The sequence below is a fragment of the Thermobia domestica genome, chromosome 1 (assembly GCF_964235325.1).
Source record: "Thermobia domestica chromosome 1, izTheDome1.hap1.1, whole genome shotgun sequence".
NCBI lineage: Eukaryota > Metazoa > Arthropoda > Insecta > Zygentoma > Lepismatidae > Thermobia > Thermobia domestica.
In genome coordinates, this window is record NC_137454.1 from 204,432,855 (window position 1) to 204,504,943 (window position 72,089).

The 72,089-nt window shown below is 35.6% G+C and overlaps 1 protein-coding gene across 4 annotated transcripts; it reads left to right on the forward strand.

Annotated features, from left to right (window-relative positions):
- Positions 1 to 1,310: 1,310 nt before the first annotated feature.
- LOC145693118 (uncharacterized) lies at positions 1,311 to 53,921 on the forward strand. 4 transcript variants are annotated; one of them, XM_081768832.1, is made up of 8 exons: positions 1,311 to 1,457; positions 10,894 to 11,295; positions 15,755 to 15,958; positions 22,120 to 22,256; positions 29,744 to 29,846; positions 34,780 to 34,953; positions 39,025 to 39,172; positions 53,298 to 53,921. In XM_081768832.1, exons 2-8 carry the CDS (start codon positions 10,945 to 10,947, stop codon positions 53,612 to 53,614), a joined length of 1,434 nt encoding a protein of 477 aa, XP_081624958.1. In that variant the 5' UTR covers positions 1,311 to 1,457; positions 10,894 to 10,944; the 3' UTR covers positions 53,615 to 53,921. The 4 variants fall into 4 exon arrangements, with proteins under 4 accessions (XP_081624958.1, XP_081624976.1, XP_081624967.1 ...); XM_081768850.1 differs by lacking the exon at positions 1,311 to 1,457 and adding an exon at positions 1,514 to 1,730; XM_081768841.1 differs by lacking the exon at positions 1,311 to 1,457 and adding an exon at positions 6,713 to 7,053.
- The last annotated feature ends 18,168 nt before the right edge of the window (positions 53,922 to 72,089 follow it).

Genomic DNA, 72,089 nt, shown 5'->3' on the forward strand with positions numbered 1-72,089 from the left:
GGCAAACGCACTAGGATCTACCGCAACCCAACACTGCTGAATGTTTACGTTCAAGGAACACGAATTCACACTTCCAACACAGCCAAATATTTAGGACTTCTCTTGGACAAACATCTCACCTGGAGACCTCACTTAAAATCTATTTTGTCCAAAGCCTATAATCGAATTAATCTATTCCGTCGCTTGACTGGCACCAATTGGGGTCTGAAAGCCTCTACAGTTCTTACTACGTATAAGGTCTTTCTCCGACCAATACTGACTTACGGATTCACAGCCTGGATACCTGCAGCACCCTTCTTGGAACGTCATACCTTCAGAATCGCTTACCGTGTATCCTTACCTAGCCCCTGCCCCTCTGCCGATCCCTATAGTCGCATTACTTTTCCTACGCTTCTTTCCTACATAGAACATCTTCGCTTAAAATATATCACTGATCGACTGACAATGAACCACCCTCTACTCATGGACACAGTACATACTGCAGCCGACTATGTTACTCTCCCACCATTACGCCCCACCCCTCTCTCTCTGCTTTTTACTCTCTATCGCTACACTGTTCCTCCGAATCATCCCGACATTCCTCTTCTCGATGCATTTCATCTCGATATTGATTCACATTTTATTTTTCCATCACATCATCCACAGTAATCCTACTGTACTAACAGGACACCAAGGGCCTCATGCAGAGTCGTTTTGAAGCGTGATTAGTGCCATACTATAGAATTCGACTAACATAACTCTCCTGCAGTAGTCAGACTTTTAGTATGACACTAATCATATTTCAAAACGACTCTGCATAAGGCGGCAACTGTCTTACATCAATGCCCCGCGTTGCCCCGGGGCGAGAAGATAACCTCACTTGTTCTTCTAACCTCACCTATGTATTGTGATGTGTATTGCACGTACTCATTACTTTCATACTTCATAATTAGAGCAACCCAAAAGCATAAAAAATATAATAGCGATTTACACATATGGTTGGTACCATAAACATGGTTGTGGTTGTCTAAGGGTCCAGAAGAAACTAATTTTAAAAGCATAATAAAGCATAATTTTTTTAAAAAATAAAGCATAATTTAAAATATATAGCACAATTCTTGAAAAATTCTGTTTAACTGCAAGTTTAACATACTGTATTAATATTTTTTAAAACCATATTTACAACGCAAAATAACTGAGAACATAACAAAACAAGGAAAAGTTTATTTTTATTCCTGTAAACTTCTTTTCCATGTAATCCTTTGCAGGCCTGTAGCCAGCCCAAAACTGTATTTTTTAAAATGGGTCTATAGTGTTGAAGAAGTAGTAAAATGCTGGGATAAATACAAATAATCAGCCATATTTATTAAGATATTTTAATAAAAATATGGATTCTTACGGTAGAACTCTAGATATTCTAACTTTCTGACCTGGCAACGCTGTATTTGATCACTGGTTTTGAAGAAGAAGATAAATATGTAAGCGAAAAAGGGAAATTATGTGTATATTTTGTAAAAGTAGTGGGTAGGATTAATGAATTTGACAGATGAGAAGCATGATAACTTTACTAGTACTGCTGTGTAGAATTATAAAACTACTATGCAGATATAATGTATGGAACCATCCATCCATACATTCATTGCATATCCTTCTGTTTAAGTAAATCGACTTTATGAAACTTCTACTTTTGGGCAGTAACTTGCATTCCTTTATACAAATATACTACAGGGTAGCTTCAGTGTGTGTACGTGGTAAGAAAATTGCGCAGAAAACTAACCAACTTGTGCTAGGTGATCACTAAAAATCACAAATACTATCTAACCGAGTCAGGGCAGGAGCTGAGGAATCGAGAGCATTACTCGAGCAGACGGTTCTTCCAAATTTTCACACATTTATTACATATTAAGGTTTCTTTTTGCAGAATCTCGTGCATTTGCATCAGATTTTGCAGAATATCCACTAAATAAAGAGCTAGTGCATAAACTATGAAGCAACTTGTGCTAGGTGGCCACTAAAAAGCACGAATGCTATCGAACTGAGTCTGGGCAAAAGCGACGAGTGCGTCAGTAGGGAGCAGGCGCGTCAGCGGTAGGCGCATACCCACAAACGAGGATAGTAGAAAAATAAATAAAATTTCTGCCATAATTTTTACCTTCAAAAACACTTGAACAATTGTAATAATTCTTATCTTCAAAATGGCACTGGGCCGCGGTGGCTCAGTGGTAGAGCGTTCACCTCTGGTGCCAAGCTTTGTGGTGGACAAACACCGTGTACGTGGGTTTTCTCGGGGTTCTCCCGTTTCCTCCCACCTTCATTCCACTATTTCATTCCTTACTCATCATCACCGTCTCCTTTAGCCTAACCGGCATAACCGTGGGACGTAAAACTAAAAGATTTCATTTCATTTTTTTCAAAATGGCATTGCTTTCCCGGGAACAAATGGCCCGCTGCGAGGAGAAATTCGTCTGTTCTGAATTTTTACTTCTTTTCCACACTTCGCATAGTTGATGTTACGTTTCAACATACCATGACGCTGCAAAAACTTTCTAACATGACGCTTTTTATCACACAATTCTTTGTAATAAAATCTTATGTTTGCATTACTTCCATCGCAAACGTCCAATGCTAACACGAACAGAACATTCCCGCCGGGAAATCTTTACTTTGACTCAAACAGTGACTGCAGCCGATTCATCTCATCCGGTTCCCGGAGCAGTTTAGGAATCATTCCTAAACTGCTCCCGGAACAGGATCAGATGAATCGGTTACAGTTACTGTCCGATTCAAAGTAATGTACAATGTTAAGAATTATACTATAAGTACAAGGGCCAAAATGTTACTAAACACTATTCCTAAAGTCTTCTGAGAAATCAATTCAGGTGAGGCGGCGACGATCAATTTTGAGATCTAAATGTGGGGGGGGGGTATACCGCCCCCCAAACCGCCCGCTCAAGTACCATAAAAACATCCAAAACAATAAAAAATAATCAAACCACTACTATAAAGGTAACGTAAGAAGGAAAAAAAAACACTAAAAACAAAAAAAATCTCAGCAAGACAATAGAACAACCAGCAGTAAACCAAATACTTGTAATCTTGCGAAATACTCAAATGCAAAACAAATCAAGAATAAAAATAATATCAATTAAAAAATGAAAAAATACCGTTTCGCCATAGGAGAACACACATGAATAATTAACTCATAATTGCTGATTCTACACACGAAAAAATAAGATGATAAGAACACATGTGCAATATTCAACTTTGCATTACTAAAAAAATGTTCCTTTCCGCACAGATCGATTTATTAAAGGGAGCACACTTGCTATTATTACAAACAAGAAAAACCAATAAACGCCCTTTTTTACAGAACGTCGGAAATATCTTCAGCCTTCGACCACAACCATGACAGGTTTTCTCTAACTCAATTAAACCACAGTGCTGCAAAGCGATATGAGTTAATATCCGAATCTAATACAAACTTATTTAAAAACGACAAGTTCAGATTCATTGTATTAAATTCATGAAACGGTTTCTCAGTCGCATTTCCTAACTCGATCGTCGCCATGAAAAGAAAATTCAATTACGCGCTCCCCGCATGCCACCAGCACACACCTACAAGCACAAGCAGACAGAACATGTGACATCTTATAGAATTGGCAGGATCTTAAAAACCTTAGTGGGTGGTAATCGGAACTGTCCGAACAATCATATCCTCGTACTAGTGACATTGTAACTTAACTTATGTTCAACGACGTTGCCATAGCTTTGGTCCCCATTACACTCTGATTAATGGCTTACACATGTGGGTTCTTTCTCTCTATATAGAGAAGGGGGAAATAAACAAACACTGACCAATTTGCCTGCATATATAGATCATTCCTTCTCAATGGAAAAAGAAATATTCTGTTGAAAGCAGGTTGAAAGTGTCAAATAACAAAGCAACATCAAGCACTCGGAGTTTCCAGACTACTTTTTTCTTCGCCAAAACATTTGAGACATTCCATTTCATATTCATATGACGGAGAAGATCAGCTTTTGCTCACCCCCTATTTTTGCCGAAAGCTGCCGTCCAGTTCGAATTTTGTTCCTCTCCAAAGGAAGAAGGAAGTTTTTTCCACTCAAAGTGTCAAATAACAAAACAACACAAACCATTCGGAGTTTCCACGCTACTTTTCTTTTCTTTTTTCGCCAAAACCTTTCTCAAGTGACAGAGAGGAATGCGCACTCCTCTGGTCGAGAATTGACAGCTAGCTTGAATTTCTTGGCAACACCGGATTTCGGAGAAAATATCGGTTTCACTACCATGTTGTAGGAGGAGAAGGTTAATAGGTCAATTTTCCATACCTCCCCCCAAGGTTTTTAAGATGTTTCAAAAAGTCTAGTAACAAACTACCACATTACTACGGAGACACGCAGTGGGAAAAATATGAACTACCGCCAATCTTTGAACTAAGAACGTCATACCAAAGGCACGAACAGTTCCAACAAGTGACTCACACAGAAACAGTTCCAGGAAGTGACTGACCCTATAAGAACCGATTAAAGTCACTGTTGGAGTCAAAGTAAAGACTTGCCTTCCCGCCGTTTATTTCTACCTTCGCATTTTTGTATTCTTCCGCCCTCCGCTTCAGTAAATAGTTACACTTAGAATACATTCATTGCCATTCAAAATTTATTTCAATATGATATCCAATGACAGAAATTAATGAGACGAGTTAATGAGTGGCAATATGTTATTCTCCATAGAAATAATTTGCTTTTAATGTTACATTGGAGATTGAGGGTAGTGCATCTCTTGTAAGTTTCAAGTGGCGCATCCAAACACAAATAATGAGTACAGTGATAATGCTTCTCATGTACGGAGAAGTCTGGCAAAATGGAAGAGAAACAAGGTTACTGTATCAAGAGCGTTTTTCGGATAGGATCTTACGGATAAGATTGCGTATAGTTTTATAAGATATCAAGTTACTATATATATATATATATATATATATATATATATATATATATATATATATATGTAAAACATCACTTTCCTTGCTTTAAGTAAGGTTATTTGGCTTTCTAATACAGTGTTGTATTCTAATTGCACAGGACCTTGGTACTGCAGTGTAGGTCCATAATGTTAAGGCTTAGTTTAGGTAAAAGTAGGTTGGGCTCAATATCCCTGGAGTTGCTCTATTAACCCCACGGGATAACTTTAGAAAGTCGGGTATGCACTTGTGAGTTTCGGGTAGAACGTTGAATTTCAAAAAATACTGACCGAGACTTAAGAACAGTTAAATGTGTTAAATGAGGTTCAAAATGTATTACTACGCTAAAATAAATTGTATTCCATCGGGTCGGGGGTACTTAATTTCTTCATTTTTAAATATTTTCAAATATGTGTCTCTTAAGTATTGTAAAGAACGTTACAGATACTTGTTTACCGAAAACCGCAACTTGGTACGCCTCATGGTTACTGAAATATGGGGAAATAAAGAACAACATAATGGAGATGTGGGGTTTGCGTGCATAATGATACAATCTCGAAAAAAGAAAACAAGGCTAACAGTAATTTCAAAAGTAATTTCAATCAAAACAAATAAACATATGTACCGGTATTGCGTTTGGGTATACCATGGTGTTCGCAAAACTCCCGTTTTTAAATATTTTGGAAAATGTGTCTTAACAGAGTTTTGAAGAACGTTACAGGTGTGTGTGTACGGAAAACCGCAAGTCAGTACGCCTAACGGTTACCGAAATATGGGAAAATAGAAAGCAACACCATAGATATGTGAAGTTTGCATATTAGACGGTAGGATTTTGAGAAATTACTGAGGCCAAACAAGAACTAAAATAAAACTCATAACACCCTAAATAAACATACAACCCGGCGGACACTTATTAAAATTACTGGGCCTGAACGTGAATTCACGGTATAATCTTCTTTAAATGTGTATAATACGTGAAATGAGTGCTTTTCTTGTGAATGGTAAGGATGCTTAGATTGTTTGTTACTTCTCTAGTGTTACTGAAGTATTGCGCATGGATGAACTAATTCTTTATATTTGTAATCGAAGTATCGCATGAAAATAACCAACCTCGGCTCAAGTTTGTATTAACATCGGGGGTTGCTGATGTTTCGCTGTAAAAGGAAGCATTACTCCAGTTGTATCTTTTTCTAGACTTGAGCCAGCTATTCTTGGAGAATTGTGATGTGCTGCGTAAATGAATCGAATAACCAGAAAACCGTTTGCCATTATCCACACTTCAACACAATTTCTTCTTGAAAAGGTATGTGGGAACAAATAAATTTAACATCTTACTATGCTGTAGAACTGTGGATAGTAATTGGAAAGCATTTTTAAGTTATTGTAAACTCAATTCTATAATTTGTAAGTATATATTCACTTATTAACAAACCGCGCGTGTTTATTCCACATATTTTTTGAAGAAGGTGTGTCAAAGTCTGGATCGTAACTAAGAGTTTTCTGGTTATTTGATTCACTTTTTTCTCTTTGTTTTGTCTTTCAATTTTATTTATTTTTTATTTTCAATTTTTACAAGCTAGTGTTATTAAAGCGGCAATCTCAGTTTTCCAAAAATTGACGCGTTAAGTGTAGAGAGTTATAATTAGTTTCTTCTAGTTCCAATTAAATTCCAAATAAATTCTAAAATTAAATTTAAGCTTAATTTCTTCCAGCGTAAAACTTAAATAATGCATATACTAAGAAAATATGGAAGACTGGAAAATCTTAATAATATAAATATGCAAACTAATGAAAATTTATCACAGATTACATAGTTTGCACGAAAATAAATTTTACCATACAAAATTTTAACTTCACGATTTTACACAAAGTTATAGACAACTTATCACATGATTACATTATAATAAAACTATATACAGGACGCCTCAAAAGATTGATCGAGCGACAAGTGGAGATGTATCGGTTCCAGTCATATTGATAGAAGGAGCATATGAAGAACCTTTTGGATAACGTAATAAGCCCCTGCTTCCTCGTAAAAGGATACTCGTGTATGTATCTAAAATATTGGTCAGTCTTCTGTTTCCAGGAATATAATTAGGTTAGTTCTTTTCTAATTTATTATTGTGTAGTTAAAGCAACTTCTAACAAGTGTAATCCCAGAACTTAAGTTACAATCTTCCAGGGTGAAAAGATCTCATCCAATGTAAAAAGATTGTTGAATTTTTTTGCTGCTCTTCAAAACTAAATTTGTGATTACTTTAAGAAAAATATAGGGTCTCAGAAGCCAAAGAAAGCACTTACAATGATGATGACAGGGAAATAGGATTAGTAAAGTACATACCGAAGAAGGGGTTAGTAAAAATCGCAAACGAGATAGCAAAGTACCAAATAAGTAATATGATGAAAATAAAATTTAAAGGTATTAACCTTTGTCAGTAAGATAATATCAATCGAGAAGAATCAAGAAGAAATGATTATATAACTAGAAAAAGGATAAATAAACAAAAGTTGCAAGTTTGAAAATCCTACACACAAAAATTTAAGCCTGAATATGGATGTACAATATTCCTCATTTTACTCTTTTCGTCCATTCTAGGTCGTCTCTTCTAATATCAAGAAAAGAAACACATGTGCGCATGAATACGAGAAAGTTTCAATTGCTTTTCTATTAAGCTGGAAAACTTTCAAGTATTTACCTACTAGTATTCGGATCAAATGGTAAATCCTTTTTTCTGCCCCGGAATATTGTTAAAAGAGAAAGTAGAAATGAAAAACTATTCTTACGTGTATGTAGTTCGGCGAATTATAGTCTGATTTAACAGATTTAAGTCGTTAATAATTTCAGTGTGCTCTGAAGAGAATGATTCCTAACATTTTCAGTTTGCTTACTGTGTCCTATTATTTGTCAGTTTAAAAAGATGTTTTTCTGAGTTTTTTTTTTTTTTTTTTTTTTTTTTTTTTGCTTCCTGGCTAAATTTAGTATCCCTTTTCAATATACGATTTGGTATAGTCTATAGTGTATATATTTTATACCTGTCACCTTAAAATCATTACATATTATTTTATTGGTTGTGAGTAAGAGCCAACATGAAAAATACTTGAAAATCCAGTCTCTTAGTCACATCATTTCATACTGATCAGTCTTCCAGGTTGATTGTGCTTGGTGGAATGAACAGTGACTTCAAACTTGTATTTTTTGCTAATGAACATAGACTTTTTACATTTTGATTAGTGAGCATATATTTTCTAATTAACACAAAAGTTATACTTTGATTAATGAACACAATCTTTGTTTTTTAATGAGCACAGATCTTTTTTATTTCCATTATTTTACAAATACATGTTTTCGTTTTGTTTACTGGATACAAGTTTTTTTTTTTTTTATTTTCAATTAATGAGCACATTTTTTATTTTTGATTGGTCAATACAAATTGGAAAAATTGTGTAGGTCGGTAAGGTCGCCAGTGTATTAGTTGTCTCGAGGAATTGTGTTCAAAATGATAAGGGCCTTCAGAACTCATAGCGAAAACAACATTGGCGAAGAGCAGAGAAGCCTCAGTGAAAGAGATTATCGACCATTGAAGAGGATCATCACCAAAGTTCATAAACGAATCCAACAAGTGACGATGGAGCTCAGTCAGCATCCGGAGCAACCTATTGCAATAATCACAGTCTAATTCGAGTTCAGCTGTGATCGAATTGTAATTTCTAAATCGCTGAGTACCGTCAACAACACTTTAGCGTTAAGAAAATGATACTGAGTACATGTGAAGTAAACTATCGAAGATTGGAAACAGGTAATATGGTCCGTTGCAGGACGCTATTTCCGGGGTGGTCCAGTGTTTGAGCGCACTCTAGAATTTTGGAAGGGATGCTCAGCTCCCTTACCAAAAAGAGAAAAGAAAAGTATGGATAGGAGAATAAAAAAATGTTCACAAGCTGATAGCGAAAAATAAATTGAACCTCGAAATTATAGTTAATATTTCCATCAAAAAATTAACTGTTCGATGGAACACTTTCTTTATGAGCAAAATGAGAACTAGAGATTACGCAAAGACTAATTTTTAAAGAAAAGAAACCTTTTATTTTAACTTTTTGCATTGTATACATCATCATTATACAACATGTTTGCACTATTAATTTTATTCTATTTCTCTAACGTATTGGCTTCTTGTTCATTTAAAATCTGTAAATCCTAGGGTTAACGTTCAAAACGGCGTGACGAGATCTAAGATCAGGAGTTAGGAGCTAGAACCTCTCTGATTACGCCGCCACATTCTCATTCAAGAATGTTTTCCACTGTGGAAAAAAATCCAGTTTTGAAAAATACCTAAAACTACGTTTTTGAGAGAGTTAATTTCCAAATTTTACGGGGAGAAGTCCTCACTAATCCTGGGGTTCCAGCTGTGGATTGTGAATTAGAGTATCCTCACTGATATTCAAAACCCGGCGCTCCTAGTCTGCTGAATCCTCATTTACATTATTTTCTACAACAATCTCTGTTAATGTGTGGTGGACTCCCAAGTAATCTTATGCTCAACTGTCTTCCTTACCGTAAAATAAGGTGGCGTCTTATGATGCTTTGGGCTGCGGTTTCCTGGTATTCCGTGTGTTCTATGATCAAGCACACAGAACGCATTACTACTACTGATTATATTTTGTTTACATTTTGTTTACCTTTTCACTTTTATCCTATGATCTAGATGTTTTCTGGCAGTGAAAAAATTTCAAGATAATAATTCACAGTGCTTGAGTTGTTGAGGTGCGTTGTCATGACCATTAGGATAAACTACAAAACCTTCCCTGTTCTGCACTATCACCAGACCTTAATTTTATTGGACATCTGTGGTCAGTATTGGAGCTCAGAATCGGAAACAAATATCCTCTATCCTTGGTGGTGCACTGCATGAAGAACGGTACAATATTCGTCTGAAACTCGCTCATGACTTACATGTCTCCGTTCCACGACAAATGAAAGCTCTTCTGTAGTCTAACCGTGGTCGCACGCCGTATTAACGGTGCTGAACAACTACGCCATCTTTATTTTAGCCCATTGTTTTATATGGGAAATTAATTTTCTGTTTTCTTTGAAATGAATTGGAAAAAATGAATTGAAATTTTTAGGTTTTATGTCCCACGGTTATGCCAGTTAGGCTAAAGGAGACGGTGATGATGAGAGATGAATGAAATGGTGGAATGAATGAAGTGGGTGGAAACTGGAGAACCCCGAGAAAATCCACGCACACAGTGTTTGTCCGCCACAAAGTTCACTTGGCAGGAGCAGGGTGTGAACCCGGGACCCCAAGCACCATAGGTGAACGCTCTACCACTGAGCCACCGCGGCCCCTGAAATGAATTGGAATCTTAATGATGTGGCTTTATTGATTTCTTCAATTCTAGGTAGATGTCTCTTATTTTTTTCAAAATGGATTTGTATTATTTAAGTATAACTTTAATATTCCTTAGATTATTATTATTAAATATTAAAATTATATAAAACAAAATTTAATTTTCACCTCAATTTAAGTAGAGGTATTTAAATAGATTTGAATAAATCAGTGAAATCAAACTGTTGAAATTCCAGTTCATTTCAAGGAAAACGGAAAAGAATAATTCTCTATAAAAAGCAATGAGCTGAAAAACAATAGCAAAAAATTCAGCACTAGTAATTAAGTTTCGTTTTCTTCAGGTGTTTGCATTACTTTGAAAACTATCTGTATATTGACATGTAGTTGCCTATTGTAAAATTGGCAGCAAAAATCTTATTGTAAAATATATTCTATTTGTTACAGTGCTCTTCAGTGTCTTTAATAAAACAATAGTATCTTATCGTGGCTGTTCTAATATTACATTTTTTTTCGAATAAGGAAGATAATTGTGTGTATTTCATATATATATATATACAAATGTAATCTCACGTTTTTTAATGTTTTTCTAGGATTTTGCATGATGAAAACAAGTTGCATAGAGTTTGTGACAAAAAATAATTATGGCAAATGCTGATAGTGATAACGCTCCTCCCCCTGTAGATGACGTTTACGAACGTTGTCCCTTAAATGAAACTATTGGTAGTGACAAGGATGAATCTTTCCATTCAATATTGGAATCAGAAGAAGATACTAATGTAGTAACATACGAGGACTGTGAAGAGAAAGTTGATTCAGGAATAGAGGATTCAGTGAAGAAAATTTCTGTTAGTTCTGATGTGTATGATTCTGAAGAAAAATCTGGAGAAGAATCGCGTTTGAAAAAGAGAAAATCTGATGAAGAACCTGAGTTAGTTGACGCAGCTAAAAAGCCCAAACAGGATGACTTATCAGAAATATTTTTAATATCAAGTGTAAGTTAAAGTTGCTCTAAAAGAAAATATGTTAATATTTACTGTGATAGATAATCAAATTTTAATGAATATGACATGTGTATTGATATTTAGGCATTATTCTAAAGTTAAGTGAATTATTCCATATGCTCAAGCGCGCTGGATAGTCATAGTTCAGATTGTGGTTAGTTGCTTGAATTTGACTTTAGGGCCCCTTTCAGCATCGACGCTATATGAGACGTGGACGTACACACGTAGGATCCGCACCACATGAATTCTCACTGAGAATTACGCTAATCATATACCCATGATGCAGTTTGAGTTCAGATTTTATTGGTCGTGGTGCACTTAATCCTTCCATTCCTTCCATATAGATGTAGATGGCCGTGTTTTTTCGATTTATACTGTAGAAAAATTTACATTGGCTTTGGCAAAATAGTTCTTTTTGGAATAGTAAATTTTGCATTTTGTCGCATATTCTTAAAAAAAAATAAATAAATAAATAAAATAACATTTCACGCTCGTAATATATGGTGGCATATTGTTTACTCCCAGACGTTCAAGTTTATTTATGTTGGAACCAAAGATCATGCTTTTCTGTTTTACAATATACTTCTGTTCTCATATACTCAGTGACTGCATATATACAGGATGGGCTATTTATCCTGAAACGCCCTTTTATACTGATAAAAAAAAATAAATAAATAAAATAAAAAAGTGAAAATTTTGTACCATTCAAATATCGGAAAGAGTATGTTGTTTGACATATTCTGCAATGCCACTAGACTAACAATATTGCCAATCGAACATAAAGTCCTAGTTCTTTCAAATAGCATTATGTCAGGTAATTACATTTCAAATCTACATATTAAACTGAAACATGCAATATCACAAATATTGAAAAGCAGCCGAACTTTGGAGGCCTGTACAACAGTAATAACTCAAGTAAGACGGACGGGAAATTGCACATCCACAGTATGTTAGTCTCAAATATTGTGATTTTGATATGAGGTATTTTCAATAAATAGAAACAAAGCAACAAGAGGTTGAAAATTTTATTATTTTCAAAATATGTTATTTCGAAGAAGTACTTAGATAAATACCATATCCAATCATGTGGATAGTTTTTAAAAATGTAAAAATCGTAATACTGTTTACAGGAACTTGAAACCTCTCAAACTGGAGATATGATAAACATTGTTAGTTTGCAACACTGCTTAATTCATCTAATTGCGAAAACTTGTAATTACAATTACCAGAAACTGTTTTGTTGTAATGTAAACGAAACAAAGAAAAGAACAATATTTTTTTAAGTCAAATTCCATAAAAACACAATTTTAAGTAAGATAACAATATCTAATCGTGTTTTTAATATCTTCGGAACGGTTTCAGATCAAATTGCTGTAAACGAGATTAAAGTCTTTTCATCTAATGAAAAATACCTACATAATTAAATATGATAATTATCTAAGAATTTTTTTTTCGAAATAAAGTTTTTTGAAAAAAGTCAAATTTTCAGTTCTTTGTAACTTTATTCCTATTTACTCGAAATTCCTCATATCACAATCTTATTAGATAATTCGGATGTGCATTGCCTCGTTCGTTTTAGTTACTTTGTTACTGTTGTAGAGGTCTTAAAAATTTTGACATTTGTGATACTGTGGCATCCTTAGTTTGCGACACTGAACAATAAGTGTTGTATTATTTGTTTTTGTTTGATATGTAGATTTGAAATTTGTAATAAGTTTAACGTAGTGCTAGTAGAAAAGACGCAACTTTATGTTGGGTTTGCAACACTGTTAATCTGGTGGTGTTGCTAAGTATATCGAACAATGTCCCTTTCCCCCGATATTTACATGGTACACAGATTTCACATTTTTTATCTATTAATTTAAAAGTTACAAGGGCGTTTCAAGATAAATGCTTAACCTTTTGTGTAATGCACCGATTCATATTTATCTACTTCATATTCTTCGGTTTGCCCATGGTGTTGCAGCTTTAACAAGTTCCCCGTATCTCAAGCTAAACAGCGTGTTCGCAGTTATCGTCACTAACGGAAAACCACAGGCATATGAGTTCATTAACTTTATATCATTGCAGTCATTATTGCAACTTTTTGGACCATTCAGTAAATCTACAGCGTGGAAGTTCCTGTAATTTTACCACACATTGTTTCGTAAGTCATTCTCCGAAAACCCAGCCTTGGATTAGTTGGTTGGATCAGTTAATATCGTGGTCTTCGTCGTGGTTAGAATTCTCTGTGAAGTATATACGACACTCACTTTTATCCTTCTCTCTCTCTCTCTCTCTACATAATATACTTTTCTCTCTCTTTCTTTATCGTTTTATCCCAGCTGATCCACGGCGAAACACGGGTTCACCAATACCTACATCCTCGTCAGGTCCGGAGCTGGGAAGCGGCAGACAAGAATATAAGTACCGTAAAGTGAAAAGTAATTAAACTAAGCGTGAACAACAAATTGAAGCCAATTACATGCACAAATAATAAAACCTGATTTAAAGTGTGTAACATATGTAATGGCATTTAGCACGGATTATATTACATTTAGAATACATCAAGATTACAAACAAACAACTTTCTATTTTATGAAATTTACGGCCGTTGTCGGGTTATTATTTGAGGTGGCTGTGTGGCGTGATTAATGGTTTAAACTGCATTATACTCACAATAATCTTTGACCGGTCAACTTCTTCGGGTTTGCCGAGTTCCGACTAATCACAGGAATTACACAATAAGTTCCACAAATGATGATTTTAAACTGATTCACGTTGATCCGCTTACAGCTGCACAATAACTACTCCAAAATTTCAATCGTGTTGAGTTCAAACGCTGCACAGTTACTTAACACATAAAGGCACTGGCAATTATCCTGGTATACAAAATAGGCATCACGCAACGTCTAGTATTTTACTAATTATGACGCTGCCAACAAAAGAGAAATTCGCTTTCATCAACTCTGAATTCCTTTTACACTTGAGGATTGTGGCTTCCGATTATTAACTTAATTTTTGCTGTTCAGCCCGCCAGGGGAAGGCACATAGAGAAAAAAGACTCCACTTAATTCAGCATGGACTCGAACGTCCGGCAATTCCAACCGGAGAGGCGAGAATGGATTTTCTGTTCGTTTGGCACAAAATGTAGAATTCAGAGCAGCTCGGGCTGACAAAAGCGCGAATGGAATGCTTGTCCAACTAGCTTCTACCTATAGCAAAACGCGTGAGCGAAGGGTGTCAGTTCCGAAATCCAGACACAAAGGAACAGTCACCAAACATGCAGATAGCACGTAATCAGGGTCCTTTTTTCTTGACCATATACGGCCATAGAACTGGAGCTGGGCGCACTAACACAGACTCATAAACATACCAAACTGATGAGAGGAGACTTCGAGATGTTTCTCTCATATACGAGGCTTGGTCAATTAAGTTCAAAATTAACACTGTCTTTCCCATCTTGCTTAAATGCAATGAATGAGCCTGGGGTCGGTGATACAGCACCTAGGCTATATGAGACGTAGACCTACAGCCTACGTGGGAACCGAAACCACATGAGCTCCCTCTGCGAATCGAACCCGAGTTTTCCTCGCCAAAGACGCGAACGTTAACCATATAGCCACGAGGTAGCACTCCAAGCTGTTGATTTTCGACACATGCAGTCATAGCTAGATGAGATAAATTATCAAATACTTCATAATTTTAAGTTGTTACATCATCTTTTCGAAGTCACTCGGATTTTTCGTCGATCTTTCATCACGCTTTATAAAATTAGGCACTAACATAACACGTTTTTCGTCATTCAACTTTCCTACTAGTTCATTCGTTGTAGCATAATTCATTCCTACTAATCCGTTCATTCATGTTATTTTTCTGAACTATTAAATATTCCTATGTAGACCATATTGTTTCAAAGGCCGATATTTCGGATGCATTTATTGAATATTCATCATCAGGACCAAAAACAGGCTTATGCCATACTATGCAACAAGTCTGTTCAGTCTAATGGTTTAAACATGTTTTTGCTCCTGCTGATGGACACTCGATAAATGTATCCAACATCTGATATTGGTCTAGTTAAGAATATTAAAAAGGTCAGTAAAATTCTTCATTATGCTGTAATGTACGTTCTATAACCAATTGTCGTCTATTGTAGTTCAAAACTACATTATTTTATATACGTAAATATCCAGTGTTTAATGTATAGTTATTAATCAACACTATACTGATAACTGTTTTGTGCATAAGTCAGTGCAGTCATGTGAAGAAATAACGCACTATTTGAAATCCCAGTAAGCTTTTAACATAATTGTTTTCTTCTTCAAATAAGATATACGTAAACTTCAGTACTTTTTCTTATTTTGTTTATCAACTCTGGGAATTTCATTGTATTCTCCTGGTACTCTCTCATCTTACACATTTATTCGTGCATACAGAAAATAACAAGTTCGTTGGAATGCTTTTGTAGGATTATTTTGATGAAGCAGAGGAGGAGCCTTCAGAGTTTTCAAATCAGGAGACTTCCGTGAAGCGTAAGAAGAAAAAGAAACGAACGAAAAAGAAGAAGAAGAAGGAAAAAAGTTCTGAACAGCCAACACAAAAAGAGAAACAGCAGAAACAGAAAATGATTAGGCCAAATTATTTTGTTGGAATAAAAGTTTCCAATCCTCAGGTAATTTGTCTTTTTTTTTTTTTTTTTTTTTTTTAGTAAGAACTCAAAATAATTCATACATTACGCACACAAAGAAATACAAATATTTGTTTTAATTTGTCAAATAGCTAGCAAGCTGGTAGTATTTGCTTTCACCAGTGATTCACCAAAACTTTTGATCTCTTTGTGTGCTTTGTTTACATACAGCTAGTGAAAATAGTTTTATAAAAATTGTGCTAAACTTGTAATGTTGACGCCATGTTATAATAGTTAATTTAAATAAAATCTTCGTGAAAATTACCAGTGTGCACTATTAGCATAAATGAACTTCTATTTAAGTAAACTGTTTCCTGCTCTCCAATTATAAGTAGTTTCTTTTTTACTTATTTTTATTTTTTTCCTGTGCATTATGGCCCAACCATTCGAATACATAGGTTTCAAATAACAATGTGCGTTTCAATAATAGATACATTGTTCAACCAAATAAGGGAAAAAGGTGATTAAAATAGTCTACATCTGTTCACACCTTCCAGAAATACAGCGTAAATTTGGAACAAGCGAAAATTTTTATCAGGATTATGGTTGAATTTTTGTCTAACTGTAGGTAATCTTAATTGTTCACTGCAAGCTAACATTGTGTAAAGGGATGTTACATTTAACGTAACTGTTAATCGTTTGCAAAGAAAGCAATTTTCAGAGAACAAACTGAGCAACAATATCTTCTTAATGGAAATGAAAAGTGAAGTGAATTGTTTATATTACCAATGGCAGCCCGTGACTAAAAACAGGTTGATTCACGTGGCGTAAAATAAGACTATTTTCTTTAATGCTCCCAAGGCATGATAGTCTGTATGACTATACTCTGTAAAGAAAAAATAGCGACACCACAATTCTCAAGGTAATTTACACAGGTAGCCATAGTTGCAGCCCGCTAGAAAATGAATGGAAAGAAACGAAGAGTGAGAGAGTTCATTTACGTTATCTGTGACACGTGTAGTGTACAACATCGCTTACCAATTGTTTGTGTATCAGTAATATTCTCTCCAGATGGCACTGAGAGCGCCTTGCAATTTATAGTAGGGAGAATTGTGCATTGCATTAACAATGTGTAGACCTAGGTAAATAGTATTTTGTGATTGTTCTTTACTTTTTTATTTTTTGAACAGTGTCAAGTGGCAGTATTGTTATTGTGCATTGTTGTTTTTGCTACATGTGTTGTGATATTTTTGCTACATGTAAACTGTAAAGAAGTAAGATGGGTAAGAAATATAAATTGTCGCCATGTGAGTAAGGTATAATTCTTGCCTTGCACGGCTAAGGTAAATCTCTAAAGGAGATGGATGGAATATTCAAAATCCACTATTCGACGCAAGAAGAGTAATTCATAACCAGAAACAGCATAACAAATCTTCCCTTTGTCAACAGTGTGATAGAGAAAAGAAATCATCACCCAGAGCAGATCGCCAAATAAAATCAATAGCATTGCAGAATCAAGGTATGAGTTCCCGACAATTCGCTTCTGTAATTCGAGATGACTTTAAAACTGCAATTACTCGTACAATTGTATTGTCTTGACTGTATGGAGAGGATGTTACGAAGAAGGAACTGCGTAAGAAGTCGAATCTGATAAAAGAATAGAGGGCATCAACATGTAGGTTTGTGAGCCGATATGCAACTTGGACTTAGGACAACTGGAAGCACGTCGTTTTTTACGTTGAAAAGAAATTTAGAATAGTGGGAAACGATGCTGGTGTGAAGTTGTGGATACGAACGAGCAAGGAACATGACAGATTGTGTTTTAAAGAGGCAAAAATTCATTTACTGAGTGACGATATGGGCTTGCTTCACCGCTAAAGGCGTCAGAAGGATGGATATATGTGAAGGGAGAGTTGATGCACGAAAATATCTTGCAAATTCTGGTATGTAAAGTTCTTACAAAAGTTAAAGATTACTTTTGGGAAGAAATATAGACTACTTCGTTTTCCAGGACGATAATGCTTCATGAATTACAGAGCAAAAATCGTTAATACATGTATCAATAATATGAGTATTTAGAGACTCATTTGGCCTCCAAACTCACCTGACATGAATCCAATTGAAAAATTTTGGATCAGTATGAGCAGAAGACTGAATAGACAACTATCTCGAATAGAATGGTACTCACGGAACAGATAATCTGAGTGTGATCCCATGAAACCGAGATTGCATTTTGCAATAGCCTTGTTACCAACAATTCTCGATGATTCGCTGTACTGCAAAAGCCCATGGTGAACATTAAAAATACTAGTTTTCTGTATTGTACCTCTCGATGTTCGTACGCAATATATCTTACTCTTAAGATATTCCATGTTTTGTTATGTCGTATTCTTGTTGATCTTTTTCATTTTTATATGTTACTGTTTCTACAAACGATTTTGTTCAAAACACGCATAGCTGCTTATATATGCATATAAATTCATTACATTCATGTCAATAATTTGAAACTATGGGACAAGTATGAAGAATGAACTGCTCATTGAGAATATGCTGGTTAGTGTATGTTGTGAAAACCATATCCGAGCAAGTATCGCTATTTTTTCTCTACATAGTGTAGTACAATGTTTCCATGTATTAAGTTGTTTCAAAATTAATGCAAGATTTCGGGTACCTTCACTTTGATTCATGACGGTGAGCGTAAAACATGCTTCTGTATGACTTATTTCCATCTAAATGCTTACGTTGTGTTGGGCAGGCGGAGAAATCTTTATTACGGAAGAAGGGAGAAGAGCTTTAAATTTGGTTTCAACTTTGGAATTGGCGGCATTGAAAAAAACATACTTATAGTTTTTTTTTTTTTTTCTTGCAAAAATGTGAATCTAAAATGTTGGATACTAGAAAACGGTGGACCTAGGTCTTCTTTTTGATTAAACTCGTTTAGGATCAATTTTGGTTAAATCCATTTGGGAAAACAATTTTCATGACTAATTAAGAAAACTATGTCAATGTTTTTTTGAGCAAACTATGTTCTTCTTGAGTCTGTAAAGCGAGTAATTTCTTGATTGAATGAATGTTTTGTTTTTAAAATTTTATCTAAACTGAGGGTGTTCAAAGGCGACTTTGAAACTTACTTAGTGTAAAAAATTACAATGCTCTCAAAATTCTAACTTTTAGACTTTTGTTTTTCAGGAAATAGAGTGACCCTTGTTTAGAGTTCTACATAGCAGTTTAGCTTATTAAAACTTTAGAGAAACTTAGAGGCCTTTGTATAAACTCTGTTTTCTGAGTTGAGACGCCTAAATTTTGTCTCAAGAACATTTCTGTTTTCATGAAATTTGATGAAAACTTGTTACATGAAATTAATATCATATAGGGGCTACTGAGAAAGTATGTTAGAAACCAGTTTTTGAGGACTTTTGTGGACTTCTACACACCTTTAATTTGCGAAAATTTCACTCCAAAGTGAAGTTTTTTACTATTACTACATTTTTTTTTCTTTCTTAAACTCTGGACATTTAGTCACGGAGTTTGCTGTAAAGAAGTTTTTGTAGTTTTTGTATACACAGATTACAATACTGGTGTTACTGACGTGTGAAAATTCAATTTAGCGGACGTAGTAGAAGGAAAGAAATATAATTTTAGTATCTTCATTTGTTTAGTTTCCATGTAAAAGCAACTACGCGGATCACTTTTTTTTTTTTTTTTTTTTTTTTTTTTTTTTTTTTATCATGGCAAATCTCCACTCGAGTATGGTTGTACACCTCAATAGGAGAGGGAAATATGTCGTATATCTTAATAGGGGAGTGAAAGACGTTGTGTTACACACGAATGAAATTAATTTTGTAAATTGAACCATCATGTAAAAGTTATTTTGTAGATCGTATAAATGTTTGGTATGATTACAAGTCATCACTTGGGTGGGAGAATTCCAACTTCGAAGTACCATTACCAGTATTTCTTTGGAACCATTTGATATGAAATTTGATGTAGGGAGATTTAATGTTACACAATACGAATATCTTCTTCACTTGCACAAATTCTAGAACTTCCACTTCAGGTAGGAAGAAGGAAGTAAGTTACTATCGCATATTTCTTTAGAATCACTAGTTTCGATGGTACGAAGTTCGGTTAGAGCGAGTTTTTCCTTCAGAAAATACGTGTGTGTCATTTACGTGCATAAATTTAATATCGAGAATGAGGGAAATTTTGCCATTATTACTTGTTCGGTTTGCTTTTCAAAATATCACCTACAGTAATACTGGGTATGTATTTTTTATTCGAGAGACCAGCCAGATGTGTTCGAGACGTTTTGTCGCCAGCAAACTGTTAATAAAGCACAAAAAGTGGACGGAAACAATAACATTTTGTGAATCCCAAAGCGTAACTGGGCAGAAAGTAAAACGGATGATTACACATTTAGAATTACCAATTCATTATTTTTCGAATTGTTTTTTGTGTATCGTTAGCCTAAAACATTTAATCAACTCCTTATATTTGTTATTGGAGTTAGTTGGAAATAGTTATAGGATACTATGAACTGTAAAAAATATTTGTTGGATATTTTCTCAAGGAGGCATATACGAGTACCGACTTTCAGTGCTGTTCGAACTAAACGTATCAGTCTAAGGCCAATGATTATATATCCATTTTAGAGGAACTACTACCAACACCGGAATATTCCAGTTTTGCTGATAATGTCCAAATCTAATGCTGAGGAACTTTGTATTTGTCAGGGACAATGTACATGTATACTTCGTCGGTACAGCAACCTCGTTAGGTCATTCTTCATGTAGGTCTATTGAATATAGCACAGTGGTGTTCAGCATTTATATTTTATACAGATAATATAGTGAAAACGCGCTAAAACATCAGTTAATGGTTTTCCATTGTGGGAGTCTTGGATAATGACCAATCCTCCTACGCCAGTGACTCCCTAAATTATGCTCTTTCTCATTTTTCAAGTAAGTGATTCGTAGTGTGAGAATGCTAGTAAAAGGGCATCATAATTGTGATAAAAATTTAAGTGTTGCAGTCATTCATAATCGTAGTATCGCGCTTAATACGTGGAAGTATTCATGTTTTATATTTTCATATATCGTTTTTCTTGGGAATATACAATAAATATTTACTATCCATTAAACGTATCTGAATTTCTTTTATATCGTTGTTGACATTTCATGCACTTCCAGCATCGTTGCATGTACGGCATTTGCCAGTTTGGAGAGAGAAGAATCTTAGCCGCCTCATATTTAAGATTGACATTGACAGTTTTTCCTCTGTATTACGAATATTAAAGATGTCCAATTCTTCGACTACTCTTGGTATTGCTTATTTTTTCTTTCCTTTTAACATACTAATTTCCCAAACAGAGATTACTTTGACCGACGTTACTACTCTTCCAAGCTAGATAGCAATTTCAAGTAACTTGAGTTTGATGCTCTTCACCATTCATTTTCCAAGGACTGGGAAGTAGTAAACGATTATAGTAGCAGTTATCTATTGTAACTTATCCAAAAAGATTATTTTCAGCAAAACTTGCAAGATATTTATAAAACTTCAGCATATTAAAAAAATACTATGTACATGTGACGATTTCTTCTCATTTTATGTTTGGATCAGCAGAATATATAGGCACGAAATTTAATATATGAATTTTCTTTCTTTACAGCGCGAATTTTAGAGGTTTGCTTGGGAAGGGGATATGATCATTCAGATTTTTTTTTCTGAAGCGTTGTACATAAAGGAACAAAATTTGATACTGGAATGATTTTGGTGCTCAGAGTGTAACTTTTGTCTTTCACCTGTACGAATTCAATATGGAGGAGGGAGGAGTTATGAGGATAAGTCCTCAAAATATCGTCCGTAGTAACACGCGAATGCTTTTACTAATATTAAAATAGTAATCGAGTAAAATGTTATGTAGTTGACATTTTATTCTTACCAGCCATGTATTCTAATTTACGTAATGAATAGCATACGTGAATTCGATTCCACCGGAAACTCATGTAGTTTGGATCTCACGCTAAGCTGTAGGTAGGTCCACTCTCATATAGCCTCACTGCTGAATGACACGCTAAACCTGAAACTCAATTCAACTTTAGTTTTCGTAGAAAATCTTTGCAGTTGTGGCTAGAAAGTTTTTATGAAATATCAACTTGATTTAAAACATCGTATATAATAATTTCTTTCTATTTCTTTTGAGATAGATCCATCATGCTGTTCGCCTTGTGCAGGAGCGTATCTTGCAGGAAGAACAGCTATATCGGTCTACATTGGTGTCACTGCCTACCTTACATGTAACATTACTTGTAAGTCATCTGCCAGGAACTGCTGAAATTCAGAAGTAAGCAATTTTGACAGGTAGCGTCTAAAAGTTAAAATAATAGTAATAATAAAATAAACTTGTGCATTACCTCATTCAGATGTTTCATTGTCTATTCTACACTTAATATGGAAACAATTAAAATGTGCTTCACTCTATGCTTAATTGCTACCAAAATATTTGCCTCTTTGACAACAGTTTTCAGCATTTCTTTAGAGTGTCTTAGACTAAGGTCTATATTAAATCTGTTTATCTATGTTTCTCTTTATATAGAGTGTAACAGACTTTTTAGTTTAGTTGTTCTACAAAATAGCGTACTCATTGCACATACTGAAATATGCATTTTGGGAATGCGTTGTGTGACTACTTTCACGCTGATAAAGACCACACTGTACGGTTTCTCCTTTTCGAAATAACGAATGTTGCGATGTAGTTTTTTCACGCTTTTGAATGGCCCTTTCTCTGAAATTATGCACTTTTTTCCACAGAAATATTTTTTTTCGTATTTTGGTGTGAACAAGTAGCTGTTGCAGTTTGTCGGTATAGTTCATTAACATCGTATAAATCCCGGCCTGATGTTTGTAGCGAAAAAGCCAGTGGCTGACACGTGCTTATCATAAAAAGGTTCAGAAAATAACAATGTTGAAAATAAAGTTTATATACATATATATATATATATATATATATATATATATATATATATATATATATATATATATATATATATACAACGATAATGTATATTTTGTATGTACTTTCTAAGTATTGTTTCTATTTACGGGCAAAAGTACTATTTAAAAGGCACAAGGGGTTAAGAAGAAGAAGAAGAAAAATATATAAAGGAATAATTTAAATACTTGTATTATATCGAGATATTTCTCTTTTTCGTTGCTATGACAACTTGTTTATCTGGTTGATATGATAATGTAGAGAAAGATAGAACGAAGAACCATCTTGAAGGAACTGAATGTACAGGGTGGGCCATAAGTCCCTTACCACCCCTTGTAAAATCCGTTTCGTAGAAAATAGTGAACAACAACCATGTAGTAACATAGTAGGCCGAGGGGAAAGTCGGATTGTGATGGTGACCAAGATAGCGGCTATCTTGAAAGCCGCCATCTTGAATTCACGTCAAGGTTTTTAAATGGGAACATGGTCATGCGGCACATCATTTTAGGCTAGAATTTAAAGACAAACACAATGGTGAAATCGGTTTGTTGATATCTTAATTTGTTCAAAAGTTCAAATTGCATTTCAAATTGCTAATTTTATCTGTTTTGCATGGCGGAGCACGTGCTCTACGTAGCCCCCATCCCGAGTTATGCACAAGGTAAGTCGTACATAAACCCAATTGTTCATGACCCTCAAAATAGTTTCTGGTGAAATATCGGCACAAGCTGCAAATATGCGTTCTTCCAGGTGTTCAAGATCCCGGATCTTTTCGGCGTATACCTTTGTCTTGAGATGACTCCACAGATAAAAATCCAAGGACGTCAGATCTGGTGATCGAGCTGGCCATTCAATGGGACCACGGCGCCCAATCCAACGTCCAGGAAATTGTTCATCCAGATAGATACGGACCTGTAATCGGTAATGCGGAGGGGCACCATCCTGCTGGAAAAAGAGTGGAAATGTGCCGTCTTCGGACAATGTAGAAGGGAGGATGAGATCCTGCAACATATCCGAATACCGTACAGCAGTGAGTGTATCAGGAATGATGAATGGACCAATTATTTTGGTGCCCCATAGACCACACCACACCATTAATTTGCCTGTACCTAACATTTTGCAAGGGTCAATCCACTGAGGATTTGTCGGGGACCAATAGCGAGTTTTGCTTATTCACTTCCTCAGTGACAAAAATTGGCCTCATCGGAAAATAAAATTTGTATGTGGAATGTGGGATCCGTCTGCAACTGTGCAAGGGCCCAGTCGCAAAATTCCACACGACGATTACGGTTATCTTCAGATAGATGATGTTGAATTTGCAATTTGTACGGATGCCACTTGCTTTTCTGTAAGATACGTCTGATGGATGTACGGCTGACACCACATTCCATGGACAGACGACGGGTACTGCCGTGTGGTGATGTAGCAAATGATATCAGCACTGCTACTGATGTAGCTTCACCTGTTTCGGTCGTGGGTCTTCCCCACGTGGGTTTATCTGCTATGAAACCAGTATCCATGACTTCTGAAAGAGTCGGACAACACTAACATGGGACACAAGATGTCGATCTGGGTGCCCGGCATTGGATTCAGCTGCTACAGCCCTTGCACTCCTTCCTCCCCATGCCCTGATCAACTCCTTCCTTTCTGCTGTCGTTAGCGGCATAATTATTCACCTGCAACAACAGAAACCATACGGTAAAATTAGCAATTTGAAATGCCTGTAACTTTTGAACACACTAAGATATCAACAAATCGATTTCACCAATGTGTTTGTCTTTTAATTCTAGCCTAAAATGATGTGCCGCATGACCATGTTCCCATTTAAAAATCTTGACGTGAATTCAAGATGGCGGCTTTCAAGATAGCCGCTATCTTGGTCACCATCACAATCCGACTTTCCCCTCGGCCTACTATGTTACTACCTGGTTGTTGTTCACTATTTTCGACGAACACGGATTTTACAAGGGGTGGTAAGGGACTTATGGCCCACCCTATATATTATTTTGTGTGGCAAATATGGTATGTGTTGAAAAATATATATATTCAAAAGTGCATAATTATGGTGTGTGATTCATTGTAATCGCGTGTACTTTATAAGTATTCAAAATATATTCGGAATCAGGGAATGTAACGGAAGTAATAAGATTACATATTTATATGGTGCCGGAACCTGGGAAACCTTGAGATTAGTCAGAAGTTTTAGTAAACTATCTCAACATCATGGATTATATTTTATTACGTAATAAAAGAAAAATATATCGCAGAACTAAAATGAATACCAGTACAGGAGTTGAAGATGTCAATACTCCAGCAATTGAGACTTCAACGGATGTGATTGACCTTTTACGACAGCTAGGACAGCAGATGAATTCCATGACACAACAGATGGATTCCAAATTGAAACAAGTAACATAAAATTTGGATTCCAGATTCCAGCAAGTGACACAGCAAATAGGACAGCAGATGGATTCCAAATTGGATACCAGATTGGAACAAGTGACACAACAAATAGGACACCAGATGGATTCTAGATTGGTACAAGTAAAACTACAAATAGGACAGCAGATGGATTCCAAATTTTAACAAGTAACGCAGCAGATAAATACCAAACTGGAAATAACCGACAATGGGATAGAGCAAATTATCCATAGTTTTGCAGTGGTGAGAAGTACCGTTGATGTAGTAGAAATGTAAGTCAATGAACTTACAAACCAAATTCGGAGACTGCAAGAAGAGGTACGGGCCATTAAAGAGAAAATCAGTACAGCAAAGCGTAATCCTGATCCTGCCCTCAACGTAGTGTATGAGGAACATAGAGAACTGAATCAAAATCCTGTGAAGAAGACAGTAACTCATCAGAAGGCTATTCCGAAAGGGAGGACAACACCATCTCTAGTATCGAGGACGAAGAAAGAAGACCGCGTCGAAGGAACCATACACACGTAAAACCAAGACATCTAAGGTATTTTAGTACTAATAATCGCGTGAAATTTAGTGAAATAAGATCCTTAACCAAATTCAGCGGTAGATCTGAGGACATCCCAGCGAGTACCTTTTTAGAAAAATTTGAAGATGAATGTGGACTAATTGATATAGATAAGGCTAATTTCGTCAAAATATTGCCACGTTTTGTTACTACTTTGTTCGGTATGGTATAAAGCTATCAGAGGTAGTTACGTAATTATTCAGATTTTAGAAATGCGCTGACAGCAAATTTTGAAAACGATTTTATGTTAGCAGACCGGGATGCCCAGATTAGAAACCGACGTTTTGATCCTAAGGTGGACAAAAGTCTCATGGATTTTGTGATCTCAGCATATAATAACTTCAAACAGATCAATACATATCAGCAGGAATCACGCATTATTGCATCAATAAGAATATTATTACCGTTTAGGCTACAGCAAGTATTGATCTCTTCTCAATGTATTAATTTTAATCACTTAATAATGATAGTTCAAAATTATGAAAGTCAGTCTAGATTGCAAGGTAATACTAACAGAAATCAAGCTAATCATATTCCCGTGCGAAACATCAATGTTAGAGAAGATTGCAATTATAATACAAGAGGTAATGTTGGATTTTCACGTAATGGCAATACGACCGAACCTAATTTCAGAAGAAATAGAAATAATAATTAAACTGCTTTTAAGAATAATGTAAATAATCGAGTTAATTTTTCACGAACTCCCAGATTTCGTTGTAATTACATAGGTGGCAGAAATTTTCAAAATAGAAATCAAAGAACTGGTGAAGTAAATAGCATACAGGACTGTATTCAAGATTGTGCCATTCAATGCAACTTAATCGAATCTTTTGGTAATGTTACTTGAGCTAAAGTTATGGCGTCCAACAAAACATATTCAATTAGTTTTTGTTTTGTTTCACTTTGAATATTGTTATGATTTCATTTGTAATTTGTACTTCGTTTGAAATTTTTACAGTTATGTTAATGATTGCGAGGAATGCATGAGAATTAAGCATAATTTCCAATCTATATATGAATCTATTAGAATATATTTAGTCGAACTTCGTTCACATTCTATCAAATATCCATGCATTAATACAAATATTGTCTATCAAATTTATGCTAACTATGCCCGAATAAATGAAATATGTTATGTTATATTTTAACTTACACCAACTTTATTTTAACGAGAAAATGGCATTGAATTAAAGAATCTATTTAGGACCTAAAAATAATCAACAAACTTACCACATTTTGAATATGTCTTTCTCATCGATAATTTTATAGAATTGAAATAAAATTGATTGATGAAAATAATATATTATTTCATGAATTGTAATTTTTATATATGAAGGCTATTCAAAAAGTAAGGTAACTATGTATATGAAATATTTAACGGTCCAGGATTCTTTCTTCAGTTATAATCAATTTAAGAAGTCCCATAGTTCCGGAGCCATACATACAACGATAATGTATATTTTGTATGTACTTTTTAAGTATTGTTTCTAATTACGGGCAAAAGTGCTATTTAAAAGGCACAAGCTGTTAAGAAGAAGAATAAAAATATATAAAGAAATAATTTAAATATTTGTATTATATCGAGATATTTCTTTTTTTTGTTGCTATGACAACGTGTTTATCTGGTTGATATGGTAATGTAGAGAAAGATAGAACGAAGAACCATCTTGAAGGAATTGAATATATATTATTTTGTGTGGCAAATACGGTATATGTTGAAAAATATACATATCCAAAAGTGCATAATTGTGGAATGTGATTCATTGTAATCTCGTGTACTTTATAAATATTCAAAATATATTTGGAATCAGGGAGTGTAACGCAAGTAATAACGTTACATACATATATATATATACAGGGTGCAAAATTTCCGGTCGCCAGGTCGCCATCGGCGACTAGAAATTTAGAGCTGGTTACCAGTTTCTGTTTCGCACGAAAATAATTGTCATTGAGTGAGAGAAGACACGGAATGTGAAGAATGTGAAGTCTTCATAACGGAAAAGGAAATCTTCACAACGCTGTAATTCGCTCCTCCTTTACTATTCTCAATCGAAATGGTTTGCCTTCTGGCACGTCAACGCGAGAGATGTAATCTCTCTTTGTCAAACCAAAGCTCCTCTCATAATTTGTACGTGAAAGATACTGGCGACCATCATTTTTGGATTGGCGAGTGCGTCTGACTTTGAAATTTTGCGGCCTGTATATATTGTGATTCAAAAGTTTTACGTCCCACGATTATGCCGGCTAGGCAAAAGGAGATGGTGATGATGAGAAATGAATGAAATGGTGGAATGAAAAGTGAGATAAAACCGAAGAACCCAGAGAAAACCCACGCACACGGTATTTATCCACCACAAAGCTCACATGGCGCGAATTGGGATCAAACCAAGGACCCCATGCACCAGAGGTGAACGCTCTATCACAACCACCGCGACACCATAATTTTTGAAATGTCACTACGTCAGATTATTTCACATTTCAAAGCTACATGTTAAGTGAAACTTACAATATAACATTTATTACTCAGTGTTTCAAACTAAGGACTCGACAGTATCACAAACTCCCAAATTTTGTTAGTCTATACAACAGTATTAACGCAACTAAGGCGGCAGGGACATTGTACACAAAGTACTTTGGTATCGAATATTATGGTCATGATGTGACATTTTAGAAATTAATAAAAACAGTTACAAGAGATTGAAAATTTGACTTTTATTTTAATGTTTTATTTCGAAAAATTGGTTAGACACCTTATGTGAGTTCCATGCAGGATTGTCATTAATTTTAAAATTCTTTGATAATTGTGTAACTAGATGAAGTTAGCAAGTTTCGCATTTCATCATAAAGAATTTTCTGTAGAAATATCTACATCTATTCTATCAGGCCTTGTTTCCATTTTTTACTAAAACACAATAATACACTGAGCAAAGCTATGTGATACATGTAACAAAACACACAGTTACGTAACAGTTTCGACACAATAACTTTGTCTTCATCAGACTTGCACTGCTTCTGGCTCCCAAATAGTTATTAATATAGTTAAATATAGTTATTTGAACGTCCCATTTGAAAGTGTATTTTCTTAGGTTATGTTGATCTGGTCATTATATCCGAATCACGTTTTTAGTGATGGGACCACGGTGGGTCAGTGGCAAATCGCTCACCTCTGGCGCGTGGAGTCCCTGATTCGATCACAGCTCTCGCCAAATGAGCTTTGTGGTTAACCAACACCACGTGCGTAATTTCTTTCCACTTTCTTCATTTCATCATTATCATCCATCTCATCATCACCATCCCCTTTAGCCTCGGTGCATAATCCTGGGACGTTAGACTCTTAAAAAGAACTTCCTGGTGAAATTTACTGAAATCGACCCATCCATCTGAAAGTTAAGGGAAAAGCGAAATACCCTCATAAAGGATATTTTACACCATTACTGTAATCCATTGACAATTCTTTTCACCATTGACCTAAAGTTGCACAAGACTTTAAACTCTTAATATGAATCCTTTATTGTGGATCAGTAGTGTATGCAAAATTTCGTCAAGGGTAGAGTTCAAGCACTCAATTTCATTTCCTTTTTATTACAAGCGTGATTTTGTATATCTCTATCTTAACATAGTAAATATTTATTTTTCCACAATATTTTGCTCAAGGGGAATGAGTCAAACCTTGCAATCCCCTTTGCGTACGCCACTGTCGTAGATTCTGATTGGATATAGAGAATTGCTTAGCTAGGTTATGTTCGTACTAGAGTTATTAAATAGTCTTCAGTATTATTTCATGAGTAAGTTACCACTGTTATATGTAGACAGAATTGATAAAACAATATTTGATGTTAATTTTTTGTAGGGCAGCTGATGCAGTAACAAAATGTGCAGAAAACTTCAAAGACAGTTTTCAGCGATCGCCAGTAACTCTACATTTTAAAGGTATCAGTACCTTTGGAAATGAGGTAAGTTAATGTACATTTGTGGAACATTATTATTATTATTATTATTATTATTTAGAAGTTACTTCATTGCATTCTTAGATCAGATAGATTGATTATGTAATAATTGCTATATTACTGTTATTCCTAATTTACTCGCTGGTGTTACGGCTCACGAAGGATATGACAGGCCAGATGGTTTTTAGTTTACTGATGTAAGGTGTGCACATCAGCTTCCATCGTTAGTTGTGGCAGTTGAATTCGAAGTCACCACCTCTCAATGCAAATGTCTTCATAATATTCTTATCATTGAAAATTCTATACAAAAATTGAACCCAGGACTATATCAAGGACATCAGTACTAAGCACTGGTCTGCACGGAAGGCTACTGTTATTCCTGCCCAGCCATAATAGTGTAATGATGAAAACACGTAGATTAGCAATAAAGGCATGGAGTGGGTTTGAATTTTTTTGTATCCTGACCTGATAGTGAGGATTTTCCCTAGTTATAAATAAATTCCGGTATCGTCCACAGAAAAGCGGACGCGATGTCGGAGCTACGTAGGCCGCCGTGTAGTCACAGCTATATCGGAGCTATGTAATCCGCCATGTCGTCTCCATTATGTCGAAGCTGCTGTAATGGCCTAACCAGAACACGTAATTATTCCCAGTATTAGTAACTACATTTGTTTTCATCATTTGTTCACTGCTATACAATAGTTTATCTTCCCCACCCAGCATTCACAGGTGTGCACCATGAGCATGATAAACACAAGGTGAGTGCAGGGTGTCTCTTTCCCACCAAGTCTCTGCCAAGTACCGTGAGTCCAAGTTGATTAATGGAAAATTAAATACAGTGAAACCCTTTTAAATTGGATATCTGCGGTTATTTCGAAAACTCTAAATTAGAGGGGTGCCAAGATAAAGGGATAGTGATTTGTATTATAGCCATGTTACTTAAACACCAAAATATATAAATATATATACCAATACACCGTAAATAAAAATAAATCTCCTTATAGCTAGCTTAAATACTAATAGCAATAATAGCTAAACAATATACCTACGTTCTTACATTACGGAATAAAAAAGAGAAAATTCTTCTTAGGAAGGAATTATGTCTCAGAATAGTAATACAGGTGAAATTACAGATGCATCATAAATTTTAAAATAAAGTTACCCTTAATGAACAAATTTGTAATCGTAGAAAGGGCGGGTTAGGAGAGAAAATTAATAAAATATGATACTTCAAAATTTCTAGATAGTTTTTTTTTAAAAATAGTCGAAACATAGGATTAATATTATGTATCGATTGCTAAGAGGAACTACAGAAATTAAAACCCAGTTAAATCTCTACTATGTGCAGGTGTGTAATGTCTGTTCAATTAGCTCAGAAAATGACTTTGAATTACTCGTCGTAAATTACCAAAAATTGCTTAAATAAAAGGATGTAAATGGGAATGAGAAGTAACAACTCACACGCAACTAAAATTATGAGAGGTTATGCTTCAATGCGTAAATGAAACTCAACAATTTCAAATGATGAAATAGTGACTAGATTAGATGGAAAGTAAAAGAGGAGAGAGAAGAGAAAGGATTTAACTATTAGAATAGAAAACGAGCACTTGCCTTAATTACCCTTTGTTCTCGACGATGCAGCAATTGTTCCAATTGATGAGATGACTTTCTGAAGTTGCTATGTAACTTTCAGGCGTAGTTACAATACAACCAATGTTGAACTTGACGATTGGATTTCATATCCCGTCAAATCTGCCAGGGGCGATGAATGAATAAATCAGCTTAATGATGATATCTGAATGATAGCCTGAGCTTCGTTTATGAACTGGATCCCAACTGCTGGTTGGCCTGGAGACAACTCTAACCTCCAATAATGGATGCTTTGACAATGCACCTTACTGTACATCTAGTAACATAATCACCTGAGAAGTGTGCTTCAGCAGTTTCGATAGGAGAGGACGATGATGTCTTCGATTATACAACCTAGAAGGCTCGTGCAATCCAAAAGAAGTGGCGTGATGGTTGAAGGAACACTATTCTATCATTTATTGGCTTTTCTTAGAATGATTAAATGAACGTAACGATTTTACAAATACTTGTCTGATAATGTACAGTCAAGATAAACCGTTTCTTAAAGTTAATGAATTGAATAAGATTTAGAAAAGGCTTTAAAATGATCCGATTTTAACACTAATTTATATAGTCCATTGAATATGCAATCGTAGTAGCTTTACAGTAATTTCACAGTATTGCACAGTACTGTACACTATTTTATTATACTTTTTTAGCTTTCATGGAAATAAATCTATTACGTCATTGCACTAATTGACTCATTATCGAAAGATTCTGAACTGAATGAAGTAAATGCTTTCGTTAAATAGTTTGATGACTTGGAAAGCACTTTCGTGGCTCCATTGTCTTTTATAATTAATCAAAAATCAGATTGCAGGAAATAGTTAACTCTATGTTTTACAGGTGCAGTGTCCAAAGAAATGTTCCACTAAACTGATAAAGCAGTGGTACTTATGGCGTAACACGTAGAAATCACGTGAAGCGGATAACTTGTTTATTCCATGCACTTATGCAAAATGATCAACACTGTTCCATATTCAAGTAACGTAAAATATCTGAAAATGTATGAATCATAGCACTTTGTTAATAGATGATTACTATATATGCGTAATCCAAATGAGCTTAGCTTTCCACTTTTTCCAAGAAATAGATATAATAACATTTTCTTTTTCCAGTGGCACTTTTTTCTCAACGAGATTAATTTTCAAAGTAAGTTAATAAGTTTACTGCAACGAACGTTATACTTTACTAAGTGAGGACTTAATTTTCTGGCTTGCAAAATATAGATCACTATGAAACAAAATACTAAAAAATGTCTCTACAGCAACTAAAAGGGCATGAATACTGCAAAATCAAGACAGTCAAACCGACGGGTTCTCTTTACGGAGGACTAGGGCGCATTGCAACACAATTAGATAGTTGCAATTTCGTTTGTCATGATTTGAAAAGGATAAAGGTATAAAATGCATTCATGTGATTGAAAAATAACAAATATGAGACTTAGCAATTCTTATACGGGGTAGTACAGGGAAGAGCAATAGTCTATTTGTTCTAAGTAGTGCAACTAATGACGTATAGTCTTTGATTTCTGAAGAAAAATCATAGCTTGCAAAGCAAAATTTTAACTTGGTAAAGAAAATGAAAAATATCGAAAAAGTAAACTTCGAAATTATTGTAATTATTCGGAAAAATTCTGAATTCTAAATGATGGGTCCTGTGCTTTCTCAGACAGAGGCTTTTCACAAGTCTATAAACATAAATTAAACACACAATTATAGTTCTTGGTTGTTCAACGGAAAATAGTTTAAATAAATTGCCAGTAATTTATGAAGAACTGAAATTTATACTGAAATGTAAAAGAAAAAAAATATTTTTTGTAGGTTTTTTTTTTTTTTTTTTTTTTAATTTTTTTGGGCAAATACGAGGAAGTGCTGAATAGTTCCTGGCTTTGCCCTCTCCCATCCACATACAATTTTGAGTGTGGGTTCATATCAAAACTTAATACTTTGTATGTTATAATGCCCTTTTTTGTGATTAGCTTTTTTCAGACTTTAAGTAGTGATAATGGAGGCTCAAGCAAGTTTCACAGCTTTAACTATTGGACCATCATGAAGTTTTTGTTACTCCAGAGAAAGTCTGTAAAGGACATTCACACTGATATATCACAAACATTGAAGGGACCAGTGTCCTTCCTACCGCATCATCAAAACTTGGATACTTTCAATACTGGTTATTTCAGCGTTGAAAATGAGCCACACGTAGTGGGCATCCTCCAACCTCAACCAACCCGACTTGTGATGCTGTCTATGAACAGATCCTTGAGGACACGCGAATATTAACCAAGAAAATACCCCAGATACAGAACATCTCACGGCAGCGTATTGAGTTCATTATCACTAATACCCTAGACATCTGCAAGATTTCAGGAAAGTAAGTACCAAAATATCTGAGCGCTGATCAGAAGAAGGAACGCATCTAAGACAGTTACGGTCTGTTTTCAGGCTAGTGCTCCGAATTTTTAGGCCGATTTGGGACTGAGAATGAAACCTGACTCCATATCTATGACCCTAAGGTCAAGGATTTGTCAACTGAGTGGCACCACTTCAGTTCCTCGCAGTTCCGCATCCAAAAATCAGCATAGAAGTCATGGCTTTAATTTTCTGGGACAAAGACTGTATTCTGTTGGTGGATTATCTACCTGGAAACTGTAGTATTATCGGTATTGTACTAACGTATTGGACCAACTCCACGAAGAATTAAGACGAAACACTGCAGAAAGTTGTCCAAAAGGATTCTCATTTTCCACGACAAGTCCCAAGTTCATACATCCCATTTTCTGGCTGCTAAATTGTACACCAGTTGCTCTACGTTCCTCCCTATTCACTTGACCTGGGTCCGCCTGATCATCATTTATTCTTAAACTTGAAGGAACACCTTGAGGGACATTATTTTGAATACATTCTTACATGCTGCGAGAACTGGTTTCAGGCTTAACCAAAATAATTTTATTTTGCAAGGGCTAGGAAAGCTGCAGTATCACTGTGACAAGTGCATCAGTATCAATGGGAAATATGTTGAATAGCTGCATAATTTTATCCATTTAGCTGTACTCTTTCTGGGTAAAGCCAGGAACTTTTTAACCTCTCGTATTTTTAACTAATTTATTATTAAAGAGATCGTAAAATCTATTAATATTCCATGCGTAAACAAAAAGAAATACATATGTTTCATATATTTTATACTTACTTATAAATAAAAAAAGAATGTGTCTTTTTGGATGTCATTTTAGTATTTTGAAGTTAGTAACTTAGTAAATTGGTAACTTAGTAATTTAGTAAATTAGTAACTTGCTTTTAACAATTTACAGGTTCTTTTCGCTAATATTCAAACAGGAGAAGATTTGGAAAGACTACAGAAGTTAGCTGACGACCTGGAAGCTACATTTAAAGAGTTTGAAATAAATCTTCCAAGCAAGAAGGGATTCAAACCTCATTTGACCATTATGAAGTTATCGAAGGATCAAAAGAAACTAAGGAGAAAGGTAGGCGTTTAATCTAAAAAAATTAAGAAAATCTTTCTTTTCCTTCTTTATGCTTCAGACTGTCATCTTCGGGAAGGAGATGGTGCTGGGGTGGCAACTTCATTTATCCCTTTCATTTGCGTGCTCTCTGCCTATCCTCTCAGTTGCGAATACCGCTGCAAGACTGGTTGGTAAGAGTCTTGGAAGAAGATAGTGAACATTTTCTTTTCTTTGAGGTTGATGAGCAACATTCTATCCTGACTTCTTAGTAAATCCAGTGTTTTGCTTATTTTTTCATATAAAAGCTACAAAACAAACAAAAATGTATAAAAAGTTTGAAAAATGTTTTAAAAAACCGCACCAGTTTCTTTATTTTTGTTTTTCGTTCACGAGGGTTGTACTTTTTGTTTATTCTAGTATTTCCTCTTTTTTTGTTTCTGTTTATTTTCATGTACGTTTGTCGATGATGTGGTAGTTTGGTGCACTTCCCATGTCCATGGTTATGTTTGATTCACGTTGGTAAGGGCATGCATACGGGTTGCTGGGGGTTTAGCGTTAGTTCTCCCCATGAATGCATAGATGTGGTGTTGTGGTGACCACACGCAGTTTTCATTTATAAATGTTAAAAATGAAACACACTTATGAGTATCAAATCTTTAATTTTGTGTCTGTCTCACCCTCTAGAAAAAAAAAAAAAAAAAAAAAAAAAGCACAAAGCTGACGTAAGCGAGACCGAAGCTCAATCTGCTGAAGAGAGTGTGGAAAAGACAGGTATCACGAATCCTGGAGCCTTTCCCGCAGGTCTATAGCTAGTGTGTATGCCTTTGGTGTACGTGTTCCCGGGTTCGATTCCTGGTGGGAGAGTATAAATATTAATTTCATAGTCTTTTACTTTCATTAATCATTCGTCTCTTTTAGCTTAAAGAGCATAAACGGCACGTTAAACTAAAATTTCCTATTTAATTTTTTCGAGATTCTTGTAGTCCGATATCTTGTAATTAAAGAAAAGGATGCTGATTGTGTGTGTGCTAAATCTGACCGTCCAAGTAGTATTAATAGGCTGTCCCCTTTCGTTATAAAGTTCTCTCCTAACATCCCTGTAAGTTAAAAGACACCGAACTATACCTAACATCATAAGATTCAGACCGCTTCCTTCCTTTTCCACTTCCCGGATAGTGTAATCGACGAAGGACGTCATGTGTCATATGTGACGGACTAAAATGGCCTTGGATGCCGGATGCCCAGAAATATAATTCCTAACCCTAATCCGCACTAGCCCTATTCCTAGCCTTTATGCAGAAGAAACGAACCACCGTTACTTGTCATGAGACTTTTCAGAAATTATATAGCCCATGTGCTCCATTGTATTTCTGACTACCTCAACAACTTTCTGTTCGTGATGCAGATTTATGACCAATATGCCAAGAATGAACTTGGGATACACGCATATGGTATGCTCGTGCTTAAGAATCTTACCGCAGACGAATCTGATTGGCCATCTCTTTGCTTGCTGCATGTTTGTGCTCTTCTACTATATATGTTTACTGTACCAAGGATCGACTTTCTGTTGGCATGACACACGAAACAGCACACAAGTAGCCAGGAATCCCAGCAGGAATTCGGAGCGTTACCAGAACAATACCTGATTTTACTCACATCTCACATATTCCTAGTTAATGTGGGTGCCAACCATCCGTATTGCGAAGATTGTATCGTTCCACTGATCATTCGGCATATTCTTCTAGAACGTCCAAAATACTCAGACCTCAGAGAACGTTTAGGACTGCATAATGGTTTTAGTCAGGTGTTGGGGGTCGATGCGGACTTCAATGACAGTATTCACATCTTTATCCATGTGGTTACAATGGTTAACGTGCTCTGAGAAATTTTCTTTTCAATTTTTTTTCTGTTATACATTTCTCTTATTTGTATTTTAATTTCTTGTATATATTTTTTATTTATTCCTTTATCTTTTTCGCGATCACTGTTTTAATTTTTCTTGGTTTTCGGTTTATTCTCATAATTTGTAAATCTTACATTTAAAATACATTTTTAAGAAGTTTTATTGTGAATTTTTGATGTAGAGAATGTGTCGGCCATTGGCCTTATCGTGATGGAAGCAAATAACCTTGTTGGTGACGTCCTCATTAAACTTTGATTAACAAGTCATATCGTTTTTTCTGTTGAATATTTTTCAACGTATTCTTCTATACAGTTAAAAATGTAAGTTTAGGACTCGAGGAAGATATAATTTGGCGGAAGAAGGAAATTTATGGAAATATTATCCCAAGATATGAAATAAGAAATGCTTCTTTCGTACGAGAATCTTTTTGATAAATCAGTATGCTCAAATCATTAATAGATATGCCGTTTAAAAAAGATAAGGCAGATCGTGTTAACAGAACTTTGTGTTTTAATTAAATGTCTCTTATTTATTCTATTCACTAAACGAATCAATGTTTCGTACGTGCGTCAAAAACCTGAAATCCAGAATTCTTTCAAGTAATAAAATGTCATGGAATCAATCTTTTTTTAAATAGTTTTTCCTGTATTTTTTTAGGACTGTTTAGGAATTATTTTTCTTCCTTTTATTTTCTTCTTATAAAATTAAATTAATCTTCCTAAAATTGTTCTTGTATTCATGTTGAAATACTGTGTAAACTTGTTGATGCTCTAGGATGCATTTCTAAACAGAAAATAACTGACCTTGTATCTGGTACTATTATATTCTTGTTAAAACTTGGTCCTTTAAATATTTCTGTCCGCATTGGATCTATGGACGCGAACACTCATACTGCGAACTGGAAAAAATTATTGTGATATTATGAAGTTTTTGCTCTTGTAATAAAGAAAGTACTCACTGTATGCGAAAGACAAGAATATCATTTTAATATTCATAAACAAGTTTTGTACATAAATCAATTTAAAAAAATGAATTATTATGTGGAAAGACTGCATACAGTGAAAGAAGTTAGTGAGAAGTTAAGATTAGGAATTAGATTTCTCAGGCTTCGGCATCAATAACCATGTTAGCCGTTACGTATGAGGGATGACGTCCTTGGTGATCACTCTGCCCGAGGAATTGGGGAGGAAATAAGGAATGGAGAAGGAAGGAAGTGGCGTGTGACCATTTTGTGAGGTCGCATCCTGGCATATCTGGCCTGAGAAAGCTGTTACACTTTTTTCGACCTAGAGTCTCCACCGGGAATCGAACGCAGAACCGCTCTACCAAAGGCGAGAGCGTTAGCAATTACGCTACACGGGGCCACTATCTATCTCGTAATAAGACAAATCTCGTATGAATACTGTTTTCACACCTCAAGTGAGTGGACATAGTTCGAACCTTTAAGTGTTAAATATTTATAGTGCTTTTTAAATATTTGGAGTGTTGTCTTTATTACAGGACCAAAAACTTTCTAATGTCACAATAATTTCGTCAGTTTGCGGTAAGAGTGTTCACGTCCATGCCCCCAGCGCGGGCCGAAATATAGAAAGTACGAAGTTTTAACAGGAATATAATAGCATCAGGTGCAAGGTGTCATTTTCTATATTATCACTTGTGTTATAAAGTGGCCATCACTGAGAAATTGTTTTCATGTTCTTCGTTTAAAATCTCGTTGTTCAAGAAGATTCGATTAAATGATTGAAATATGTACTAATTAAATTGAGTCGTAAACATTTCTTCAGTGCTTCCGTGTTTGCTTCCTTCTTGCATAGTGTTTTATTAGGATTAAAGCAGTTATTAATCTTTCGAATGTCTCTATCAATATTTGATTCGAAATAATTTCGATATGGCAAACTTAGCCAGCAAGTTTAAAAGAGTAAATTATTATTTAGTTTAGTGTTAGAAAAGAACATAGCCAATATCCTTGACTGCGACATTTAACTTCTGAAGTGTATCTGAAAACCGCAGAAGATGCTTTCGAAATTATTTCAAAAATCAAATAGATACACATTTACATCTTAGTTAAAGTTTATTGTAATTGTTGGAAAATACAATTATTAGGAATAAACAGAATGTAATTTGTCTTGATAATGAAAAATCTTTAATTTTGAATGTACACAAAATAATGTAATTTTCATTTTTTTAAGGGTTTAGGAAAAATACCGAAGACATTATATTCAGATATGAAGGATATGACTTTCGGTGCTCAGTTGGTAAGGAGTGTTCAGCTGCTGGCTATGAACAAGAAAAAAGATGAGAAGGGTTATTATCAATGTGTACACGAATTTGAATTTGGTAAGTTTATCAAGTATTTTACTGTTTTCTGTAGAATGTACACCTTGTCTCAAAAAGGTTGAGCGCATTCTTTATTGGTGTTTTGAGGCAAAAATTTTCTAAGTCCAGCTTCGGGTATCTTCGGGAAAAAGTAAGCCAGGTTCGAACCTCCAAGCCAGCCTTTGCAATCGGGAAAAAGTTTGCAGATGTGTTTCTCTTCTTTTAAATATAATAAGACTTGTTACCTAGTGTTTAAAAAAGCAACATTGATTGAAATACTTAATGACACAATATTTCGAAACCTTTTATTAATGTGAACACATGCTTGTTTGTCATTTAGCTCTCTATACGTAATGGAACATTTAAATACGTTAAAGAATCTTTCCATATGTAAAACAATGCTCAAAGTTAAGAAATAGAACATAATTATCGCCTGAGTACTAAAATAAAAGTCAAAGTAGAACAGAAACAGCGTTTGTAATGGATATGAATGTCATAATTATCTTGAGATCCGTTATACATCGCTAGAAGCTTAGTTCTAGAAGTCCTTGTGTTAGCTCATTGGTAAGCTGTCGGATTTCAAATCATAAGGTTCTGAGTTCGATTCTCATCTGGGTCTATACTTTTTTTAAAATTATATTTTCCGCAATGCATGAAAAATTATATAAAATAATTACATTAAAATACATAAGTTGTTTATATATAACATATTAATTGTAGAACATAATAATTGTAGAACATAGTAATTATTATGTTTAAAATATAATCTGAGATAATTTTTACAGTAGGTTGGTATTATATATGAGGATGTAAATACAAGTTAAGAAACTCGTTCAATAGCAATAAATAAATCATGTAGTGTATTTGTTTGCAGCTATTTGTCATATAGAGAGTAATTCTCAACATTCATAATACAGAATGTCATTTATGTTCTTGAAAAGTTATTCGATGCATAAACAGAGGGTATAAACAGAGAATCCAAAGTCGGAACGCTCGCAAAAAAATTCATGAACCCCAAAGGTCACGTGAGCAGACTGGAACTGTCCTTATGAAGCATGCCACAGCAGAAAGTCTTTACATAGATTTTCAATTCAATTCCTGATATATGCTTTTGCAATGTGGAAGTAGTGATGCCTTGATTCGCCCTCTCTCGCTCGCTCGCTCGCTCACTCTCTATTTATACAGAATATAAAAGTGGATTTATGTGTGTGTTTCAACATAATTCTGATATATCTAGAGCAATTTTAACTATATTTCTTACAGTCTGGAAAAAGAGTACTGTCGGGATACATATCAAAAATGCTAGAAACGGGTCGATATTAGTATCGAATCCATAGTTTCGTGGTCGCTTACGTGAATAGCTCTACTTTCAATTCAAGTCCAATTAAGCTCCCATTAGCACCCAGGGTGGTTACGTAGCGACATAAAGATATCGAAATCAACCGATATTAGAATCGAATCGTAAGTTTTCAGCGCCGCTAATGGGGCGTTTACACTTAGTCGATTTGCGTTCGATTCAGTTGAATTGACGTCACTTTCAACTTAATCGACCGTGTAAACGGGACTTCAACTTAATCGCTTGTTGATCGAAGGCGACTAATCGACTGGCAACTGAATTGAAAGACGTTCTATTTTCTGTGGTTGAAATAATTGAACACATTCATCGATCTGATTCGGCCTAGTTGCTTCGATTTGTCGGCAAATGCAGCGAGTCGATTTAGTCGTGCGACTAAATCGACCAAGTGTAAACGCCCCATAACAGTGCAGCATTTCCCATTAGTCCACATTAGTCCCATTGCCTAGAGGGCAACATATTTGCAGAGTGCAAATTTTAAAACTTGAATAATATTTTAATTTTTTTCCGTATGAAAAAGTTAAAAATCATGAGCAAATATACTATTTCACGAACAATCCTCTTTTACTATTCTAATATGTTTAATAATAGCGTAAGAAATGTAATAGTAATTCAGAACATGTTTCACAGTTGTTATTTTTTGTTACATAGTTGTAGCTGTAGCATGTAGTGAGTGGAATTTATCTGTAATAAATTCACTAGTTAACCATATTCGAATTAAGTTTTATTTTTAAGTTCGGAATGAAGGGGCGGAGAAATATGTAGTTATTGGGGGCACCGAGCTTTTCTACATTTTACTTTCAAGATCTCCATTTTTCTTTTGTCATTTGTTCCTAATAAAAAAAAGTTCAGTCACTTTTGGATTGTCATAGGATAGTAGGAATTGGATTTTGGGATGCAGCCTGTGAGATTCTAGAGGAGCTAACTGCTTGAAAAAATATTTTTGAATCATCTGTAACATATGAAATAAGGATATGTATCATAAAATATTGAAAGTAACTATGCGTAATCATCACGGTCAAATTGCAAAGTCAAATGAATTGACGTTTGGTATATAATCAGGCTCCAATCCCAACTGGGAAGTTATCATACGCGTGTCACTTTCATTATAATACATATCCTTAGGGGGAGTAGAAGTCCGAATTTTTGCGAAAAATTTAGTATCTCACAAGCCGTTCAACTGAGAGCTGAAATTCAGCATATAACTCTTTATTAAAAATAAAGAGAATATGCCCTGGCATTTATTAAAATTGTCTTTTATGAGCGGGGGGACGGGGGTGCATTTTCTATATATTGGAAATTGGTAGTGGGTTGATTTGTAAAAATAATCGAAAACGATTGATATTAGTTGAGAAAAAAATTGAGTAATGCAAACTAAAGTTCTTTTTGAATTTTATACCCACTGCTTTCTATTTATAATTGCTGAAGCTGGTGTTTAATATATGGAGCGTTCCGAGCATAAGGCAATCAAGCCATAAAGTTAGAGAAAAATGGCCATAAAATTTGTATTCTAAACTTAATTACATGGGCATTTTCAATTAGTACGGCATGCTTAATTATATAGAAAATTAGTTTCTCTCCCTCTCCCTCTTTTCTTTTCTTTTCTTTTCTTTTTTCTTTTTCTTTTTTTTTTATACGTTGGTCTACTTTTCCTTGATTCGAAACTTTTAAATTTCACCCTATTTTCTACTGAAATGTGTCTGTAAGGCAACAAAGAAATAATTACATATGATAAATTTAAATTCATTTTAATTCGGAAGTTGAGAAACACTTTGCCATTATATATCGTAAAGGTCAGACCCATCAGTATTGTAACAAAGAGGTGCTTGAGCCAATGACGGTAGAAATTCAAACTCCGATAAGTGATAATTTCACAGTCTTGTTTTATTACAAGTTTAATCTCTTTAGTCAATGGAGAGGAGGACGTGGTCATCGGTCAGAGTTGATGTCGATGGGTTTTGGTGGGTCGGAGTTGGTCGCAATGGTTCAGAGTGGTTCATAGTTGGTGGTGGGTCAGAGTGGATCACGATGGTTGATGGGTCAGAGTGGGCCAATGGGTCATTTGGGTGGTGGGTGATAGTGGGTCATGGTGGGTCGTGGATCAAATTTTCATTGACCCACACCATCTCTGGTTAAAATTGTACTAAAGATAAGAGGCACCAAAGATGCATGTCGGCTATTATGCTCAAATTTTGCGCATGGATAGTACTTCACCGGAAAGCAATAAATCTGAAACGGTTCACGGTATCATCTCCTAGAACTCGAGATGTAGGGGTTTGTCTGATTGGCTAAATTAAGACGTCAATGATTTATCCTTCAATAACCAAGCTTTTTATGATCGTTTCCTTGGGGAAGTCAGAAGAACGCGTGTCTACTAATCGTAATATTGATAGTTCGCGTCCACCCCGGGGTATTTGTTTTGTGTTTTATTGATTCACCTAAATATAAACAAATCACACATATAGGCATTTTAACATATTTTGGGAGAGTAATTTTGTGGTTCGTTGGCGTTTCATCGCGTCTCTGCCGCTGGTAGTAAAGTTTTCAAAATGGAACTTGGACCATCACGGATCGTCGCTGCGGGGCCACCAATTTCTGGCGAGAGGTTAATAGTTGACCATCTGTAGTCCACCGACACTTACAGCTTAGGGTAATGAACGATGTCCTTGCCTTGTAGACTTCATGACTACCGACGTCGGCAGTCAACTAGCTTTTAGTATTCCTTTACTAACCATCTATCGTTCATGTTTGTACACGGTGTTGTCATAATAATAATAATAATAATAATAATAATAATAATAATAATAATAATAATAATAATAATAATAATAATAATAATAATAATAACAATTATTATTATTATTATTATTATTATTATTATTATTATTATTATTATTATTATTATTATTATTATTATTATTATTATTATTATTATTTGTAGTAACAGTAGTATAATTGATGATAGAATAATTATTGTCTATGTATTGTCTAGGTAGGACTACACACAGGATTTGGCTCGTTTTGGTTCGACTTGACTCTAATCCGAGTCGAGTTGGAAGATATTTTTCTCGCCGAGTCCAAGAGTAGACCTCAAAGATGTCTATTTCGAGTCGAGTCGAGTTTCAAAGAAAAGTCGTTCGTGCCCATCCCCACTAATGAGAGCTTAATCGTAGTTAAGCGAAATTGAAAGTCTCACTATTTATCTAAGCGACCCCGAAAACTATGAATCTAATATCGATCATTTTCTAGCAATCTTTTATATGTATCCCCCTCCCATTCACCATAGGTAACCCGACAGCACTCTTTTTGAAACTATAAGAAATGTGGTTAAAATTACTCTAGGCCAGTGCTTCTCAATCCAATTCCTATCACGATCCCCTTTTATCACACGCTCTTGCCAGCGACTCTTTTATAATTTGTTTTATAATAAGCTTGTGTGGGATTTTTAACATACCTATTTCTATAATAGTAGAATCCATTTTTTGTTTATAGTGAACAGTGCCATGGAAAATCATTGCCCGGGGCGAGAGTATAGTACGATGTCACCGTATATATGAGTGACGTCGACAGACTAGCTACGAAGCGCCACCATGGTTGGCACGAAGCTCAATAACATTTTCAAAATAAACCCTACCTTTCCTTAATTTTGAGCACATTTTATTACGTTTTTCCTTCTATTTTACACATGTGCACATGCACTTTCCTAACATGAGTAACACACTTCCTCCGAAATGTGTGGCCCCTTTTTTCGGCGCCCGGCACTGACAGTGGATACAGTAACTGTAATATCTATATTCCCAACGACGAAGGTGCTGTTTCAAGATGGATGTTAAACTCCTTCATTGAAGAGGCCATTAACGTATCCGATCTAAGCCCACAAATTCTTGACCAAATAATGAATGATCATGCGACAAGTCTTTGCAACTGGTTTTCTGTAACGAAGACTTGGACAAGTCCTGCCTGATGAGGAGAGAAGAATATCCTGGTCTGGTGATTGCTGCTTTAAAAGTAATAATTCCATTTGCTATATCGTACTTGTGCGAAAGTGTGTTTTTTTTTTATGGTAAACATTAAAACAAAGATAAGAAATCGCTTATCAGTTGAAAATGGCTTGATAATGTTCGTCATGAAGATTGAACCGGGCATTGCTGCACTAGTGAAATTATACCATGCTTAGGTATCTCATTAGGTTTTAATTTTAATTGTATTTCAATGTGCAGGTTTTGTTTCATGTGTATTTTTCTAGTATTTCTATATACAGTTCTCATTAGTTTTATATCATACCTCTTTGATTTAAATTCATTTTTAAACAACTCTACTAACTAACTAACTCTATGGCCTATGGAACCCGGAGGTTCAATGCCCCGTTCACAAAAGCTCTCCACTGACTTCTATCCTTAGCCAATTGGATCCAGTTTGTACTTTGTATTCTTATCTCAGCGAGATCCATCTTAATATTGTCCTCCCATCTGCGCCTAGGTCTTCCTAATGGTCGTTTTCCGTTTGGTCTTCCAGTCAAGACTTTGAAAGCGTTTCTACTTTCTTCCATTCTAGCTACATGACCTGCCCACCTAAGCCTCTAGACTTGACGACCCTAACAATGTTGGGTAACCGTATAAATTATGTAGTTCCTCGTTATGAAGTTTCCGCCATTCCCCATTCCCGTTCCTCTTGGATCCGAATATTCGTCTAAGGATCTTGTTCTCAAATACTTTCAGTCTATGTTCTTCCCTCAGAGTAAGCGACTATGGTTCGCAACCATACAGAACAACAGGCATGATTATCGTTTTGTATATTTTAAGCTTCAAATTTCTCGACAGAATTCGCGACGACAAAAGACTTTGAACCGAATAGTAACACGAATTCTACACCCTTTGAAAATGTTCAGTAGACTTATTTTTTTATTGTTCTTTACAGTGTGTATAAAAAATAAAAGTATGCCTATCAGAACAAAATTAAAAATAATATTTAAAAATAATTTCTGTTATTATATTCTATTCTAACTATATTTATCTCTCCCGCCTATCTTCGCGATCCCCTAGGGGCCGCGACTCCCAGGTTGAGAAACCCTGCTCTAGGCATACATGAGTTATGATGGAACATACATACATACACTTTTATATGTATAAATGCAGATAAGAGAGAGTTGAGAGAGAGCGATTAAGGAATTACCGCTCTCAATCTCTTCACTTTACTTTTGCGATTCGTGAATTTCTTACGTGAAAGTTTGGGGCTAGATAGTTTTTTGTCTTGAACCACGATCCGATTTTCGATATGCTCTACCTAAATGCTGTAATGCGAATATTGAGAAATTATCTGCGATGAAAGTAGCTGCAAATAAATACATTACATAACTTATTTATTGCTATTACACGATTTTTTAAATTTGTATTCAATATTCACATATAACATACCGACGTTCTGTGAATACCTCAGATGTTATATTTTAAAGATAAGAATTACTTATGTCGTGAAATGATATGAATATATATATTCAACTGATATATACAACTGATGATATGAATATATATATTCAACTCATATATACAACTGATGATATGAAAATATATATACAACTGATGAATTGTAATGTAACTATTTTACATAATTTTCATGCATTGAGGAAAGTAGAATATCATAAAAGAATCTCACCTGAACGGGTATCGAACTCACGATTTAAACGCTCGGTGGTGTACCACTGAGCTAACATGACCGCTTTTCGGAAGCTGCTTCTGAAATATAACTGAGCTCATACGTAAATGCTCTTTTCCGTATGGAAATCACAATGACGAAACGAGAGTGTGAATACATAGTCTCGAAATATTGTATCTTTAAGTATTTCAATCAATGTTACTTTTTTCTACACTTAATACCATTTCAACATGTCTTATTATATTTAACAGAAGGAAAAACATATCTGTACATCTTTTCCCCATTACTAAGGTTGGCTTTGGAGGTTCGAACCAGCAGCTTTAGTTTACTGTTTTCCGAAGATACCCGAAGTTGGACTTCGAAAGTGTTCGTCTCAAAACAGCTATCATCATATCGCTCAATCTGTTTGGTATATGGTATATGTTTTTATACGTGTAAAGTCAGTATAACAATTCATTCTTTAAACAGCTTTTCGTATGTATTAATATTCCTTTATAAAAACTGTTTTTAATATTATTATTATGGCGCACCATTTTCAGATTTCTTTCGCGAGTCATTGACCAAGTCGTTCACCACCAGCGTTGCCAGACTCACAACTCGGAATTATTCCAAAACCTGATCGAACTTATGCTAGATTCGGTCAAATTATGCTAGAACCTCATAATTACTAATTCAGGAGTTTAAAAAAAAAAAAAAAAAAAAAAAAACGAAGTTGAGATACGATAACGTAACTTAAAATACACAGAGAGCAAGAATGCATGGATAGAACTCAATACTTCACGCACCAAAATTTTAACTCAACTAAATTACTGCAGTCGTTGCCAGACTCAATGGCGTATATATCGTATAAATGAATGCAAAGTTTTTGTTTACATATTTTGAAAGAAAATTACTTCGCAGCATAAGCGGAGTTAGGAATCGTCTGCTGGGGGGGGGGGCAGATTTTTGGTCGGTCTCGGAGCTGTCATTTCAGGAATAAATATGATCATGAAGTCAGAAATAAAGATGGTGAAGTTTTCAAAAAGTTGGGGGGAGAATGGCCCCCATAGCTCCGCCCATGCCTCGGAGTTAAAGGATTAGAAAACCCTGGGTGGAGCCACAAAAAAAAAAAAAAAAAAAAAAAAAAGCCCAAAGCCGTTCCGAACTTACTTCGGAAAATAAGACTGCCTGTATGGTTTACCGAGTGTATGAATCAATGGAAGAGGATACATTTCTGCCGTTCTTTTTCTTCCCACGACCAACTTCTTTCTCATCTCCAGGTTTTATGGCTTTTTGATAAGTTGCTGAAATTGTGCTAGATTTGGGCAGGATGCTAAAAGCAAGATGCTAGATGCTAGAGACATGCAAATTATGCTAGATCTAGCATCATTATGCTAGATCTGGCAACGCTGTTCCCCACAATAGGCGTGTCGTGCAAGTAACCAATCACACGTCAGGTACTAGCTTTTACCTATTGCTTCCTTCTCACAGCTCAGAACATTGGTAACTATGGATAGACGTACAGCAGTAATTACTTTATGGGAGTTGGAAGGTTATTCTGCAACTGCAGCTAGCAGCGAGTAGGTGTCCCGGCCTCTACAGGAAGGCGATGGATTCGGAAATATGGTGCTACAGGTCAGACTGGTAATTTACGATCTCCTGGTCGTCTGCATGTGTCAACCGAAGCCCAAGATGCGAGATTAGTAAACGAAGCCCGGTTAGACCCACTAAGGACGTCTAGACAGCTAAGGGAAGCTTCTTTCTTTCCTGGTAGTAAGCATACAGCTCTGCGAAGGCTTCTGGTTACGTGGCTGTGTTGCTGCCGTGAAAGAAAAACTCTCAGACGACCACAAAATTTACCGTCTCGCGTTTGCACAGGCGAATGTGGGTCTCAATTGGGAAAACGTAGTTTTCTCAGATGAATCCATATTTACAACATCAAAGGAGGGACGCCGTTTTGTGTATCGTCCGAGAGGCACCCGATATGACCATGGATATGTGGCTGCTTGCAATCGCAGTGGCCATGTATCTATTTTATGTTGGGGTTGGATTTCCAGTCGCGGAGCAGGACAGCTTCATAGAATTGAAGGACATCTGGACAATGCTCAGTACTTAGACATTATCAGTAATATCATGGTGCCATCTGTACGAGTATTTCAGCCTGATGGTGTAATTCAGTTCCAGCAATACCAGTCGCCAATACATACTTCCCGTGTGGTTCAGAAATGGTTCGCAGGGCACCCTGAGATTGATTTAATCGACTGGCCGCCTCGTGGAGCAGACCTCAATCTCATGGAAAATATGTGGGCAGAAGTGAAACGTACTCTAAGGGAAAGTTGGCCTGAGGCAGATCCACCAAGAGCTCAGGATGACCTGTGGCATCTTGCTTCCGAAGCATGGCTGGAGGTAGGGGAAGGAGATAGATTTGTCACCCATGTAATAGATTCCATGCCCAGAAGAATGGAGCGTGTAATAAATTCAGAAGGGTCTTGGACACAATATTAATATCCCCACCTTAACTCCCGAAAACAGCCCTTTTCAGGGCTACCTAAACGCTTCTGAAAATATTTCTAGAAGTAAACCACTCCTTGTATCCGATTTCTGTGCAATCCTACTAACAAAAGAATGATAATTAGCTGTAGGTTTTGAACTCAAGACCTCTTCAGTGGCAAGTCCGTACTCTACCAGTGAGCTAACATGAACACGCAAACCCAACCTGAAGAAACACGACTTTCAATTTCTGGTATTCGATGACAATGATGCTCATATACTTTGCAAATGCTGTATTCAACTTGGGATATTCCGCAACACACACACACACATAAACAAAGCGAAAGAGAGAGAGAGAGAGCTAGAGAGAGAGATGAATACACAAAAGCATATTCAACGTATTCGAATGAGACTCTAAGTAACGACATTCCGTTCTAAAGAGAATTTGTGTTTCTTCCCGTGACGTTAAGGGGATCGGGAAAAGTTATGTGTCTTGAAGCAGGATACGACTTTGGATACTCTGTTTATACACTTTCTATATCCGTAGGAATATACTGTATTTCACGAATATAAATAACATACTGTAATGAAAATATTGAGAAGTTAAATCTGTATGACAAATAGCTGCAAATAAATACACTACATAACTTATTTATTGCTATTAAACGATTTTCCTAACTTGTATTTAACATTCTCATATATAATATCGACCTACTGTAAAAATTATCTCAGATGTTATATTTTAAACATAATAATTACTATGTTCTACAATTATTATGTTCTACAATTAATATGTTATATATAAACAACTTATGTATTTTAATGTAATTATTTTATATAATTTTTCATGCATTGCGGAAAATATAATTTTAAAAAAAGTATAGACCCAGATGAGAATCGAACTCAGAACCTTATGATTTGAAATCCGACAGCTTACCAATGAGCTAACACAAGGACTTCTAGAACTAAGCTTCTAGCGATGTATAACGGATCTCAAGATAATTATGACATTCATATCCATTACAAACGCTGTTTCTGTTCTACTTTGACTTTTATTTTAGTACTCAGGCGATAATTATGTTCTATTTCTTAACTTTGAGCATTGTTTTACATATGGAAAGATTCTTTAACGTATTTAAATGTTCCATTACGTATAGAGAGCTAAATGACAAACAAGCATGTGTTCACATTAATAAAAGGTTTCGAAATATTGTGTCATTAAGTATTTCAATCAATGTTGCTTTTTTAAACACTAGGTAACAAGTCTTATTATATTTAAAAGAAGAGAAACACATCTGCAAACTTTTTCCCGATTGCAAAGGCTGGCTTGGAGGTTCGAACCTGGCTTACTTTTTCCCGAAGATACCCGAAGCTGGACTTAGAAAATTTTTGCCTCAAAACACCAATAAAGAATGCGCTCAACCTTTTTGAGACAAGGTGTACTTTTCAAACACACTCATCATCGTGTTATTAATTGTTTAGAGTAGTAGTAAATTACAAAATTTGATGAGTGGATCAAAAAACAATGAGGGAAGATGTGGAGAAAAGAACAGCATTGAAGTTATTTACTAATAGATACTATAGGATGCTTATCACATAAATAAATGGTAAGCCTACCTCTGTATCTCGTGAAATTTTTCTTGTATTACTGAATGACGTTAGTTTGCTCTGAAATCTTCTTCAGCGCCAATTCTGTTTGTAGCTATAGATTTTCTGTATAATCATTGTTGAGAGTTGTTTTTCTGGAAAAGTAAAGGAAACAGGAGCATCTGAAAAACAGTGTGTATTACCCTCCAAAAATCCAAAAATGAACGAGTGCGGGAATAGGAAGTAATACACAAGTTGTTTTTCCAATGACCCTGTCCCCTTAAAGTTTCTAGAGAAACAACCCTCGATAATGATTTTCTCTCTCTCTCACGCACACACACACACACACACACACAAACAAACAAACAAACAAACAAACAAACAAAAAAAAGTACTAGAAAAAGAATTGGTGATGAAGAAGTCCAAGACCGAACCGAAATTTTTCACTAATACTGTACTAGGAAATTTGTCATGAGATACAGAGGTAGATTTGCTATATATTAATATTGAAGATGATTAAAAAGTAGTTAGACACCGTTTGAGAGTTACTTAAGAGGATTAATAGGTTTGTGGAGGGAAAACTAGACAGAGAAGGCCACAATTGGTAAACAGAATTAAAGTGGGTTTTTCACAAAGACGAAAAGGACTTTAGTTTATCCCGATCAACGGACGAGTGCAGACTGTCAGTTTTGTAACTAAACTTTAAACATCAGTGTTACCAACCGTTTAACTTGTAATTAATCTATCACAGTTCTTATTGTTCTGTTTGCAATAAGCCAATTCCTTTCCAGAACATTTTGAGTCATCCGCTGTTCTATACTAAATAATTATCGATATACACATCCTCAATAATTATTTAGTAATAACTTGCGAATTAATTGACCTCAGTGTTGTACAAAGAATCAGATTTTCTCTATGACAGAGAAAACTGAATTAAAATTGGTCAATTCGACTCGTTCCGAAGTTATTGACGAGATGACTCTAGGGTGTATGTTACTTCAATTCTAGCAGATAGCAGTCGGAAATTACACAGTCGCTTCTTACACCAATCAATAAAGAAGACGGGTGCTAATGTTAAATACGTAGGTTTAGTAGTTTGAAATAAGTAATAATGGTGATGAAGAAAGAAAGAAAGAAAGAAAGAAAAAAAAAAAAACTAGCCATCCATTTTTTTTATCAATCGTATGTGTCTTATTTTAATACTTAACTTGAAATAAAAATTATAGCTGATTAAAGACGATTTGCCTTTTATTAAATTCTATCTATGGATAAGAATACAAGACTAAGACAGACAGACAGAGAGGCGGGGAAAGGCAGGTTTTGTTAAACGAGACCGCTCATCTGATACAATATGCACCTCATGCTTCCAGGCTAAACGCAATCTCTTCAAGTCAATCGACAAATACCATTAAAAAGGTGTTCAGTAGAAAAACGTGTTTTCGCTGTTATGACTAGAAAGACAAACCTGATCTTTTGCCAAATCAGTATGTAATTTTGTTTCTCTATTATGTATTTCTTCTTTTCTTTTCAATTTTGAATTAGTTTCAAATCCAGCCAGTTTCAAACGGTGGCCGCAATGAAATCAGTAGTGTGTCGGGAAGAACTTAGAGTATTACCGAATATAATGCATGATTTATAGATAAGTTTGTTATTTATATTTTTGCAAACGGTAACAGTAACCACTTTTTGTTTTTGGTAGTCATAGTTCCATTTGTAGTATTTCCCAATTATCAAAAATACAAAGTAACTTGGCATTAGTTATGCAAAGAAAGTTAAGATTTTCGTAGGTGTGCCATAGGATTTTAAATTACACAGTGAATGTCTCAAAAAAAAAAAAATAAAAATAAAAATAAAAAAAAATAAAATAAAATAAAATAAAAAAAAAAGGAAAAGGTGTACTAACCGATCAATAAAATGTAATTTTGTTACATAAACACATCCTGCAAGTACTATTACTTAAGTTTACATAAGTTTACTTAATGATGTAATAGGATGCATATTAATAAAAGTACAAATTCGTAGGATGCATATTAATAAAAGTACAAATTCGTACTTGTCCTGTCATAGGGAACATACAAAAGGAACACATAATAATAAGTCATCTTATCTTGAGACTTAATATGACATATACTTTTGCTGGTGTGTTTTTTTCGAAAAATGTGTAGCCGCTAACGCTCTCACCTATGGTGCGAGCGGTCCCGGATTCGCTTCCCGGTGGGGGCACTCGGTCGAGAAACTGTTAAAAGCTTTCTCAGGCCAGCCATCCTGAAGATTTTTCTGAGTTTTCCTCATTCACATCAGGCAAATGCAGGGGTAGTACCTAACTTATAGGGCCCAGGTCGCTTCCTTCCTTCCCCAATCCTTTCTTCCTTCCTTCCCTTTCCTCGGATAGTATACTCGCCGAGGGACGTCATTCCTTATACGTGAAGGGCTAAATGGCCATTGATGCCGAAAGCACAGATATATAAATCCTAAATCTTTTCGAAAAACGGTAAGAAGAGGGCACAAGTAAGGAATATTTTTGATAACATTCCGTCATCGGTTAAAATTTAATAGAACAAATCATAACTGTATTGGAACCTGAAAATGCCGTAAAAATCACGGTTTTGTTTTGGAGTGAAGTGGTTACAATAAGGTTGGAGCCAGATATACTTCTTTGTCAGCTTACATTCTTAAAATATATATATAAAAATAACATAGAACAAGAAACAGTATTAGCAAGTGTGTTAGTACACGACATAAGTATTTATCAGTATTTTCGGATCGAATGGTAAGAAGTGGAACTAGTGCTTTTCAACAAAAAATTTTAGTAACATCGACTCAAAGAAACTTCCAACATTTTTGTACACTTATAAAAGTATGTAGTGCTACTAACAACATAATTTCCTCCTTTAAAAATAATAAAGTTAAATTAAATTTTTAAAAAAGCATGATAAGGGCGACAAGAGGTCATCGAAATGTAGCATCGATACGCCTTTTAGCATTTAGATGCTTCAGTGAGTCAGTAAGTGTAAATTTTGACTTTTATTGCTATTGGTTTACTTTGGGCTTACTTTCATTATATTTTTTTTCTTTTCTTTGTAGGAGTAGCTACAGAAAATGAATCAGATGACCATTCCGAGTGCTGTGGGAAGCCTCTGTGTCTCCATAAAGCTCCCAATTTGAATAAATTGGAAGCAGAGTTGAAAGGTTGCAAGTTTGAGGTAAAAAGAAAATTTCATACAATGGCACTAGAGAAACTAAGAACAGTGTTTCTTAAGCCCTCAAGTAACGAGGAGAGCTCAGACAAACCAAGTTCCGCTGAGGCTGCAGCAAATTTCCTGCAATCTTTAATCGTGTTAGGAGCCGTAGGAATAACTATCCTGTCTATTTGTCAGAGACTATTTCCCCATGGAAAATAGTTCTGTCGTCTAAAAACTATTTTTTTTTTTTTTTTTTTTAATTATGCAATGTAGATTGAGACTAAATGAAAGCCTCCGAATGTGTTGTGCAGAGTGTGTAATACGAATTTTGCTGAAGGAATGTATGAATTTTGTTTTGTATACAGAATATCTGGAATTTTTAAAAGCGTTCTTATAGTTTTACAGGTACCTAATCGAAATAGTGAATGGACATCAGAACATGTTTGTTCAATCCTAATTTCCAAAAGAATTCTTTTTGTAATAATTTTATTTTGAATAAGAATATACTTTTATACATAAAATGCTACTTTTCAGTATATAATTAGTGAAGTTTTCTATTCCTATTCCATTTTCCACTAGTTGAATAACAGAAACTATGAAAGTAATATGTATTTTATTTTATTTTATATATATACTATCTGAAATGACCGTTCTCGCACAGGAAAAATAGATTTGTGGAAAGCATTATATTAAGGATTGAACCTTTTCTTTCCACTCCTTAGGATACACATTTTAATGAAAGTATAATGATAAAAGTTCATAATATATTCTATTTTGAGCATAAGTTTTGAGCCTCTCTATCCCCTTAGGAAAGACCCTTTAATCAAAGTAACATGATAAAAAACAAGACTGAGGTAGGTATTCCAAAAGTAATTTCAAACGGATCTGACATTTTCCCGAACTCGAAAGCTATGGATTCGATACTAATCTCGGTCATTTTGGACATTATTCATCCCTTCTCACCTCTAGGATGATAGGGACAGAAATTGGACGTAAATTAGCATCACACTTGTCACTATTCAACTCAGCGATCCCGAGAACAATGGATTTGACACTAATATCGGTCGTTTTCCACTATTTTTAATGTCATCCTTTCTCAGTGTATCCCTAGAAGTGTTAGGGGTAACTTACCCTATTCGAAGCTGAACTTGGAGTTGAACGGCATCGAAAATATCACTATTAATCTCAGCGACCCCGAAAACTATGAATTCGACATTAATATCGGTCGTCGTTTTCCATTATTTTTACATTTCACCCTGTCTAGGAGTACTAGGGATATATTACCCTTACAATATATATATATAATAGATTGTAGTCATATGTGTGCCAAATTTGGTTGAAATTGCTCCAGACGTTCATTAATTGGAACATATAAGGTACGTTTTTGGATATATCAATAATATAAAGCGGGCCACCGAGGTCCCCAACGGACTCGTGAGGTACTCCATTTTTCACATGACTCCCAACTTAAGTTAGATCATGATCCACTCATGTACCAAAAATCATCAAAATCGGTATAGTGACCTAGGCGGAGTTCAGGGCCAAACAGTTTTACACTTAATTTTATTCTGTAGATCGAAAATATTCCATCCCACTCTTAAAATGGTTATTTCCAAAAACGTTGCGACATTGTCCCTTTATTTTTAATGAGGAGTTTGTACTGAGTTTCATCTTTCAAACTTGGCGGGCTCATGATGTCCATATCTTGGAATTCTTAAAGTTAGAGACATAAAGTTTGGTAATCTTTTCATTTAAAATAATTAAAACACGTTTTCAGCATCTTTGGATATTTGACTTAGAAGGAACAAAAAGGTTTGGAGGTGTTCGTAAGATAGTCATACAAAGTAATCCAATGTCGTGCAAGACTTCGAGTTCAGACGAATTCTGTATGAAAGATGCAGAATGACTTGAGCGATCAAGCTGAGGTTTTTCTCTCGTATAATGTAGACCTTTTCTAACAAAAAATACTACTAAGGGTAAGCTGATATATAAAAGTAATTTTTTTTAACAAAAAGTATATTTTTTACGTGTTTTTAACAATTGTTTGAAAATTTAGGCTTTTGATGGCACCTGAAGAAATTGATCAATCCACCTGCGATCTTTTACACTATGTATGGAGGCTATCTTGCCCTTCCCCACAAAAAAAAGAAAGAAAGGAAGTTGATTTAAAAAAAGAAGCGGACGTTCGATGTACCTTAATATATATACCGAATAAGAAAATCATCCTTTTCGATTTTCCTCAATTTAGACCTAATATGATGTTTTTTTTTTTTTTTTTTTTTTTTTTTTTTTTTTTTTTTTTTTTTTTAAAAGCAAAACTTCTGTAGATGAAACAGACTAGTTGTTTGTCGATGTCTTATCTTCCTCACAGTAAACGGACTCGCTTCTCTGACGCAGCTCCAAGATTGTGTGAGAAGACGATAGGATTGTAGTATGTGAGGTGGCGGTCTAAATAGTTTTCTGTTGTGTGTTCACCATGTTCAAAAAACAGGAACAGCAAAGTCAGTTGGAAATTGAATGTTCCCATAGCTATTATGCAAGTCCGCTTGAAGGTCTTTATGAGATGTAGGGATACAGCGTGCTACAATACAGAACAGTGACAAGGTTGTAATGGACCATTTTGCTCCGTTACAGTAATTGTCCATTTATATACGGACAATACTGCTATAATTTGGTCTTTTTCTTTTTATATGAATGTTAAATATTTATAGTCGTAGTAGAGTGGATGTTTGCTTTGATGTGTGAAAGATTAACATTTTAAATTTTATTTTACATGATGAGACAAATTGTAACTTACTTATCAAAATTTAACTTAATTATTTGTACAAAATCAAGTTATATGTCCAATTTTATAGCTGAAATTGGTTTATATTTAGAAGAAGGAGAAAAAATAGGTATGCTCAAATTTTAAATCCAAATGGATCTAGTGATCTAGTTTTAAGTATATCTTATTAAAATTTGTGCTGATACGAGAAGATTAATCTTCTGAACTTGTAATGATTATATTTAACACCTAATATAGGACAACTGAGTAATATTACTTTCTTATGCAGGTTAATATAATGCAAATAATATGTTTCAAAGTAATAGGCTCCCATCCCGTCCTTTCTTCATCCTAAGACAAACGTCCATACTTTATATTCTACGGAATACATATAAACATTAACGATAAGTTTATCTTTTATATCTTATTCTAGTACTGTTTTGAAGTACAGGTAACCAAAAAAGTTCTTACCGTTCCAGAGCAGCGATAAACAAAGAGAATACAGTGGATAGTACGTACCTTTAGATTTCGAAGTAATCAGCATCCAAGAGCTTTTGCCAATGTTCCTGCAGCTTCACAATACCCTGCTGATAAAACTCGGTGGTCGTGGATACAAAGAAGTCCGCGAGTGCGTTCCACAGGTCTCCTCATTTGCGAAGGTAGTTGTCAAAGGAATGAAGCAGATGATAATCTGTTGGTACAAGACCGATGAATATGGTGCATGGCAATGTTGTGCGGGAACAGCACACCCTTGCAGTTCATCAATGCCGACTCCTTCTGCCGCAATGCATGGTGCACCCTTTGCAACTACTGAGAGTAGAGGTTAGCAGTGATGATCTGACTAGGTGGAAGGAGTTCGTAATGCACCACTTGCCGAAAATTCCACCATACATAGAATATAATCTTTCGTGAATGCAGAGGTGCTCGTGAGGTGTGAGAAGTAGGGCCACGTGGCGACAACTAATGTCTGGTACGCTTGGGAGTGTCATAGAGGACCCACTTTTCGTCACCAGTGAGCAAGCGATCAAAGATGGGTGTGTTCAGGTGCGGAGTGAGCAAGGACAAACAGGCTGTTACTCGTTGTTCTTTGTTGTCTGCCGACAAAGTGCGGGTTATCCTCTTGCTTAACTTGTATGACTTCCCTATCCCATGCACGTGTAGTCTGATTGTTTCAGCGGAAACATGAAACCTATCTGCAAGTTTTTCACACGTTAGATCACTGTTCTCCCCGATGTCTGCTTTCAGAGCCTCGTCATCCAACACACGTGGTTGTCCACTGCGAGGTTCATCCGAAAGGCTCACATCTTCCGAACAGAATTTCTGGAACCAACGCCTGGCGGTGCGTTCATTCACGGTATTCTACCCAAATGCTGGCATATGCGACGACTTGATGCGGCAGCTGACAAGCCCACTTTAAAGTCATACAACTAACATACGCGGACAAGCTGTTTCGATACCTCCATTTCTCTCTCGATACTATTCGAGCTATAACTGCTTTGTGTGCACAACGTGCCTGTATTACTGAAGGTCGATGATCAGACTAACTTCAGATCTCTTGGTGGGTATGTGCATCATTTCGTTTCCTCTCTGTGAGCGAATGATTAATGGGACGCCACAAATGGCAAGAACTTTTATGGTTACCTTGTACGTATGGGTTTACGTAAAACTGACGTATTTCGTGCTGTCATGTTTCAGTGTCTTTCTTACCGATGAATACTAGCAACTAAATTAAGCTGAGCCTATGCTAAGATGGAGATATACAAATAAATATGCCGATCAAAGCAATAATAGTTTGAGCTTGTATCTACGCGTGATTGGATTACCCATTCTTCAGTATTGCATAGGATGCAATTTTGCAATGGTATAGTCTATTTGATGATGAATAGAACCTCATATGGCCTCGCATGTTGTTAATATATTTGCTGGTTCTTTGTTCATCTCTACAAAGCTTTATATAATTCATGCCACTTGAGAGTTTGAGTCAGTCGAATTTATGAAGTGTAATTGTTACATGTAAATATGAGGATAATCAATCATCAAAGGATCTTCATTCTTTCTCACCGATTGGAGGTACTGAGGGGACCACAACCAGTTGGACTGGACATTTGAGGGCTCCATTCTGGAAACAACTAACAGCTCTCTGCTGGACTTCTCATTAGACCAGGTATAGCTATTAATTATGCACTTCGTGTAATCGTGCGTGCTCTTGGAGAGACAGCGATGGTGAGAGAAGGGACACTTTTTTTATGCCTTATTATTACGCTTGATGAGATACGGGTTCGATTTTATGAGCCTCGACTAAAATGTTAATGCAATGGGTGACGTCAAAATGGATCACCTCAGAAAACAAAAGTTTGTCTAAACCGAAGTACGACAGTTATGTTGATAATATTTGTGATCATTTTTAGAGTGTGTCCTGCGATCAGCTTTGTGAAAGAAGCGGTAGCAATTTTTGCAGAACCCATTAGTCAGTTTGCTGGATAATGCTTGGGCGCAAATGGCACAACCTCTAGTTGATTTGTGATTTGTTTGATTTTGGGATTAGGAAGTGTATTTTCATCTAATATATTCACCGGACTTAAGCCCCTGTGAGTATGATTGGAGCCCGAAGTTTAAAGAACCACTTTGTTTTATTCACTTCTAGATTAGCCTCGAAGTCCTGTATGCAGTAGACTGCTCTATCAGAACTATCAATGGTGGGATGTTACTACGGGGATTCTACATCCACATCGCTGGCAGCGAGTTGTGGAGAGTATTATCGACTACATTGAAGGATAAGAAGTTGCATACAAACATTTTTTTTTTTTAATTAGTAATAATTAAATAGTTACCACTAGTAAATTTTCAACGTTAAATTTCCTAAATATTTATGTTTTTATGAAGAATAGTGTGTGTGTGTTGTTGGGAACTTAAAACATTTCTATTATTTGGTGTTGAAATGAGAAGTAACGAACTAAAATCACTCCATTAAAAAAATGGACGAACATTTCCTAAAAATTACTCGATTTTTACTAAACATGGAGTATACTTTCTTTTATGCTTCTCAGTGGGGTCTATTGCTTAAAATTAAGATCGATCGGAGGAAAAGAAATGAATACATCCCGTCCTTAATACATTTAACTGTATTTCCTCTATTTTCACGAAGCATAGATCGTGCTTTCTTTCAGCTTTCCTCTATAACCTGTTACTTATGGTTGATATCAGTCAAGAATAAGGGGATAAATTCAGCCAAATTTCAAGAACATATTTCAGGATAACTTTTCTTAGTATTACGAATAATACGAACAATAATGGTAATAGTAACCTGATTTTCATTAAACATGGCGTGTGTTTTTGTGGAGGCTTAAGAATTGCCTCGAGTTGTTAGGGTTGTACTTTCGATATCGGTAAGCACAAGATGGTGAGAACATCAACTTTAAAAAAAAAAAAAACAAGAAAAAAAAACTCATTTTTGTAGTGCATGTTAGCATGTTACCAGGGCCGGATTTCCATGTTTTGCGCCCATGGGCCCTAGCGAAATTGCCGCCCCTATCACACCAATCGCATCGCCCTCCAAAACTTCCATTCTCTTGGATCCACTTCTTAAAATGTTACTTTTACCTTTGCTACTAAATTATAATTATTACTATTACTAATTATTATTGTTCTTATTTCTTATTACTCATTTTAAGTAATATATTTTAATTCCTATATCTGGCCAGCATTTGGAGTAGATTCGTTAAAACTTGGCTTCTGCCTAACCTATTCAATATTACATAAAAGTAAGACGGCAAAATATAAAACAATCTTAAATGATGAGTTGTTTTATTGTACCTAAAAATTTACAGTTTCGATGGCTAAAACAGCTAGATGCACCAGTCTCTTCTAAGAAAGAGTTGGGCCGCGGTGGCTCAGTGGTAGAGCGTTCACCTCTGGTGATTGGGGTCCCGGGTTCGATCCCAGCCGACGCCAAGTGAACTTTGTGGTGGACAAACACCGTCTGCGTGGGTTTCCTCGGGGTTCTCCCGTTTCCTCCCACTTTCTTCATTCCACCATTTCATTCATTACTCATCATCACCGTTTCCTTTAGCCTCACCGGCATAATCGTGGGACGTAAAACTCAAAAGATTTCATTTCATTTTCATTTTCTGGGAAAGAGTAATCTCAAATAGTTTTTGATTCTTGCAAGCAAAAATGGCGCTAATGTAGGCCATACTGCTTCAAATTGAGCGAAATAGTTGTGTTGGTAGAGCGTTGGGTTTGCATTCGGAAGGTCGTGAGTTCGATCGTCACCGCCGACCATACTAACTGGGATTTTCCCTTTTTCTTTCCGGTTGTTATATATCCAGTGTAAAATGGCCTCCGGGCTGTATCTAATATTTGTTGAATAGGTATTTGTAAATAAACGTAATTTAATAAAATAATAAAATAAAATGTAACAAATTGAATTAAAAGTTTACACAATTATATATTATTTCATAGTTACTTTACAGTTGCTTCACAAACAAATAAATACAAGCTAATTTGTGAAAGTACGAGTGCCGAGCGGCTACTGCCGTCCTTTTTTTTTTAGCAGATTCACCGATAACTGATCAAACCACCATAATAACCAACTGACTTATGACAATATTTGCTACGCCTAATGTGCTACAATATTATCGTAGTCATGGCCATTAAAAACTGGCTTTCGCTTATTTTATTGAGTCGTTGATGAAATACGTATTTTCAATAGTTTTATCGTTTTTCAAATATATTTTTTTTAAATTGCCGCCCCTCAAAATTTGCCGCTCTGGTACCGGGCCCATGTGGCCATGCATGTTACTACTAGTTTCTTATCGCTTAAGTAACTTGCTTATATTCAGAAATATTGATGTTTCTTATATAGCTCTCGAACGTATTGGGAAGGCGAATTTACGTAATACTGGCGAGTCATATTGACATCATTTGGTTTTGTTTCTTACAGTCTTCACACGAAGTGAGTTTTCACATTAGCTGAAGTTCTGACGTAAATACCTCAAGCAGCAAGGTATTACGTGCAGTTATCTTCTGTTTGAAATGGTAAAGCCTTGTCAGCGAACATACGTTACTTCAACTATCAGACATTCGAGTGATGATAAAGTCTCAAGACAGATATTTAAAGTACTGGAGGTGTTCGTATAAGTTTTCATGTTAATAACTGTGTAGGAGTGACGTTACCAATTTATTTTCCTTCCATCTTACATACTCAGAGATGTGGCCTTTTAATTAAATCTTTATGTTATGAACTTTTAAATGCATGGAAGAACGAAAATAACAAATCTTTCAATTTCCATTTCGGCATATATATATATATTTTTTTTTGTGTGTGTGTGTGAGTGAGTGAGAGAGAGAGAGAGAATAAAAGTAAATTAAAAACTACTACATTTTGCATCTTCGAAGCCATTATTACTGTTCGTGATAAATTTATTGTTGTGAAAATAAACATTTACAAAGTGATAATGTTTGTTACAGCTTTAAAGATACAGCTGTTCAGAGTAAATACATAATAGTATTGTAAAATTATTATAAACATTTTAGCATCAAGTACATTGTTTAAAAACTTGAGCAATATTTGGCTCTAATTTTTTGTAATTAAATGATAGAAAGTTGTCCAACACAATAAGGGATTCTGAATATTATTTATTCTAGAATTGGAATTACATATAACTTAAAAACAGTATGTCTAATATAAGTAATGATATTACCGAAACAAACACAGATTATAAATAAATAAATAAATAAATAATATATATATATATATATATATATATATATATATATATATATATATATATATATATATATATATATATATATATTGGTTCAGGCAGATTCAAATAATAAGGCTAGTTTATAACAGTGTCATAAGCTTCTTTAAAAGTTTCACCTATCATGTGCTTTCCAATATAAAATTCTTTTCTTTTTCTGCTGAATCTGTAAGAAGAGATCAATTATACTTTAGTTGGGTGAAATATTCATCCATGTGGCTTAACACAGTCGTGTTCTAATTGGTTTGCATAGCTTAAAACTCATACAATGCACAAAGTTGCAACTTAATGCATCCTTAATGCATGTCACATCCGTATGTGCCAAACTGCAGCTACATGAAATATGGTCTACTGATGGTGGCGATCCTAATAAGAAGCAGGTCACAGGCGCCACATCATAAAGTCTGTTATAGAAGCCGCTGGATACATACGCTACTGATCATAGACAGCGATCATAGACTTGATCGATTACTGTTGCCACATCTTTCAGAGAAAGCGGCCATACAAGTCACATTCACGTTAGGTCATAGCAAACACATCACGCAGAAAGTTCAAACTTGGTCATTGGCACCACCGGTCACACACACTAACGGACACCTGAGCCACATATACGTAGTAGTATCAGGATGTTTTTGATGTATGCCATAGTTAGTAGTTTTCCAGTTTTACCAATAATTGTGAAGTATTTTGTAATTGATTTTTTTCTAGACAAATTGAAGTGTTAGGATTAATTGACATTAGCATCATTATTTAGTGTCGTCTGTTTGGCAGAAAGTAACCAAATTGTGCTAGATGGCTACTACTAGCTAGATTTGTTTATATTCTGCTTCAGACCAGGGTGAAAGTGGAGAGCTTGCGTGGCAGTCCGGAGGTACTTCCATAGGTGCAGGCATCTCCTTGGTAAGATTGGTGGGTGTGTGCGTAAATGAACATTCGAATTGAAATTTCTAATTTAACGCCCGACGGTTATGTCCTTTAGGCTAATGGGGACGGATAATTAATAAAAGGGAATGATTATTATAAATAATTGGTGGAATGAGAATGTGGAAGTAAAGGAGAGAATCTCGAGAAAACTCGTGGACATGATGTTGTCTACCATAAACTCACATGGCCTGTGATCGAACTAAGGACTCTTTATACTAGAGATGAGCACGCTACTACCAACCCTGCGTACCCCCATGTGAAATGAAAGTTTAAAAGTGTTGAACAATTATGAATATAAATTTATATATTTTTATTTTAGATGTAACACAGACGATGAGAAATACAAACGGATTGTATGATAAGATTTAAACACATGTGGGGCACGGTATCTCAGTAGTAGAGCGCTTACTTCTGGTGCGCAGAGTCCCTGGTTCGACCCTCGACCAAGTGTGTTTGTGGTGGACGACATCGTATTCGTGGGTTTTCTTGGGATATTCCCGTTTCCTCCCACTTTCTCATTCCATCAATTATTCCATCATCATTTACTTGCCTTAATCATCGTCTCCCTTAGCGTAAAGGGCATAATTCTAGGATGTTGAACTGAAAGATTTCATTTCAACAATTAAACATTAGTCGATGCATGTTCCACGAATCAATAACGATACTCAACACGCTTGAGGGAATCACCCGGCACTAAATCCTGCAGAACTCTGATTTTGTACAGAAAAATTTGTAACAATATTCTCAGAGTGGTATGTTCTGTACCTTAAGATACATCACCCTGACTAGACAACCACAGCAAATACTTCTACAGATTAAGGATTTATCGGACTATTTTGCATTGCTGCACTGATATCCGTCAATTTGTCTGTCTGCCACTTCGTGGGCCATCTGATTCTCTCCCAATTTTCTTGAATTTATTTACAGACGTTTAGGGTTGATTTATTCGGAGATCCCTTCCCGGGATGTGTCTCTCCATAATGTGTTATGATGATTTCTTAACTCAGACTCCTTATGTACTCTTCCAGAATTAAAATTCTTTCCTCCAGTGTATACACTATGCTGCTATGGTACGCGCAAGAAAGTGTTCTTGTATTTAAGTTAAATGAAAGAGAAGAAATATGTTCAACTTTGTCTGGGAAATGTATAGACACATGCTGAAGGCTCTTGTTTGCTATATTGTGTTTTACCTTCAGGAGAACCACGGGTGATTAATACGAGTCCGGATTTTTTATGTAATATCAACCCCCTAAATATGTAACAAAAATCGCTTAAAAATGTAAGAAATATGTAATATTATATAAGAATATGTAATATTACATATGTTACATATTTATGAAAACGTAATATTAATACGCGTATGAGTATGCAATATTTAAACGAATTATGAAAATAAAAAGGAAAATATAGCTCAAGTGGTAGAGTTTTGGCTTCGCATTTGGGAGGTCGTGGGTTCGATTCCCACTGCCGACCATCCTGACTAGGATTGTCCTCAGTTCTACCAGGCAAATGAAGGGATAGTACCTACTAAACAGGCTGGTGTATACTTCCCAAATTGTGGGGCCGCTGGGGCTCAGTGGTAGAGTGTTCGCCTCGGGTGCGTGGGGTCCTTGGTTCGATCCCAGCTCACGCCAAGTGAACTTTGTTGTGGACAAACACCGTGTATGTGGGTTTTCTCGGGGTTCTCCCGTTTCCTCCCACTTTCTTCATTCCACCATTTTCATTCATTTCTCATCACCACCGTATCCTTTAGCCTAGCCGTCAGTAACGCGGGACGTAAAACTTAAGGATTTCATTTTTTCCTTCCAAAATCATTTCCACTATTATTGTTAGATATCCAGTATAAACTGGCATCTGAGCGGTACGTGGTGATTGTTAAATAAAACAAATACACACCCTGGAAAAAAGAAAAGTAGCTAAAGATGAAAAATGCTTTCCTCCTAAAAGTCTTTCCTAAAAGAAATAAAGGTTTTTAATTAAATAATAGGAGTTTTTCCACTTTATAAATTCAAATTTGAATCATTGAGTTAGTTTCTTTTTATTAAAACCGAGAAAGGAAATAAGAAAACCCGCAAGTCTAGCTCCTCTAGGTAGATAACAATTTCCGTGATCAGATATTTTCTCAGATATTGAAAGGTGTTTTATGACTTTATTAAATTACACTAGTTAACAAAGGTTTTGTTACATAAAAGGAAATACCTGTTCTTAAAGGAACTTTTTGCGCTGAATTCGAATATGCACTCGGTTTTTCTCCATCACGTACGATTTTCCCGTAACAGAGAGATTTTCCCTTTTCGTTTATTTTACACCCCAGATCTTGTCCCCTTGCATATACTAACATAGAAATTATACCTAAGTATACTTTGATTCATATTTAACAAACCCTCCAAGTTTCGTAATAATCGCTTTATCCTTTCTAGAGAAATAAATATGTTTGTATGTATACTGTGTGTACTGTTTATTGCACCTTATAGTAATGCTTTCAGATCTCTTAAGTTGAGGTAAAACGTTTTGCTTTATTACCACAAACACATATATAAAATGTAATACAATATAATTTACAAGTGTGACAATTTACAATAAACAATAATACAAATGTACCAAAAGGTCATGAAAAGACAATCAAAACTATCACAATATATGAAACTTCCATTGAGTTACAAAAACGTACACTACTTCCTTCTTTTGTAAGAAATGTTGCATTCTCTAACAAGACCCCAACAATAGTCCCCCATCATTGAAGGATCCCATCGTCCCTGATACCTTTTCTCCATTGCCATTATATCTTGGTGGAATCTTTCCCCCTGTTCGTCGCTGAGAGCACCTAGGTTAGCAGGAAAGAAGCTGAGGTGGGAGTGCAAAAAGTGGATTTTTAAAGACATCCTACAACCCAACCCTTTGTATTTCTGTATCATGTCCTGTACGATTTCTGTGTAACTCTCAGCTTTGTTATTGCCCAGAAAGTTGCGCACAACACACTTAAATGCTGTCCAGGCAGCTAGCTCAGCACTGTTTAACTTGCTGTCAAAGCTATCATCAAGCATTAATTTCCTAATTTGGGGACCAATAAACACTCCCGCTGAAATCTTAGCATCACTCAGGTTAGGGAACTTATCTCGCAAATACTTGAAACCTTCACCAGATGTGTCCATATCTTTGACAAAGTTTTTCATAAATCCTAACTTGATATGAAGTGGCGGTAGTAATATCTTATTAGGATCTACGAAAGGAGCGTATTTAACGTTGCATTCTCCAGGTACGTAATTCACTCTAGGTTCCCATTCCTTCACTTCATAATGTTTGTCATCAGCTCGGCTATCCCATAAACATAAAAAACATTGGTACTTCGTGTAACTGCACTGCAGTCCTAGTAAAATACCAACTACCTTGAGATCACAACATATTTGCCAACAATGGTCCTTGTAATTTATAAGATTTAGCAAAGTTGACATGGTGTCATAGGATTCTTTAATCTTCACTGAGTGCGCAAGTGGTATAGAAGATTTTTTATTTCCATTATGTAAAAGGACAGCTTTAAGGCTGACCTTTGACGCGCCGATAAATAACCTCCATTCTTCTGGAACGTAAGGAATTCCTAGCTCCGCCATCAACCCATTTATATCCGTACATACGCACACATTATCTTGCATTGAGAAATAGCTTGAAAATTGAACATGCCTTTTCCTGTACACTGATATGTTCGTTTCTGCATCCAATAAGTTCCACTGCTGGAGCCTTGATCCCAGAAGTTCCGCCTCTTGTTTTGTCAGGTGCAAATCACGGACTAGATCATTAAGTTCACATTGCCGGATGAAATGTGGCTCGCGAACATAGTCAGGGATGAACGTTGGATCCTTGGATGTACATGTTGATGTCGATGGTTCATCAAGGTCATGATCATCATCAGAGTCTTTTGGCCATATCTCTTCCCAGTTGGTAGGGGGCTCGGGAAGTGGAAGTTCATCCCCGTGCGGAATAGGTCTAATTGCGGATTTAACGTTGGGATAACTTATTGTGTATTTGCTTTTTTTAGAATGTCCCTTAACTACTGTGAGACAAAAATAACAATCATCCAGATGGTTGGTGGGTTCTCTCCACACCATTGGTACAGCAAATTTCATGAACCTCCGTTTCCCTTTGGCCCATGCAAGTAAAGTGACGTAGCACGACGCACAAATTATGTTGGGTGTCCAAGTTTTGTCCTGATCTCCCACACGACATCCGAAATATATATAATATGCTAGTTTCACCGATGCACAGTGGTTCAGAACGAGCAAAAAGCTGGTCAAAACCTATAACCGTTTATAACAATGTACAAAATGCTTTTAATGCCTCAAATATGTGAAAATTGTATATTTATAGTACTAAGAATTAACGAACACGTTCATCGTTCGGTGGCGCTAGCCTGTGTGCTGGAGAGAGTTTGTAGAAAATGTTTGTAAATACTGATTAAGTACTACGTATTGGTATGCATTACGTCAGTACACACACACATAAAAATCTGCACTACATTCATGCATACAAGTCTTCATTACACTCACACACATAAATGAAAAACGAGAATTCATTTTGTAAATCACATTTGTAAGTCAATCATTACTGTCACTATCAATATCGCTGAATAAAAATGGAATGCCTTCATTCTTTTGTTTGCTGGACGCCGCGTTGGCTCCTTATGCTCCACGCTCCGACGTCTTTAACAGCAGTCGTCCTTCGTGTCACAAGCAACGTCTTCTCTTCCCGGTAGCCATGTGCCTAATACTCGAAAGAAAGGGATCAAAAGTAATAAGGAGCATATGCAGCATATCTTGATTCGTAATAGTGCGAGAGAATTTGCATGAGTGATCTTTCCTAAATGTTCGTAAGTCCCTCTTGTGCCTCTTCAGAAAGCTGACCTATTGGTAAAATGGCATTCTGTACCCGATCCATGAACAAGAATTTTATAGACACTAGCAGACACATAGAACCAACTGTAAAGACGAACAAAGAGTCAGTCTGTCTCCAGTGCATAACTGTCAAAAACGTTGGGATCAATATCAAGTCCAGAATTGATTACGTATAATATCACCGAAAAACGTGTAATCAGTTGTTCAGAAATCCCCATTATTTGCAAAGATCGGTGTGAGTCCGCAAAACATCTAGCAGTGTTCACATCCTTGTTTGTTCCACTGTCTTCTACTTTGGGCCTATCGCATTAAGGCCTATTTTTGCTCTAAACTGCTTCCGAATCTCATGTTTTCGTGATTTCAATAGTTCCTTGTGCTTCTTTCGAACTTGCCATATCTTGAAATCGAGTCTATATGCAATATAAAGGAGGCACTCAAAAAATCGTATGTACGCATGTAACACTGACAATCCAAAGAGAAATGAGGATGCGTCTATGTCTTTCAAAGAAACCCTCTCTAAATCTTTCATTTCATTGGGAGATGCTTTGTAAATATAACACTCTCGAAGAGATTTGTTGTTCAGGAGTGCATTACAACTTTTCCATCTACCATAGTGAGAATGAGCTCGTGATGCACAGTAAATTGGAAACCAATGACATTCACAGTTGATAGGTGATCTTCAATCTGCTGTTCGATGCACTGGACTCGTTCAACTTTTTTTTTTTTTTTTTTTTTTTTTTTTGCAATAAAGCTTGAGATTTAATTTCTGCACTGACATCTGAAACAGTAATACTCTCAACTGACGGGTAACAACTTTCTTAGCCTCGAGTAATTGGTGATAACTTGGACAAATGTCTGCCCTGCGTGTTTTGGCACCAAGACGTAGACAGTTGTATTGGTTTTTGGTTAACTTACGACCGAGAAGCAATGCACGCGCCTCTTCATTGGTGCACGGTTTAAGTAAAATGCTCTGGCCCTTTGCGCTCATAAACGCTTGTCTCATCTTACGAACTCTAGTCGAAGTTGTTTCTGTCACCTCACGAAGTACTTTTTCTGCATCTTGTTGTTCTGATACCCGAAGCCTCATTTTGGCAGCAAAAGCCAGTTCCGACGTACTTGCAGATGTACGTAAATCTTCCACTTTCCTCCGTTTAGTTATGTCAATAGGTTCTCTGAAATCTTTCGATGGACAACCGCCAGGATTTGATCGACGTTCCATCTGTCTCCAGAATTTAAATTTCAGTTCTTCATCAAGCCATTCTCTATGTGTCTTTAGGAAATGTCATGATTTCTGCCACTCTTATACAGTTTTTGGTACACTTGGCTGCAAAACCTGGAAACAATTATTCGAATGTCTTCACTAACGTGGGCTGGGTTTTCACCAAGGTCCAATTACGTCAAAACCCAGGTCTGGACATGCTGTGTTTGTTCCCTTTGACAACGTACTTACATTTCTCTCATTTTCGCATTGACCTGGATGCGTCTCAGCATCATTATGAACTATAGATGTCCTGCACGTAAAAAGTAGGAATAATTAATTTCAGTGTCCTGTCACCTCACTCAATCACAAAGGAACACGTATTTCACGAATTCGCACATATTCGCACCTAAACTTTCTGAAAAACAATTCATCATGGATTATTCTTTCAGGCCATTTCAATAACTCTGCTGGGGAACGCTGGGCACTATACTAAATATCTGTAGTTTTGTGGACTTTTTGCTAAAGCAAATTAGATTTTGTCACATTAACATATTTTGTTCGAGGAAACGTAGATATGGAATATACTGCATAGCCACTTTGGATAGTTGCAGTGCTTGAGAGGTATGTTGGTACCATATACAACAAATGTTTCTTGTAACCACATATTCTCAGATACCAAGCCATGAACTTGAATGACAAATACTCTATTTGGCAGCTATTTCACAGATATGTCCACAATGGTTAGCTTTCACCCTTTCTAACTCACACGTTACAAGTTACTCGTGTTCATTATTTGTATATAATAAACTATGGATATTTCGTAATCCATACACTAAACCAGTATCCTTCTAACGCAATTTTCAAAAATTGGGTTTTGGCCAGCTTTTTGCTCGTCCTGAACCACTGTGCGATGGCGTAATGGATCTACACTGTCCTTTAACTACAAACTGGCCACACACATAACAAAAACTATTTGGTGAGTTAACACACGAACGCCGTCCTCTTGACGCCATTGTACTGATCACAAACTAAACTTCTGGTCTCAGTTGGGTATAATGCCGTTAAGATCAAACATGAAAGCACTCTTAGCAGCAAAGACAACTTTGAAAGTGAAGTAGTGTTAAACCACACGTCAATATAAAAATGTACAAAACTCCCTCACCAGGTGTCAAGAACACAAGAAAGAAAGAAATGCGCGGGGGAAGGGGGGAAACGATACCGTAGTGGAAAATTCAGACTGCATTAGTTCATTGTTGTCAACAATGAGTCTGTATTCCATTCTTTCTTTCTTTTGCATTCTGTTACATTTGATAACAAATATTGATAACCATTTCATGAACAAAACGAAAAAACTTGGAGAATTGTATATATATGTATTAAGATATACATATACTGTACGTTTTAAAAAAAATATACGTTGGAAGTACATTCTATTTTTATACACGTTTCTAATTTACAGAGAGCAATACAAGTGTGTTGTTGACTATTGTAAATATTCATTTTTATGTCTGTGTTTGTAGTAATAAAGCAAATCGTTTTTACCCCGACTCAGGAGATCTGAAAGCATTACTATCAGGTGCAATAAACAGTGCACACAGTATACATACAAATATATTTATTTCTCTAGAAAGAACAAAGCGATTTTTACGAAACTTTTAGGATTTATTAAATATAAATCAAGGTATACTTAGGTATACTTTCTATGTTACTATATGTAAGGGGACAGGAGCTAGGGGAATAAAATATCTGAAAAAGGGAAATTTTTGAGGGAATTTCCCGAAAATCCCTCTGTTACGGGAAAACTGTACGTGATGGAGAGAAACCGAGTGCATATTCGAATTCAGCGCAAAAGTTCCTTTAAGATCAGGTGATTTTTCTCATGTAACAAACAAAAAGTTTAAATTTGTTAACTAGTGTTATTAAATCTTGAGCAAACTGTCAGACAAAAGATTTGAAAAGGGCGCTACCTGGATTTATAAGTTGATGTACTATTCCAGCATTCACTTATTCTGTCAAACAAAAGATTGGAAAGACCAGTGAGGATGGCTGGCTATTGATTATTTAAAAATGGGGTTACTCGAACAGCTGTTTCCAGCGAAATTTAAGCCTGGGGCCGTTCACACAGATGTAAGTTTCAATAATAATAATAATAATAATAATAATAATAATAAATCGATCAAGAAAATATGAAAAAGCCTTTGCAGATCAGTTATCTTAAGAGAATGTTTTCTTTATTCACACCAGATAAATATCGGAATGGTACCTAACTTACAGGTCCCAAGTAGCCTCATTTCCAATCCCTTTAACGAAGGATGTTATCCTTTTTATATCTTCGTCATCAAGTTGAAGATGCTATAACAACCTTTATAATATGAAACTAGCAAACCCACACGTCCTGCGCAAGCGCAGGACACTATTGTTGCCTGAATGATTGAATATCATACAAAATTAAATCTATTTATGGCTAGCAAAGTAGTTTTAATAACACGTTAATACCTTTAATTAAGAATTTCTAGATAATTACTCGAAGCTAAGAGAGACCCCGATTTTCCTGAGTTAAATTAAGGAAAAATAGTAATATGTTCCGTTTTCACTATTACTAAAGCGCTCTTTGATACTGATCATTTTCGGTAATTTTTATATATCTCTCTCCCCTCCCCATATTGAGGGGCACGCCATGGTAAAAAATATCCTAAGGCCCGAATGTCATGTATGTTGAATATTTGATCGAGATCGGTCGGGTAGTTCAATAGTTAAGTTCTATTTATTTTTATACATTAATCTTCCCTCCTCCACCCCTAGGTTCTACCGTCAAAGTGAAAATATTAAAAAATAAAATATAAAAAAGAAGCTTTCCAGGCTCGAACGTCATGTGTTGAAAATTTGGTCGAGATCGGTCATGTGGTTCAAGAGTTATTAAGTTTTATTTATTTTTATATGTCTCTCCCCTCCCCTCCCCTCCTCCTACCCTAAGTTCTACCGTCAAACGGATATGATAACCACCCCAGTTCTGAATCTCATCTATGTTGACAATTTGATTAAGGTCGGTTTGGTGGTTTAAGCGTGATGAAGTCACAAAGACAGTCACTTTTATTTATTTTTACATATACAGTATTTCCCCTCTTCCCATACCCTACATTGTGCCGTCAAAGTA

Coding starts and splice junctions, on each gene's coding strand:
- LOC145693118 (XM_081768832.1), top strand. CDS start 10,945: ATGGCAAATGCTGATAGTGATAACGCTCCTCCCCCTGTAGATGACGTT. Junction 11,296..15,754: donor AAATATTTTTAATATCAAGT/GTAAGTTAAAGT, acceptor ATGCTTTTGTAG/GATTATTTTGATGAAGCAGA. Junction 34,954..39,024: donor AAAAGAAACTAAGGAGAAAG/GTAGGCGTTTAA, acceptor CATTTTTTTAAG/GGTTTAGGAAAAATACCGAA.